This window comes from Diceros bicornis, chromosome 34 (genome assembly GCF_020826845.1).
Source record: "Diceros bicornis minor isolate mBicDic1 chromosome 34, mDicBic1.mat.cur, whole genome shotgun sequence".
Classification (NCBI taxonomy): domain Eukaryota; kingdom Metazoa; phylum Chordata; class Mammalia; order Perissodactyla; family Rhinocerotidae; genus Diceros; species Diceros bicornis.
Genome location: NC_080773.1, coordinates 20,491,764 through 20,542,456, shown reverse-complemented (window position 1 = coordinate 20,542,456; position 50,693 = coordinate 20,491,764). Strand labels below are relative to the sequence as shown.

At 49.9% G+C, this 50,693-nt stretch overlaps 3 protein-coding genes across 3 annotated transcripts in view; 2 read left to right on the top strand and 1 right to left on the bottom strand.

Moving 5' to 3' along the window:
* Positions 1-22,993: 22,993 nt before the first annotated feature.
* LOC131397602 (MHC class I-like protein MILL2) lies at positions 22,994-29,684 on the bottom strand. Its single transcript, XM_058530709.1, has 3 exons — positions 29,447-29,684; positions 24,995-25,258; positions 22,994-23,328 (listed from the first exon to the last, which is right to left on the bottom strand). The coding sequence occupies exons 1-3, from the start codon at positions 29,535-29,537 to the stop codon at positions 22,994-22,996; spliced, it is 690 nt and encodes a 229-aa protein (XP_058386692.1). The 5' UTR covers positions 29,538-29,684.
* Positions 29,685-43,558: 13,874 nt separating this feature from the next.
* On the top strand, positions 43,559-44,542 carry LOC131397601 (insulin growth factor-like family member 1). The gene is made up of 4 exons (XM_058530708.1): positions 43,559-43,583; positions 43,808-43,867; positions 43,972-44,216; positions 44,510-44,542. The coding sequence occupies exons 1-4, from the start codon at positions 43,559-43,561 to the stop codon at positions 44,540-44,542; spliced, it is 363 nt and encodes a 120-aa protein (XP_058386691.1).
* Positions 44,543-48,910: 4,368 nt separating this feature from the next.
* LOC131397600 (MHC class I-like protein MILL1) overlaps positions 48,911-50,693 on the top strand; it is a gene marked incomplete at its 3' end in the record, with an annotated part of 6,220 nt that continues 4,437 nt past the window's right edge. Inside the window, exon 1 of the mRNA XM_058530707.1 lies at positions 48,911-48,963. The remainder of the gene's footprint in view (positions 48,964-50,693) is intronic.

Here is a 50,693-nt window from a genome sequence, read left to right as displayed (position 1 = left end):
ACCCCAGGACCTCTAGTATGTGCTTGGAAGGTCCCGGATTCCCTCTGGCTGAGGAGGTGGAGGGGCTGAAGTCTGTCTGGTCCTGGGTGTTCAGGGTCTCTGTCCCACCACCACGGACAAGCCCATCTGAGTCCCTGCCCTGTGTCTGCCCAGCTGTCTGCCCCTGCTGAGGAGAGACCCCGTCCCACAACAGGGTGGGGTCTGCTGTGTGTGGAGCTCAGAAGCCCCTTCCCCACAAGCCGAGTTATGGAACTCCAGTCTCCCTACCCCTCCACCCCTCCCCTCGGACTAAGCCCCGCCTCCTCTTTTTTCTTCCCTAGGTAAAGGAAGTGGGAGGGTCTCAGCCCCCTAAGGAGGTCCCCAGTCAAGACTCAGGCTTTTCCTCCAGGGAAGTGAGCCTGGCAGGCAGGCTGTGAGCAGAGGGACTTGCAGTCTCACCCAGGACAGGATCCTACTGCTGTGGGGAAGGACTTACCATCACCAGGTCCAGCTGGGGGGCCCTGAGGAAGGGTCTTTGGGCCAAGATCCTGCTGTGAGGGAGGGTCTGGGGACTGGTGGAGGCCAGGGTGTCAGGGAGGAGGCTGCAGAGGGAATGTGGCAGAGATGCTGTTGCTTGGTGAGTGTGTTTGTGTGGGGGGGGCCCCAGGGGAGGGGATTCTGGGGGGTCTGAAAGAGCTCCAGTAGGGGGCGCTGTGCAGGTGAGAAGGGAAGGCGTCTGGGGCCTGCAAGCCCAGGGAAGCCGACAGTGAGCCTCGAGGGGCCTCCACAGGCCTCAGGCCTCAAGACCAACGTGACAGGAGCAAGTGGACGCCCCTGAGGGCAGACCCCTCCAGGCCCAGAAACCCCCCAAGTCCCTCAGGGCCACATTCATGGTGATGGGGTGGGGAGGAGAGAGATGCATCTCATGTCAGAAGGGGAGGCTGGGACCCTTCCCCAGCAGGGGGGCCCCACGGGGCACAGCTGTGCAGAAACATCACGTGAGGAGGACACAGGGGTGGGGGAGACAACTGCAAGGGAAAGAGGTTTGCAAAGAACTTCAGGCAGCAATTCTGGGAAGTTACTATGTGAAGATGCAAACATCCAGTCAGACACACATGGAAAACAGTGCTTTCATCCATCATCCATCCATCCATCCATCATCCATCCATCCTTCCATCCATCCATCCATCCATCCATCCTCCATCCATCCATGCATCCATCCATCCATCCATCCATCCGTCTGTCCATCCATCCATGCGTCCATCCATCCATGCATCCATCCATCCATCCATCCTTCCATCCATCCATCCTTCCATCAACCATTCATTCAATATTCCCTGAGCATCTGCTTTGTGCTCAGCCCTGAGCTACATGATGATGGGGACACATGGTGACTTAGGCCCAGGCCCTGTCTTTCTGAGTCTTACTGTCCAGTGGAGGCCGCCCCAGATGCTGATGACCTAGAGTGAGTGGGGCTGGACAGGATACACAGGGGGTCAGGGGTGTTTAGCTGGAGGAGGGGACTTGTGAGAGGAGATTTTAAGAAAGGGAGAAAACTGTGACTATTTCAGAGAGGCTGAGCACTGGGAGGGCAGAGGGCAGGCAGGGAGAGGGGCGTGTCGGGGGAAGAGGGGGAATCTCCCTCTGCCCTTTTCTTTAAGGTTCTTCTGGCTGGTCAAATAATCAACAAAACAGGTTAGCAGGAGAAAATAATACCAAGTTTAATAACATGTATACATGGGAGAAACTCAGAAATGAGCAACTCGTCCCTCTGTCTAAGCTGCTTGCTTAAGAATTGCAGCTAAAGGCGAGGAGCGTGTTGGGGGTGGGTAGTGGCCTGGGACTTCAGAGGGCAGGAGGTCAATTCTTTTTGGGGTCATCTATAGATAATGTGGTCAGAGAGAGACAGAGTTTTTTGATAAAAGAGGCTTGGTGCCTTTGCTATTGTAACCTCTATGCTACATTATCTTTATAGCCATCATGATAGAAGATCTGTTCCAGGAAGGAGCCACCATGTCAAATTCTTTAGGCAGTTAGTGGGGGAGGTCAAATGTCCTTCAGAGAAAACAATCAAGGTAAAGAGATCTATTTCAGGGTGGCCAAATTTTGATCTCCCACAGGCGGCAGGGGTGGTCACCTTGTGGGCCTCCGTGAGGACTGTGGATTTTATCCTCAGTGCACTGGGAGTCATAGATGGGTCAGAAGCAGGAGATGGAAGTGGTCGGATTTGTGGAATATCCCCGTGTCTGTCTGCTGTGAGGGGGGGGACAGGAGGGTGGACACAGGAGACAGGGGACCAGGCAGGAGGCTGCTGTAGCAGAAAGAACTGTGCAATTGACAGATTCCTGAATGTCTGAGTTCTCTCCATGGGGAGTGGGGGCAGCACTCGCCCCGCCCAGCCCCATCTCTCTCTGCTCTTTTAGCCTCCTGTCCCTACAGCTGCAGGTAGAACAGTGGTTTCCAGACCTCTATTAGGTTGTAAAAAACTTGAATAGTTCATAGCTGTTAGGTTTTCATAATTTGAAAGAAAAAACAGATTAAAAAATAGAAGAGCGTGCACTAGAGAGAAGCTTATCGATTATTGTTTCAGGAAACTTTCTTTTGGACTTGTGTGCACCACATAATGCTGTGATATCAGCTCTTCCTGGCGAGTGGAAGCCAAACAGTTAGTAAGCAGAGGGATGGAGACGGCTCTGGTACGGGCTCACCTCTTCCTTTCGCAAAAGCCGCTGCCTTAAACTACCCAGCATGTCATCCAGGAAGGGGTCCAGCTGTCATTTCCTGGGTTCCAGGTGTTTCCTGGGGAGGCTGCAGGCGGGCCTGGCACCCAGCCTGGTTGTCTCTGCCGTGAAGAGGGTGAGGTGGAGCCTGGCGCCAGGGTGAGAGAGAGGAGCTGGGTGCCCAGGGCAGGGTGGGGGTTGGCGTCTCTGGGGAGGGAGGAGCCCAGCTGGAGCCTGGAGCCTGGTCTCAGGGTGGTTGAGTCAGGCTGTGAGGCAGGAAGGTGGAGGGAGACAGGACAGGGCAGGGGCTCAGAGGCTGTGCTGGAGGGCAGTGGCTGGTCCTCAGATGTTGGACACTGAGAGTCACTACTCAACAGCATTAAGGCTTTGGGGCCAGACAAATCCTTATGGGTTTGCATCCTGCTTCTGCCCCTTCTCAAGCTGTCATGAAAACCTTTGCACACAGTCCCGTCTAATCCCACCACCAGCTCCCTCAGAGACCCCCACCCTGTTGTGTCCACCGTGGGACCTCACGGTCTGGGGACAGCTCTGTCTTCTACATGACAGCCTGGATCTGTGAGGCAGGACCCGGCCTGTTCTGGTTGAAGCCATCATTCGGTGTTGGGACTCTGCTTCTCCTGATGGCTAAAGAAGGTTCTGGCCCTCTTGGCAGTCATTGTAGGATCTTCAACAGCCATTTGTTTTATTCTCTGCTCCTGTTCCCTGGATCCAAGCAGGACACTGACCCAACGTTCTCCTGTGGGTCAGTGACACAGGCTGCAACAGAGCCCAGGACTCCTGAATCCCAGTCCAGGGGCCTCCAGCCCCCTGCCCAGCCCCTCCAGGAAGGACAGGCAGGCTCTGCTCTCAGACTCCCCTGCACAAGACACCGGTCGACGTTCCCACGGCTCCTGGTCTGGGCTGGCAGAGCTGGGCTCCTGGATGGGAAACCCCAGAGGACGCTGGCATTTCCTGCTCTTACCAGATTCTCCACTGGCTTCTCCTTTCCCCAGGAAAAATTTGGCTGAATGTTCCTCCTGTCAGCATCTGGGTGTTATTTCCATCTGGCCACAGGGAGCCCCTCCCAGGGGACAGGCAGGAAGGTAGTGGACTTTCAGGTGTACAGAGAGAATGTCAGGTATGCAGGAGGAGGGGCTGGGGCTCCCAAGAGCCAGAAGGTCCTCCTCTGCTAGCTGAGGAGGAGGATGTGTCACCCTTCTGCTCCAATAACATTATCAGAGTTTCAGGAACTGACCCCTGCTCCCTGTAAAGGGACTTCTGGTGGCCAAAGGATGGATGGTCTGGCCTGATCCCAGCTCTGATTGGATCTCCCAAGTAAAACAGTGAGTTTGTTACCCAGCCCACCAACCCCATAAGCCAGTAACCGCAGCCCTGCTCAGAACACGCCTGACATGTTCTTGTTAGTTTACAGGAAAGCACAATGAGAGAAAGGAGGAGATGACTGAGACATATAGTCTAAACCAGTTAACACCAGTTGAAGGCAACATGGCCGTCTGACTTCACCTGACATAGACCCTGCAGGTCATTATATGCTCATTGTAATGCATTACCGTACTACATCACACACCCACCAGCGCAATGACAGTTTACAATTGCCATGGCAATGGCAGAATATGACCAAACAAGGAAATAAAAGAGGTGGCACCCTTGATCCCCAGAAAAGCCTGCCCATTTCTCTGAAACCAATGAATTTTCCTCCCCTTCGTTACCTGGACCCCTTATAACAGCTGCTTGCACGCCCCATGAGCTGAGAAGTTGATTTGTGACCCTAGTTGCTACTTCTCCATTCTTTGGCCATTGAATAAAAGCTTGTGCCATTGACGGCTCAGCTTTGATTTCATTTCAAATGCACGACTCTGAACAGAATAGAACCCTAAGGGAGGGGACAGATTGTGGGTATGAGGCCCACCTCTTGGTTCCTTCTTGGAGCTCCTCTGAGTGTGCATTGGAGTCCCACCGGAGTGAGGTCAATTTGGCAATAAGTTAAGAGCCAACTTGTCAGAGGAGGCGCTGGAGGAGCAGGCTCTAGACTTGGCCTCCAGGAATGATGCCCAGACAGCACTGCTGTGTGACTCAGGGATCTGAACATCACTGCTGCAGCCCAAGCAACCTCTTGGCACCTCAAAGCTATTGCCTCGACATGTGGTTTCTGCTGGGGAAACACCTGGTGACTCCATGGCTGTGCTGCTCAGAGCTTCAAAGGCCTCCGGAGCCCCAGCTGCAAGGCCTTCTGGGAAAGGCCGTCTGACGCTGCCCAGCCTCTGCTGACAGGGAGGCCCTGAGTGGGTGGGATGGATGCCAGGTGTCCTGTATACCCTTCGTGGCTCCCTTCACCCTCAACTTATTGCAACTCCTTATTACAACCCAAGATGTCTCCCATGGCTCAACTCCCATGTCCCCAGCTGCAGGCCCACACTCTCCCCACTTTCTGCACCTCAACTTCAGGGTCTGTGGTCCCCCCACATCCACATGTTCCAGGGTTCATGCATGACGGTTCCTGTCTGACTCTCTCCCCACTCTCTTCACGTGCATTCTATTCACTCTCCGGCTTTCAGTTTAAATGTCACCCTCTCTGGAATGTCTCTGACCCCCGAGGCTGAGGTCAGTTCCCCCTTTACATCCTGACAGCACCTTAGACGTCTTCTGCTGAGCACAAGTGTCAAGAAAGACACTTGAGAATCAGGCCCAGTGTGGTTTTTGATCATCGATGAGAATGGAACGAGTTGTTTCAGGACTGAATAGATCAAGGGTTTTAGATTTACTTGAACTAGACCAGCCTCCACTCTGCACAAGCAGATGGGAGTCAGAATCCCACTATAAAGTGAAGATGCTCAGGGAAAGTCTCATTCCGGCAACAGAAGTAAAGAAACAGACCAAGTGGGTCAGCGCCAGTCGTGTGGATAGTTCCTTTTGCTCTCTGGACACCACTGCCCCCCATTCAGATGTTTTTACTTTTATTTTATATGTTTGTGGTTAAATACACATAACATAAAATTTATCATTTTAGCCATTCTAAATTGTAAGGTTCAGTGGCATTTAGTACATTCAAGATGTTGTGTAACCATCACCAGAATATTTTCATCACGCCTAAAGACAACCTCATACTCATTAAGCAATCCCTGTCCATTCCACCCTCCTCCCAGCCCCTGGAGACCACTAATCTGCTTTCTGTCTCAATGTATTTACTGATTTGGGGTTTTTCATATGAATAGAATGATACAGTATGTGGTTCTTTGTGTCTGGCTTCTTTCGCTTGTCACAATGTTCTCAACATTCATCCATGTTGTAATGTATCTATACTTCATTTCTCATAAGAAATAGTGTTTCATTATATGGATATACCACATTTAGTTCACCCATGAATCAATGGATGGACTTTGTGATGTCTCTACCTTTTGACTCTTGTGAATAATGCTGCAATGAATGTTTATATACAAGTTATTGAACAACTCTTTCAATTCTTTTGAGAATATACCAGGAGTAGAATTGCTTGTGCACATGGTAATCTTATGTTTCACTTATTGAGGAAGAGACGAACAGTTTTCCACAGTGGTTGCACCATTTTACATTCTCATTAGCAAAGTGTGAGGGTTGCAGTTTCCCTACACCCTCGCTAACAGTAATTTTTTCCATTTTAAAAAATTATCACAATTCTAGTGGATGTGAAGTGGTCATTCTTAGTAGTTTTGATTTGAATTTCCCTTAAAAAATGACTTTGAGCATCTTTTCATGCACTTGTTGGACATTTGGATATCTACTCTGGAGAAATATCTATTCAAATCCTTTGCTTTAATTTGCGTCGTTTGTCCTTTTCTTATTCAGTTGTAAGAATTCTTTATATATTCTGAACACTATATTCTAGATCATTGTTAGATATACGATTTGCAAATATTCTCTCCCATTCCCAATAGTGGGTTGTATTTTCACTATCTTGATAGTGTTCTTTGATACACAAAACTTTTAAATTTTGATTAATTCCAATTTATCCTTTATTTCTTCTTTTTTATCTGTGCTTTTGGTGTCATATCTAAGAAAACATTTTCAAATCCAAGGTCATGAAGAATTACTCCTATGTTTTCTTCTAAGACTTTTTTTTTTTTTTGTGAGGAGATCAGCCCTGAGCTAACATTCGCCAATCCTCCTCTTTTTTTGCTGAGGAAGACGGCCCTGGGCTAACATCGGTGCCCATATTCCTCCACTTTACATGGGACGCCGCCACAGCATGGCTTACCAAGCAGTGCGTCGGTGCGCGTCCGGGATCCGAACCAGCGAACCCCGGGCCGCCGCAGCGGATCGCGCGCACTTAACCGCTTGCGCCACCGGGCCGGCCCCTTCTTCTAAGACTTTTATAGCTTACTTCCTACATTTAGGCCCTTCATCCACTTGAGTTAGTTTTTGTATATGGTGTGAGGTAGAGATCCATCTTCATTCTTCTGCCTGTGGATGTCCATTCGACCCAGTGCCACACGCAGAAAACTTCTTTCCACATTGAATGCTCTTGGCATCCTCATCAAAAAATCAATGGGCTATAAATCTGTGGACTTATTTCTGGAACCTCAATTCCATCATATTGATCTGTATGTCCATCCTTATGCCACTACCATACTGTTTTGATTACTGTAGCTTTGTAGTAAGTTTAAAATCAGGAAGTGTGATGGGCCAGCTGGGTGGTGTAGCGGGTAAGTGCATGTGGTCCGATGCTGGCGGCCGGGATTTAGATCCCGGGTGTGCACTGATGCACCGCTTGTCAAGCCACACGGTGGCGGCGTCCCATATAAAGTAGAGGAAGATGGGCACGGATGTTAGCCCAGGGCCAATCTTCTTCAGCAAAAAAGAAGACGATTGACATCAGATGTTAGCTCAGGGCTGATCTCCCTACACACAAAAACAATAAAATAAAAAAAAATAAAATCAGGAAGGGTGAGGTTTCCAACTTTGTCCTTCTTTTTCAAGATTTTTTTCACTATTCAGATTCCCTTGCAATTCCATATGAACTTGAGACTGAAGTTTTACATTTCTGGAAGAAGAAGAAAAAAAAGGACATTGAGTTTTTTCTAGGGGTTGCATTGAACCTGCAGATTGCTTTGGGAAGTAATCATCTTAACAATGTAAATGGAACTGATCTGGGGATGTGGTTGGGACATTGCTATGGAAGGAGAGGAGGGCGGGAGAGAAAAGGAATGGGATGGAGGCTGAGGTTCCCTTGGGGGTGGGGCAGCAGCTGTGACAGAAGGTGGGGTTCTGTCCTCCTTTCTCTGGAGGCCACATTGGGGATCATGTCTCTGGATTTGGCTTTGGTTCAGTCGATGGGAAAGCAGCAGTTTCCGAGGTCTTCTTACCTCTAGAGAGGAGGGGGGGATATCAGAGCATCTCCAGTCATCTTCCCTGGTCTCTGGGGAGTTACTTGGTCCTGGAGCTGGGGAGGCATCACACAGAGTATCTGTCACCTTGGAACCTCATGTCAGATCCTTTAAGAGCCAGGAGAGGACGGATGCTCCATCCCCCTTCCTTCCCTCACATGCATCCCTCTCATCCTCCAGTAACAAGGCCACTTTAGCAAAAAGGAAGGCATAGGATACACCTTGGAGCCGTCCCCACTGTCTCAAATTGAAACAGCCAATAATATCTGATCCGTGTGACACTACAAGTCTTCTACTTACCCCATGCTCTTTTCTACATTTTGAACTGGGAGACAGATGGGGGCATCGTGGAGAACTTCATGCCCTTAGAGTGAATATTCCGGTCAAGAAGAGATTGTTGATCACCAAAGAAAGAATGACACAAGTATCTCCGATAAAATATTCATTACCAATTTATGTCCCCAGTGGATTGGACAACAATCCGTTCTGGCCATGACAGTGAAATAGAAACCAGAATATTTTATTCTTATAACACACAAGACCAATAGTGTATGATTCTACTTGCAGGTAATTTCCAGAAAAGACATAGCCACAGAGACAAAGTAGATTAATGGTTGCAAGAGGATTACTGGTGAGGAGAATTTACAATGACTGCTAACAATGGTGGGATTTCTTTTTGGGGTGATCGAAATTTTTCGGAATTACATACTGGCGACAGTTGCACAGCGTTGTAAATATACTAAAAATACACCCCAAAACATTGAGTTGTAAACATTAAAAAGATTGAAAGAGTGGATTGTATGTTATGTGAATGTTATAGCAATAGAAAAATAATAATTAAAAAATATGACCTATGAAAGAAAACCAAACACCCTCAGATGTACGAGTTAAATGGCGCTGTCACCCAAGTTTCTGGGAGTGAGACAAGCTGGTCACACTTCAGTGGACTTAACAAAAAACCAATGTGAGTGCAAGATCACATTTCCAATGACCAGGCGAAAACCAATACATTCTAAATCAGTGGTCATAAGACTCTGATTAGTATTTGACAGAACATTTCTTTTTTTTTTTTTTTTGTGAGGAAGATCAGCCCTGAGCTAACGTCTGTGCTAATCCTACTCTTTGTGCTGAGGAAGACCGGCTCTGAGCTAATATCTATTGCCAATCCTCCTTTTTTTTCCCCAAAGCCCCAATAGATAGTTGTATATCTAGTTGCACATCCTTCTACTTGCTGTATGCGGGACGTGACCTCAGCATGGCCGGAGAAGTGGTGCGTGGGTATGCGCCCGGGGTCCCAACCCGGCCCGCCAGCAGCAGAGCGCACGCACTTAACCGCTAAGCCACGGGGCTGGCCCCTGACAGAACATTTCTAACGTGAAGTGTTTTCGATGAATATTTTGTGGAAAACGTTTTAAGTGTTTACTGAAATCTTTTCATGTAAAACTCATTGAATGGACAAAAGTAGCAATATGAACATAAGGAAATGTGGAAAAAATCATCTGTTTCCACAACTTCAAAGTACTTGAACTTGTTGAGACCTACAGTCCAAATGATTTCCTACAACCGCGGACACACTGTACACACACGTTCCTGTTAACAACGACAACAGCCCCTCACTCTGGTCCTCGACATGCTCCTTCCCACCCCGCTCTCCCCGCTAACGCGGACCCTCAGCACCAGCAGATCCGCGCTCCCACAGACGCCGTCCAGGCCCGACCCGCCAGGTCCACACAGCCCGGGTCCCCGCCTCCGTCCCCTCGTGGAGGACGTCACAATTGTCCCTTGTCACCCAAACCTTCCCACATTTCTGAACTCAAGGCTTCCATACGCCACGAGGGAACCGCGGGCTCAGGCGTCGGGCTCTGTGACTCGCGGCCGAACTTCCCGAAAGAGGGACCCGGGTTCGGGGAGGACACCCGGGGAGTCCCCGACACGCCGCGCGGGTCACACGGAGCGGGGAGGGTCAGACACCCCGGAGGCCAGGAGGGTCCGGGGCCGCCCAGCCTGGAGGGTCGATCCCGGGCTGGACACGGGACGGCAGGGACTCGGGACTGAGGACACAAGTGCCTCCCTGTCGGCACGTGGTCCACGAATCTGGGGATCAGAAGAGACGAGCCCTGAGCGCCAACAGCCCAGAGCTTGCAGCAAACACTGCGCATGAGCGAGAGCAAAGGCGACGCCCCGCCCCCAAGGCACAGCCCCCTCCCAGTGACGCGTTGCCCGGGAAACTGCTCCTCAAGGGTGTCGCAGAACCCAGCGCATGCGCACGAGCGTTCTCGACAAAGCCCCGCCCATCGAAGGCCCGCTGTCTGCAGCACCAGCCTCGCCCCATCAGCAGCATCTTGGGCTTCTGGACCCATCGCCCAAATTCCCACTTTCTCAAAACACAGTCTTGCGATCAGGGCATAGCCTCTTTGGGGACCAGAATCTGGAATACAAAAACCCCTCTACAAACCTGGTACAGTCTGCACACCCGGACTTGGACCTACTGACCACCAGCGTCAGACCCTTGAGTTCCCGCCCAAACACCTGCGGATGCGCACACCGCACCTGGGGGCTATTCCCTCAAAGACAGGAGTCCTTCCCTCTCAGAATCACTAGTTCTGTTTGGAGAAGTACAAAATGAATTGGAAAAGGATCACAGAGCTATGAAAGTCAGCCAAGTTTCACGGAATATCAAATATTTTGTTGGTTGCAGCTCCTGGAGCACAGTGAGCGAGGCTGTGTCTGGACAGCGTGGGGACGAGGCACAATTGCTGAGGTGACCGCATCACCCCATCTCCTCACACGATCCTCTCCCTTCATGCTCCCAGCAGCTGGGAGTGATCGGAGCCCCTCCCATCCGTCAGAGGAGGACGCTGAAGCCGGGGTCCTTCGTGCATCACCACCCTCGTCCAGGACCCACCCCTGAGCCGGGCCTGAGAGCCCTGCTGGCCCAAGTCCGCGTCTCCTCCACAGCCGTTGGGGCTGAAGAGGCACCTAAAGGGGCTGCCACACCGGGGCCCCAGACAGTCGTGGGAGTGGGGGTGGGGTGTGAATGGATGAACAAGGTGAAGTGATCTCAGCTGTTTAAAATCACTGAAGCAGAACGGAGACTGGAAAGAGCTAGAGCTGTGTCCAGCTGGTGTAGGAATGATGGGAATGATTTTAAGAAACTTCTGGGTGATGTTTTCACACCCAAACTTCGCCAAGGCCTTTGTAAGTCCTAAAACCCATGTGTCTCTCTCCAGGTCGCTTTCCTAGCTTTCATTACATAGAATCCAATCCTTCATGAGGAACATCATCTTGGCTGGCTAGTGGCGCAGTGGTTAAGTTCACGCGCTCCCCTTCGGTGGCCTGGGGTTCATAGGTTCGGATCCCTGCCGGGGACTGACGCACAGCTTATCAGGCCATGCTGTGGTGACGTCCCGTATAAAGGAAAGGAAGATGGGCACGGATGTTAGCCCAGGATCAGTCTTCCTCAGCAAAAAGAGGAGGATTGGCAAAGGATGTTAGCTCAGGGCTAATCTTCCTCACACACACAAAAAAACTTTCAGAACGTACTATTTTTCGGTTATTTATTTCCATGTGGACCCTGAGTCTTTGAAGAAAATACTTAAGGCATATTCAGAAAATGACGAAAGGGGTGGAGAAAATGAGGAACCCACATGTCCTTTGTCTTCGCCAAACTTCAGCACAGCGGACACATGGGAAAGCTTTAGGGACACACTTCCTGGGCAGTGTGGTGTCCTCAGGCTACAGTGTGATAGAGCAACGGGCTGCAATTATTGCTATTGATGCAAGCACTTCAGTGGCTGAAAAGGGAGACTATTTGAAATTTGGCAAATCATGAATTCGGGGTAAAAGTTCCTTCTTGAGAATATGATACTAAGAATTGTATTTGGGCTTTCATTGTCCTGGACCCAGAGAGTCGGTCTCTCCTTCACTGTGTCCTGTGAAGGGCCATCTCTTCAGTGTGTCCCCAGGCAGTGTGGGGACCCAGGGGAGGGGTCCTGGGCAGCTGACAGCATAGGAAGAATTACTGATCTGCCCCATGAGCCAAAGTTTAAAATTGACTACTAGTCATGGTAGTCATAGTGTATTAATAATTAATAATACATAGTCAAAGTGTATGAATCATTTTAAATTATCTGATAGAATTCTACATTCCTCTTTCTCTTGCAGAAGTTCATTTCATGGTGGAGAGAGTCAGCTTCAGTCAGTGCGCAGATGAAAGGGATTTTAATTCCCAGGAATTTTAGCATTGGTCCAGATTTCTGTAAGGGGATTGTAGGGGGAAGGGTGTAGCTGGAGAAATGGACAAGCTCGCACGAACTGGGGGACAGGACAGAAAGGCGGACGATGGGTCAGTGCACTGGGGGAGATGGAGGGGACTCAGGGGTGGGCTCAGTAGAGCAGGTAGGACGGTGCTCAGAGAGAGGAGAGGTGGGGGCAGGTAGTCTGTGTGAAAACAACCAGGGAGAACGAGCACAAAGCCTGGTGCAGAAGATGTGGAAGGGGGAGAAGGTCTGAGCGGGGCTGCAGGACAGAGCACAAAGGGGAGAGAGACCCTGTGGGTTCAGACAGATGGGACACTGGCTCACTGCGGTTGGAGCCCACGGGGAAAGGAAGCTGATACAGATACAAAAGGCAGAGTAGGGTTGGATGAAGACTAAAGACAAGGAGATGGAAAAACACGGAGAATACAAATTGGGGGGAAAAGGACACAGACATATACATGGGATGGGACCCATCAGGGTTACGGGGTGGTCGAAGGGAAAAGATAATAAGCCAAAAGGAGGGAGCAAGGATGGACTCAGAGAACAGGGCGGCAGAAGTCTGGGGGAACTAAGAGACGGCATGGAGTGGGTGAGTGGTAAATGGGGAAGAGGATGAAAGGGCGACAGATGGAGGGAGCAGGTGTGGAGAAGAGAAAGGGGAGGCTGAAGGGGGGGAGTAGAAAGAGAGGAGCAGAGACGGTGAAAGAGATGCTAGAAAGATGACAAGAAAGAGCTATAAACTAGGAAGGGGACTCACAGAATAACAGAGACAGAGGGGCAGTGAGGGGGGGAACAGGAAGGGCGGATGGGAGGGGAGGTGCAGACACAGAGGGACAGAGGGAGACACAGGGAGGACAGAGAGAGGGGCACAGAGAGAGTCAGCCCTTAGCCCCGTCCCTGGGAAAAGACAGAGCAAAGCCTGGCCTCAGGCAGAGGCACAGAGGCAGTGAGGGAGGACCTCAGAGAGAGGCCAAGGCAGGGGGAGGGCAGAGCCCCATGGGGAGATCAATGACAGGGGACGGGTGGTTTGAACTTGGCAGAGACACTGGGAGGCTGAGAAGTAGAAAGAAGAGGGTGGTGGAGAACACGGTCTTGTGTTCAGAGCAGCGGGTCCTATGTAAGCTGGGGGATCATCCAGCAGTGAGGCAGGCGCACTGGGGAGACGTGTGGTCACTGTCATCTGCAGTGTCACCCACAAGGACTCAGGCAAGCTGGGGGGTCCCGCTCCAATGGTCGCCAGCAGCCAGGTCATCAGCAGGCAGGAGGGTCATGATGCCCAGCTGAGGGCTGATAATAGCCAGTGGGGTGAAGTCCCCCATTAGAAAGATCTCTTCTGGGAGCAAGGGTGTGACAATAGCAAGTAGAAGGGCAATGGTGTGTGTGAGGGCGGGATGCAGGAGGGTCACTTCCGTGGATCAGTGTGTGACCATGACCGGGGACATGGAGAAATGGACAAGGCACAGGCTGATGTTGGCCACATCTTAGAGGAAAAGGACAATGATGGATGGTGTCTGTGAGGCCCTGGTTGTGTCCGAGTGTGGAAGGAGATGAGTGAGGGAACACTGGAGGATACCTGAGACTCACTGCTGTGTAAATGGGAGAGGTCGGGGGGGATGAACCTCGAGGTCTGTGAGCTGACAGGGGATTCCTGTGTGTCGTGGGCTGAGGCACCCAGACATCTGGGGGTGGTTGGAGAGTAATTGGGTGACATGGGACATTCTTCAGGGCTGTGGGTGAACACCTGGGACACTGAGAGGAGGAACCTGGTGAGGACTGTGAGTCACTAGGTGTTTTCCATGTCTCATGGGCTGAATCACGCTGAAATCTAGTGATGGTCGGAGACTAGCTAAGTGACACCGGAGATTCCATTAGGATGATGGGTGAAAACATGGGAGACCTTGGGGAAGATCCTGGTGAGGTCTATGAGTTACTAGGTGTTTCCTGTGGGTGATGGGCTGACTCACGCATATATCTAGGGCTGGTGGGAGAGTAGCTGGGTGACTTCCCCCATTCTCTAAAGCCTGGGGGTGAATCCATGGGTAATGATAGTACAAAATATGGTATTTTGTTGTTGAGTGTGGTGACTCTGCAGAATGCCAGGGGGAAGTGGGGGTAGAGCAAGGTGACTCTGGTGTTTCCTGTACATGATGTGCTGACTCATACATATATCTGGGGATGGCTGGAGAGTAGCTGGGTGACTCTCCACATTCTCTGAACGCTGGGGGTGAATTCATAGGCAATGTCAGGACAAATATATGGTACATTGTTGTTGAGTGGGGTGACTCAAGAATGCCAGTGGGAAGTGGGGGTAGAGCAAAGTGACCCTAGTGACCGACCTGGCTGATATGGAGAGGGAAACGTGAAGCTGTGTAGTGGAGGGGACCATGGAGACGAGGTTGGTGTCACCCTGGGGGAGCACGGAACATGGAGTGTGACCCTGGTGAGGCAGGGCCTCTTGAGTCTGAGTTGTCTGGAGAGGAGGGTGAGAGGCCGGGTGAGGGTGGCATGGAGTCTGGGGAGTCAGGGCTGGGAGACCCTTCAAGGGAGGAGCCAGACATGAGCCTCCTCTCCTCAGAGGCAGACGTGGTTGAGAAACCCGCAGCTCCCAGGACACCCTGCCCCCTCCTGGGACCACAGGGAGAGAGGGGAGTGTGATGTGTGTGTGTGTGTGTGTGTGTGTGTGTGTGTGTGTGTGGTGAGGGTGTGTGTCCTCAGAACAAAAGTGGAAATCAACAGACAGATGGAGACTCACTTACCAAGTGTTCTGTCCTCTGTGGTCGAAATTGGCTTCCAGGTCCAAGGACGCTGTCAGCAGCAGGCACAGGAGCCCAGACAAACCCATCCAGACGCTGCCTCCTCTGAGAGGATGTGAGCACAGACGGGCTGGGCGGGGTTGAAGCATCAGGGGGCGGGGCCTGGAGAAGAAGGGGCGGAGCTTCACACCTCCCTCCCCCGGGTCAGTGCAGCCCCCTCTGCCTCACTCACCCCAACAGAAAACTACTCTCTTGGGCCAGCCCAGTGGCACAGCAGTTAAGTGCACGGGCTCCACTGCTGGTGGCCCGGGCTGGGATCCCGGGTGTGCACCCACACACTGCTTGTCAGGCCATGCTGTGGCGGCGTCCTATACAAAGTGGAGGAAGATGGGCACGGATGTTAGCCCCGGGCCAGTCTTCCTCAGCAAAAAAAGAGGAGGCTTGGCATTAGATGTTAGCTCAGGGCTGATCTTTCTCACTAAAAAAGAAAACTACTCTCTTGACCGCATAGGATGCTCAAAATGTCCAACAATAGGGGCAGCCCAGTGGCGTAGTAATTTCCGTGTTCTGCTTTGGTGGCCAGGGTTTGCAGGATCAGATCCTGGGTGAGGACCTACACATCGCTCATCAAGCCATGCTGTGGCGGTGTCCCATATGCAAAATAGAGGAAGATTGGCATGGATGTCAGCTCAGGGACAATCTTCCTCAAGCAAAAAGAGGAAGATTGGCAACAGATGTTAGGTTAGGTTCAATCTTCCTCACCAAAAAAAAAAAAAGGCAAACAATTGAAGGCAAGAATTGAGAAATCTTATCTGCAAAATGTGTCAGTGTAGGTTCTCCAGTTGTAACAAATGACCACTCTGGAGGGGGATTTGGAAAACAGGGGAGGCTCTGCCCCTGTGGGTTGTGAGGTATGGGAAATGCAGTACCTCCCCTCAATTTTGCTGTTAACCTAAAACTGCTCTTAAAAGTTAACTTTTAGTGAAAAATAATTTTTAAAAAGGGGGGGACAAGGCAGGGGAAGGGTCAGGAATAGATGCTCTAGAGGAGAGAGAGAAGGTGCCGGAATATAAAACAGTATGTCGGTTCCTCACAACATTCTAGAGAGAACCACCAGATGATCAAGCAGTCCCACCTCAGGGGTTTGTCCAAAAGAAGTGAAATGAGAATTTCGATGAGATATTAACACTCTCATGTTCATTACATGGGGTCAAGATTTGGACACAACCTGTTTGTCAGTGTAGAGATGAATGGATACTGACCATGTGATGTAGACACACAGTGGAATGTTATTTGGTTTTAAAAAGGAGGGAATTCTGCATGACTCAATGAAATGGATGAACCTCGGGGACACTGTGCTAAGTGAAATCGGTCCCATCACAGAAGGACAAACATGGCATGATTCAACCCAGATGAGGTATCTAAAAGAGTCCCATTCAGAGAATCAAAGGATGGAACAGTGGTCGCCAGGGGCTGAGGGGAGGGGGAAATGGGGAGTTCCTAATCAACGGGCATAAAGTTTCAGTTCATCTAGAAGCGTGCTAACTTCTGGAGATCTGCTGACAACACTGTAGCTAGAGTTAACAAGACTATATTGGACACTTAAAAATTTATTACAAGGGTAGATTTCATGATAAGTGTTCTTAACACAATAAATTAAAATTCAAAAGAAAAATACTGGAGAATGGGAGAGGAGACGCAACACAGAGGGAAAGATGGAGAAACAGGGAAAGGAAGGGACTGCGACAGGGGCCCATAAAGAGCTCAACCTGTAGCCCCTTCCCTGGGAAAAGGGAGAGAAGAACCTGACCTCAGGCAGAGGCACAGAGCAGTGATGGAGGACATCAGAGAGAGGCCAAGGCAGGGGGAGATCAGAGTGACATGGGGAGACCATATGACAGGGGACAGTTGGCTTGAAGGTGAGAGACACTGAGAGCAGGAGAGGTATTGTGAAAGGGAGATATAGGGTGACATAAATAACCGTCTTCTTTCCAGAGTGGTTGACAATCAGAAACCAAGGGCATCAGTGCAGCAGTGACACAAGGACATCACCGCTCCATGCAAACTCCTGCACCAGGAGACTTGACCAAACTCTAGCCTGGCTTCTAGAGCAGAAGGCTGTGTCCTTGGATGACCCCAACCCCCCTCCTCCATTCAAATGCCTGCCTGACAAAGATCCACGCTGCCAGGAACATTGACTCTTTGTTGTAGTCAATACCCGATGAGGGGCTTCTGACCTGTATTCTAAGGGTATTTCTGAAAAAGGGCTTGTCATGGTGAATATGTGTCATCTGCAACTCAGAAGCATTTCTGTCAAGGACCTAAGAGCCATTCCTTTGAAATGAGATCATCAAGAAGGGTAAGGCCTCTTTGCCAGTCTCTGTCTGCCTTCACCTGGGACAATCAGCAATATCCCTGGACTTCATGCCCCAAGCATTCACTGAGGGCACTGTACACTTCTGGCTAACCCTAAATGCACACTTGAGAAACTCGAAACTCCCTGGAAATTCCACCTTAATACAATCTGGGGATCATCCCCTCTGAAGTCCTGACAGTTGGGCCAGCTCCCTTCTGGACACTCAGGACTTTCTGGAGGCAGCACCAAAAAAGGGCCACAAGGTGGCTAAAGACAAAGGTCAACCACTCTTTTGGTGTGACCTATATCTGGGTCATGAAGACCTGGCTGCAGGAAAAACTGTCTCCACAGACAAGCTTCCACCATCCAGCACTTTCCTCTCCTGGAGACAATATGACAGTTGAGAGGATTTGGGGGTCCTGTGGGGTACTGTAGGATGTGGATACCTAGTTTCTCTAGGATTGCTTCACCCCTTTATACCATGACTAGGGAGTCATTTCCAGACCCAGGAGTCTAGAATCCCCCATCCAAACAAGCTTTCCAGAACCTTCAGTGCTCTCTACTTTCACCCCCAACACATGGACTTCCCAATTCCTTCCTACCTTTCTCTTTGTGCATGAACCAGAGGGTCATGCCCTTGGAAGACTATCCCCCAAACATCGGAGACCTATAGGGTGTTTAAGATAACCCTGCAGGCTGGAACTCAGGCATGTCCCTCTTACATGGGAGCCGCGGCTGCAAGTGCCAAACTTTTCCAAGCCACCTCTGCCTTGGTGTTGGGTCATCGCTGGATAGACATGTTCCTCATGCTGGACAGACTGACTGCTTCATGAGAACACACAGCACTTCTCTGTGTCTCCACTCACCTCATAGGAAACTCTACTGCTGACCCCCCTCACGTCACCACACCCTGCTGACAAAACCTTAACCCTGCTGCCTGCTTCTCTGACCTACAGCTGGGACACCCCAGGATGGTGTCAGACCATCATCTCGTCCTAGATTAGACTTCCCCAAGTGGATGCTTTATGGCTTTACGTCCAAGCTTGGCGTCCAAGACTCTTTGTGTCCAGTTACTCTTTATGTCCAAGGCTCCTGCTGTAACTGACAAGGGCTCGTTCTGCTCACCACATCCCTCAAGCCAATCAACTGCAAATGAGTCAGTGATCAAGAACAGGATTTATTGGATTAGCCAGCAAAATTGGAAGATGGTGGACTCACATCCCAAAGACATAGCCAACCTCTAGATTGATTACTTGCTTTTGGCAACATCTGAGAAATTGCAGTAATCCAATCGTTCTTCCAGGCTTGGGGGTCAAAGTCAACAAGAAAGCATAATAGCCACATTACTGATAGAAAACAAAAACTTCAAGCACAATTTACAGAACTAGAATCTAATATCCACAAGTGTGTATTATAGTTTCTACTGAAACATGATTCTTCTTGTTAAAAATCATGCTCTTTTTTTTAACCAAAGATAGCCAAATTGAGACTAATTGGTTGGCTTGGCCCAATTATTTACATAAGTGCAGCAAGAATAGCAAGTGATCATATAGATTCTTTTGAATCTACTTTGCTGCAACTTTTTATAAGGAATCTCAGATTGAACTTTAAAGGCCTCTCAAGGCCAGGAAAGCCAAGGCAACGGCTTGTTATTAGACTCCCTCTGCAAAACCTACAGATTTGAGTGAATTCCTCTCTTCTCTTGAGATTCCCCAAAATATCCTGAAGTTCTTTGCACCTGCCAGGGAAGTGACCTTCTTTGCTCACCTCGTAAGGTTGCTGGGAACCTTGTAGGCGAGGTACCAGGCCAATATTTCCAAGTGCTTTTATTTCATAAATTCAATCTTTCTCCCTTAGCCATCTGGTCATATCTGAATCTATGCGTGTTTCTCTCAAACATGACATTCCAGTCAAAGCTTTGGTAATATAACCAATGTTTCCAATTGTGTCCTATTATAAGGAGAACAGATTCTTATTAAACTTATGCAAATAACTATATTGCCACGAGAATAAGAATATTCACTCAGTAAGAGTTTCTAAATTCTGGAGGGATCAGGAAGGGAGAAAAAGATAAGTGTTTCAATTCTGCTTACAAAGATATAATTTGCAAACTGTTATAAGACATAGTTAGCTTAAGAGAAAAGAGAAAAAGCTTTTCTTGAATCTGAAAAAACAAAACATTAAAAAATCAACAATATTCCAAATGAAAAAGTCATAAAAATTATAATCATCTTCATCAGTTCTTTTAGTCCCAAGTAATCAACTCTTTATCTTTTGTTACCAGTTTCATGAAGTCATCAGTTTCTCCTTTAGAGTTCTATAATTTCTCACCCAGTTCAGTGTTATGATCTGAAAGTTCATCAGAAACTTGTATTCTAGAGTAAGTGTCAGAGTCCTTTGGATGATTCTCTCTGAAAATGAGGACATGCCTATTTCAATCAAACCAACAAACAAGCTTTCATTTACCAAAGATCACTTACTCTAAACCAGTTAAACAGAGCTCTTAATTTTGGCTACACCATCTGAAGGTAGAAAAATATCGCACACTGTATGAGCTCAGGCAACCCTATTGACTTCCTTTAGTGTGTTTAATTAAGATTGTCGGAAGGGTAGATTTACATGCTGTTTTACAATATCAATACTGGGGGATGTTTCCCCCAGTGAGACACAATGTCTCTCCCCACAATACATTTCATAATACAATCATGCAAAAGAGCTGTAATCACTTAATTCCATCAACTCTTATACCTCCAATCATAGCTTTCATTAGGACTTCATCAACAAATCTTATAATATGGGGTAGGGGAGGCATTCCCAGTCAGACGGAAAGTCCATTTTCAAAACACCCTCAAGCAAAGTTGATATAACCTCTTTATATAAAAGTAGCTCAAACATTCCAACCTTTACAATCTTATCAACACTTGTACTTTTACATTTTTTCAATTTAATTACAGCCTGAGTCAGACGCATAAGGCTAGTCATTAGTTTTTTGTATCCTTTTTAACTTGGTCTTTTCATAGCTACCAATAAAACAATTATGATGAGAGCTCTCTAAAAATTTTCCCAATTTAGAAGTTTTTCAGATTTAATGATCCATCATCTTGCAGATTTCTCTAGAGTCTAAAGAATATTGTGGCCATGTGATGTTATAAAAGAATATCATCTGTTTCCTTTTTCATGGGCTCGTGGCTAACATTGCCCTATTTTGGAGAATGTCACCCAGGGGGCTAGAGGTGGGGATAGATTTAGTGTTCCCTGTAGCTGACTACACACAAGACAAATGCACCCACACAAAGATAAAATCTGACTCCTGACAAATGCAAAACCAAAAGTAGACCCAAGTCCAATGCGTTTCTCCACTCCAAGCAAGCATTTCGCTGAGGGTGCCTGACACCAGCAGAAAGGAAGGAGCAGCAGGGGAAGGCCCCTGGGGAAAGAAGCCTGGGCAGCTGCTGGGGGCCACTGATTGCTTGAACCCTTGCTGGGGCCAGCCAGCCATGAGCACAAGAATCTGGGCTGGCTCATCAAAATTGATAGCAACCCTTTAACCTGTTTGTTTGCCTGATGTGCAGTAAACCAGTCACTGAGAAATCAGTGTCTGGAGATGGAGAAAGGTTTATTCAAATCAGCCAAAATGAGAAGGTGGGAGGACAGGTTCTCTCAAATCTGCCTTAATAAGAGAAGAAAGCAGCAGGGGGTTTTATGGAGCTAAGGGGCTTGGCAAGAGGAGATTCAGAGAAACAAACGGGTCACTCCCGATGAACCCCTGGGCAATCTGACTTCTGGACATCAAGGGCAGCTGGGGGCTGGTTATCTGGTGATGGTAACTTCCTTGAAGGCATTCTCCTTCTTCTGTAAAACAAGCTAATAAATCCTTGTGACCCTTGAGTCACCCCTCAGGTTAAAAAAGAAAACAGCAAATTGACAAGATTAAAACTTCTTTTCATAACAAGGTGGAAAGGTAATCCTATTGAATATTACAGTAACCCGCAGGTTTCCAGCTTCATATCCATTCCCTCTCCATCATTTTTGTTTGTGTGTTTCCTGACAGTTTATTTCAAGATGGAACAAGGGGGTGTGTCCTGTAGTTTGTCACAAAGACTGTGCCTTGCCGAGGACCTGTCCACCATGTGGTTCAACTTGATTCTGTTTTTAGTCAATTGCCTCCTGTTCCAGTATCGATGATGGAGTGACATCAGGGCTAGTACTCTGTCCTTCCACCAGGAGGCGCACAACATCCAGCCGTCTCTCCAGAGGCCATGTGGCAGCCTTGACGGTTACTGCAGAGATCCATTCATTCACTAGGCTCACAAAGTAGTAATAATGTAATTATGTCTTTGTTTTTCTATCTTTATTATTTGGACTACTTCTATAGAAAAAAAAAAAACCCTCTCTTTCTTAACTAAGTGAATATCCTGAGGTCGGGTTCTTATGTGAATTTGAAAGGCAGGATAAATGGTTGAGTCTTTTTGTGTGTGTGTGTGTGTGTGTGTGTGTGAAGATCAACCCTGAGCTAACATCCATGCCAATCCTCCTCTTTTTGCTGAGGAAGACCGGCCCTGACATAACATCTATTGCCAATCCTCACCCTTTTTCTCCCCAAACCCCAGTAGATAGTTGTTTATCTTAGTTCCACATCCTTGTAGTTGCTGTATGTGGGACGCGGCCTCAGCATGGCTGGACAAGTGGTGCGTCGGTGCGCGCCCGGAATCCGAACCCATGTCGCCAGTAGCGGGGCGCAGGCACTTAACCGCTAAACCACAGGGCTAGCCTCTGGTTGAGTCTTTATCGTTTTTTGCATTTTTTTTTTTCAGTTTTCCTAATACACACCTCGTCCCTTCATCCTGTAAACAGGAAGATGGCTTGTCTATTCTTTTCCTGTTCCTGGGTAAGAAATGTGAAAAAACAACATCTAACTGAGTAAATTTTAAAGATCTTACTGGCTTCATTCAACGATTCATAAACCGCGCAGCATTCAGCCTGGCAGATAGAAAGGAGCTCTGAAGAGTTGTCCAAGAGAAGAGATTTTTAGGTAGAAGGGAGCAGGAACAAGGAAGTTATGTTAGGCAAAAAGGCAGCTTGGCTATTGCAAGGTCATCTTCTATTAGGGTACGGCCGGGGTCTATCAGGCAGATGACCTGACTAGTGCTGATCAGATTCCTGGTTGATGGGTTTAAGATTCCATTTCTGGGAGAGCTGAAACTGTCACTGAGTGAAATCTTGCTTTGATGACGACGTGGCAATTAGCAAAAGAGACTCTGTTTGGGGCCTGTTGCCTTGTTTTTAACAGAAGAGAGCTGTCTCCACTCACGACCCAGAGAAGAATCAGATCCGTCCTCCTCACTGCCCCATGTGCTTCTCCCCCGGGCTCTCACATCCTCCGAGTGCTTCCTTGTCTAGGCTTCGACCACCACCAAATACAACACAGCAGCGACAGTGGACGCAGCGAGAGGAGACGCACAGGAAGCCCTCTGACCTTGAGTGCCTTGAGGTCACATGAAATGGGCTTCAATTATACCCAGTGCCCCTTCTTCACATGAGGATCCTATACCAACTCTGCCTCCAGCTCCCTGGAATCCAAGGGCTCCCCCAGTTCCTCACCAGAGACTGCAGGGACTGTGGTGTTCAGCCCGCAGTGTCCCACGTGGCAGGTGAACCTCTGCTCCTCTCCAGGGAGGATCCGAGTGTCCACCCAGGTCTGGTAGGTCCCGTCCCCACTGGGCAGGTTGGTCCCAGGCCCAAAGGTGCCGTGGTGCATGGGATCCCCATCCCGAAGCCAGGTCAGGGTGGCATCCCGAGGATAGAAGCTAAAAGCCCAGCACTTCAGGATGACCTTGCCCAGCAGGTTCTTACTGCGGGTCACAGTCACTGACGGGGGATCTGGGTGGAGACAGAGCAGAGTTCAGTGAGGCCAAGACGCTCCCTCCTTCCACTGCAGGGCAACCAAGAGCAGGAACTAGCCAGCCCTTAGAAGTGACCCGTGCACATTCGCCCCCAGCCACCCCTCCAGGGAGGCTACGTCCCCAGTGGAGAGAGGACTGTGGGAGGACCCCACGCTGCTCCAACAGCCCCAGGACCCTCCGAGGGGGTCAGGCCCTCGCCCACCTGGAGAGCCTGAGAGGAGACGAACTCCCTGCTCAGGGGGCCATCGGATCCACCTGAAGATGCTCAGCACAGAGTTTTGAAGAATTTGTAGGCACTGATGGGACAAAGGGGCTGCTCTGCTCTACAGGGAGTGAGAATCCGGCCTCGGTGATGTACCTCCTTCCTCCCCAACAGAATCAGCTCCACATGCTCCAGGTGGCGATGGAGTGACTGTCCACAAGGATGACCAGCTGGCCCTGCAGCCGGATTTTTTTGTCTTGGGCCTTACATTCCTCTGGGGACCTCTGGTTGATTATAGGTATTTTCATACACCGCCGCCCCCCCACCCCACAAGACACTGACACACACCAGCATCTACGCTTTCTTTTCATTTTGTCGCAGGCTTAGAGGAGGAGGTAACTTTAAACTGGACTTTTCTAAAAGTAAAAGTAGAACAACAGTGGAATGACCCTGGTAATAAGATTTTGGGTGATTTGGGTTTGAATATGTGATCCTTGCTCCAGAGCTGGAATATGCTGTTCTTCTTGGCTCCCAGCCAGACTGGCCTCATCTTAGGGCCTCCACCAAGGACTTGAAACCTAGATGTCTTCCCCCGTCAAAGTCAAAATCCCAGAGAACGAGGAGAAAAAAAGGAGAGAAAAGGTTTCCCTGTACTGCCTGCCTGGGGCCTGAGGCCTGAGATCTGGGCCCACATCTTGGGACTCTCCACTTCTCCAGCTAATGGACCAGCAGTGGGTCCAGAGGAAACCCCTCACCAACCCACATGGGTGTGCCTCTCCGACAATTCAGTCAGAACTCAGCACCTAACCTAAGGCCAGGGCAGGACAGCCACTCAGAGAGTAAGAGACAAGTTCTCTTCCTTGTGGGAACCAGGGATAGACTCAGTGGGTGGACCTTCCCGCCCAGGTCAGTACCTGTATTCTCCAGGAGGCCCCTCCAAGAGGCCAGGTATCTCCAGAGTTGGGCAGGACAAGTCTCAGACGGGAAAGTCTTAACCAGATCAGCCCTGGGGCCTTGGGTCTCCTAGAGCTTCTTGATGCGCAGGGCTGAGGGTGTGGCCACCAAACATGGGAGGGTCTCTGAGTTGAAGGTGAGGAAGTCCTGATCTTGCCCATTGTAGCCCAAGCGCCAGAAGCCTCGAACACTCAGGTCTCCCTGGAGCTCACAGCCCAATGTGGCCTGGAGGGAGTGAAGGCCTGGCCCACCCCAGGCAGCGACATGTCACCTCACTGTCTCTGAACCTCTCCACCCAACAGGACTCCAGCTCAGAGGGTTATGTTGTCTCCTCCACCCAAATGTGAGGAACCTGGTGCAGTTTCAGGGGGGCCTCACGTCTCTGTGCAATTCCAGCCTTGCTGTGCCCTCCCCTCCCCCAGCTGCAGGATAAACAGGGCAGGGACCAGACTCAGACCCACGTGCCCCTGGCCCTGCCCCAACTCACCTGAGCCCTGGCCCTGCTGGCCCATGATCTCTGCCAGCAACTGTCTGAGCTGCCGCTCCTTCTCCTTCAGGTTCGTGGCCTCTCTCTCCCAGGTCTCAGCTCCCAGGTCCATCCTGATCCCTAGACCCCGGGGCTCTGCCCTCTGGCTCTCGCCATCATAGCGCAGGAAGAGCTCATCATCAAAGTATCCCAGGGCCAGGAATTGGGGCTTCTCAGGTCCGTCCAGGGACAGGGCCATGAGGTCATAGCGGAGAGTGTGGGCTCCTGAGGAAGGAGGACACGTGGGTGACTTGCCCTGCCAATTCAAGGTTTCTCACAGCTGCCTCTGTCTTGAGTTATTTAAATCAGGCTATTCTGTCCTGCCGCATCCCAGAGGTGAATGCGAGGAACCAAGCAGAGTGTTTTATGATGGACAGGATGAGAGGAAGAGAGGGTCAGGCAAAAAGATTAGGGTGGAAAGAGATTAGAGAGGCGTTAAGATGTGGAAGAGAAAGTAGGAGTATATTTGGGCAGAGAGAGAAGCAGAAATGACTGAGATCACAGCTGCACAGGGCGGGAGACTGGGAGCCTCCGAGAGGCAGAACGGAAATCTCCCAGTCTTTCAAGGACCAAGAACAGAACTGCCAGGCTCTCAACTGAAACCTCTGAAGGTCACATGCTGATTACAGAATCCTACTAGAACTGTGACCTTGCGCTGACCCAGGTCGATCCTGATTGAATTGGGGCGATAAGGCCCTTGTATTGTCTGGTCTGTTGAACTGAGGAAAAGAATAAACCTTTCTGGGTGGAAAAGAACATCAACTGAAGCCAAACTGGTGTATAGTAGGTAACGTGCAAGATTCCACGTGAATTTGTCGACACCAAAGGGGCAGGAAGGCAAGACTGGTAATCAAGAAATATAGAAGATCCCAGAGAATTGGAGCCAACCTGCAAATGATCCCCAAGTTGGTATTAGCAGAAAAAATTTTAATATTAATATGTTTAAAAAAATGGGCAACATATTTGAAAGGAAAGAGGATTTCACCAGAGAACTGCAATATATAAAGATAAAATGGGAATTCTAGAAATGAAATACATAATATCTGAAGTTTTGAACTCACTGGATGGGATCTGCAGCAGATTAGACAGAGAAAAACAGGATTAGTGAGCTGGAGGACAGGAAAATGGAATATACTTAAAGAGAAGCTTAGAGAAATATGAAAGGAGAAACAGGGAAAGCTAAGCATAAGTGACATGTGCGACCCTCTCATCTGTATCACTTGGAGTTTCAGGAGAGAAGAGAGAAAATGCAACACTGGCATTATTCAAAGAGATAATAGCCAAGAATTGTCCAGAACATGCAAAACATCAATACCAGGTTCAGGAGGCTCTAAGTTTTAGGCAGGATAAAGAGAAAGAAAGCCCCCTGAGAACATCATGGCCAAAATACTGAACAGCTGAGACAGAGAGAAACATTGGAAATAAAAACACCCAACGAAAATAAGACATATTAATTTTAGGGAGCGTTTTATAAGAACGTGAGAGCTGACTTCTCAACAGAAATGACGGAAAGCAGAACACAGTGAAATGACATCTTCCAAGTGCTGAAAGAAAATCATCACTACCTTACAAATCTATAGCCAGGAAAAATACTATACTGGAAGGAAGTCAAAATAAAGATGGTTTAAGAAAAAAAAAATGTGCATAGTCGCTGCTATCAGGTCTGCACTAAAAGAAAAGCCAATGGGAGCTCTTCAGGCAGAGGAGATGTTATCCGAGAATGAAAGAAGTAAACGCAGGCAGAAACTCCAAAGAACAACTGTGTGAGTATTTCTGATGAATATTGAAGGAGTAGAACCATCATTTTCATGTTCTGTGGAATTTAAAGTGTATGTACAACGAAAGTTTATGACAACAGGGCTGGCGGTGCAACCGGTTAAGTGCGAGCGCTCCACTGCAGGGGCCCGGGGTTCGCCCGGTCCGATCCCCGGCGTGCATTGATGCACTGCTTGGCAAGGCATGCTGTGGCGGTGTCCTGTATAAAGTAGAGGAAGATCGGCACGGATGTTAGCCCAGGGCCAGTCTTCCTCAGCAAAAAGTGGAGGATTGGCGGATGTTAGCTCAGGGCTGATCTTCCTCTCAAAATAAATAAATAAAATAAAGTTTATGACAACAATAATGTGAGAGTTTGGGGTGGTGGGAAACGGAGTTTAAAGGTCTAGTAATATCTAGGAATTCTTAAAAGTCATAATTAGTACTTGACTACAATAATAATACATACTGTATTCTCTAAAACTACCACTGTGAGAAGAGTAAGAGATGTACAATTAACAAATTAATAGAAGAAAAAAATGGAGTATTGAAAAAGCTAGATATCCAAAAGAAGGAAAGAAAAGGAGAAAAAAAGGAACAAATAGATTAGCTGAACAGAAGATATAGAGCGAGATGGTGGATATAAACCCAAACATAACAGTAATTACATTAATGTGAGTGTACCAAAAACTCCATGTAAAAGAATCAAGTCATCAGACACAATTAAAAGAAAAAAATCACAAAATCAAATTATGTTGCTTATAAGAGTCACACAAAGACATCAGAAGACTGTAATGGAAAGGATGGAAAAATGATATAAACGTAAGCTCTAACTAGAAGAAGGTGGCATCTCTCTGCTAACATCAGATCAGGTTTTAAGACAAAAAGCATTTTGGGAGTAAAGAGAGGCCCATGCAATGGGAGATTTCACCGTCATAAATCTGTATGTTTCCAATTACATAGCTTTAGAATACATAAAGCAAAATTAGCGAAACTAAAAGGAGAGACAGATCCAAAACACTACGAGAGATGTTAACACATCGCCCACAATAACCAGAGTACAAGCAGACATAAAATTCGTAAGGTACACAGTCTGAAGCACAGAATTAACTTGACACAGTTGACCCACAGGCAACAGACGGCATTTCTACGTGCACGAGGATCAGTTGCCAAAATCAGCCACACCCTGAGACATGAAGAGTGATTCAACAAGTGTCAGAGGATTGAAATCATTCGGAATATGTTATCTGACCACTGTAGTAATAAGCTAGAAATCAATTTTAAAAACAGATATCTGGAAAACATCCAATTTTTTGGAAATTAAACAGCACACTTGATATAGTCCATGGGTCAAAGAAGAAATCATAAGGGAAATTATAAAATATTTTGAACTGAATGAGAATGAAAACAATACATATCACACCTTCGGAATGCAGCTAAAGTAGTGACTGGAGAGCAAGTAACAGCCTTAAATGCAGATATTAGAGAAAAAGAGACTAAATAGTAAACTTCTCAACTTCGAGCTCAAGACATTAGAGAAAGAACATAAAATACACAACAAAAGTCAAAAGACATAATAAAGATAGGAGGAGAAATCAGTGAAATAGAAAATTACATACAATAAAAATGGACAAATTTCTCAAAAAAAATTCATCTTACCGCAGCTGATATAAGAAGAAAAATTTAATAATCCCTTAAATATTAAGAAATTAAGGCCATGATTAAATATTTCCCAGCAAAAAACCTCCAGGCCCAGATGGCTTCATTGGTTAATTCTAACAAACGCTTAAAATTAAAACAATATTTACAAACTGTAGCAGAAATGGAACACGAGAGAGCACCCCAGATATGTTTCATAAGGCCAGCACAAATCTGGCGCCCCCCAAGCCCCTCACCTGCCTCCCTGCCGGTCCACCTCCCCAGACCTTTACCACCCCCATACTGCAGCCCCTCAGCCTCCCGCCCCCTACCGTGGACCCCAGATACTCATCATCCCCTACCATGGATCCCAAATACCAGCTTCCCTGCTGATCACCTTCCTGCTTCAGGAGGACCACACACACACACACACACACACACACACACGCTCACGATCCCCCTCAGTAGCCGCCCACATGCTCCTTGCTACTTCCCTCACTCACTGCTAGTTTCATCCCAGCCCCTCCCCACACTTCCCGCCCCCACACTGCCTCCTCCAGACCCTCACCTGCCTCCCTGCCTTCCCCAGAGACCCTCACCGTCCCCCACCACGGGCCCCAGGTACTCACCTGGCTCCCTGCGGACACCCCATCCAGACATCGCCCCCCACGGAGTGCCCCGGACACTCACCGCCCCCCTCTCCGCGTGTCTCCGGGGAACCCTCACTGTCCTCCCTGCCCGCGCCTCCCAGCCCCCCAGACCCTCACCAGCCTCCTGCGGACCCTCCGTCCCAGGACACACGGCGCCGAAACCACCACCCTGAGGACCAGCCAGACCCTCCCCACATCTCCTGTCCCCGCCGCCGCGCCCCTCAAACACTCCTGTCCCCTTCGGTAGAGCCCCCTGCAAGCGCGCCCTCCGCAAGTCCTAACGTCCCCTCTCCTCCCGCCAGCCCCACACAAAGCCCGGTCCCCCATCCGCACCCAGACTCCCCCCATCCCCCACCGCCGCCCAGGCGCTCACCAGGGGGGAACCCCCGCGACTCCTCCAGCAGCAGCAACAGGAGCAGCAGGTGGCTCAGGGGTCTGGGGACCCCTGGGGACCCTATCCCCATTCCCGTCCAGAGGTCCTGATACCAAACCAAGTGGGCTCGCCTCCTGGTGAGTTAAATAAAACTCTACACCAGTGGAAGTTGTCTACAAAGTAAAGCGTATTTGCAGCAAATAGGAGGCCAAGAGGAATCAGCCTAAGAAAGCAGGAACTTTTATCGGTTGGGGAATGAATATTAAAAAGAGATTGGCGGGTATTCACTTGCGCAGGTTCGGTTGGAAAACGTGCTTCTGCAGACACTGCAGGTCACCCTAACGACGCTTAATCTCCTCCTGAAGGGATCTTCATATGAAAATTAAGGCAAGGTCATGGGCGGAGCTCTTGTAGGGAGGTTTGGTTAGCTTCAGGGTGGCTGCTGGTTGTGTCTAATTAATATTAAAACAGTTGAATTCTTCCAGACCCACCCCTGAGTCCCTCGGGGCACAGGTCAGTCACAGTCTGCATGAGCGATTTGAAAGCCTGTGGTTTCCTGCATCCCCTTGCATGTAGCGGAAGGCCCAGCCACCTTACTCTGTGTGTTAAGGGTGAGCTCCAGAGCCTCCCAAGGACCCAAACTCGCCATCAGCTTGGCCCAGGACCCCGTCTGTGCTTCAAGAGTCCTAGATTCCCTCTGACTGAGGAGGTGGAGGGGCTGAAGTCTGTCTGGTCCTGGGTGTTCAGGGTCGCTGTCCTCCCCACAGGCCCGTGTGAGTCCAGCCCTGGTCTGCCCAGCTGTCTGCCCCTGCTGAGGAGAGACCCCATCCCACAACGGGGTGGGGTCTGCTGTGTGTGGAGCTCAGAAGCCCCTTCCCCACAAGCTGAGTTGTGGAACTGGAGTCTCCCTACCCTTCACCCCTCCCCTCAGACTAAGGCCCTCCTCCTCTCCTTTCTTCCCTAGGTAAAGGAAGTGGGAGGGTCTCAGCCCCCTAAGGAGGTCGCCAGTCAGGGCTGAGGCTTTTCCTCCAGGGAAGTGAGCCTGGCAGGCAGGCTGTGAGCAGAGGAGGGACTTGCAGTGTCGCCCAGGACAAGATCCTACTGCTGTGGGGAGGGTCTCACCATCACCGGGTCCAGCTGGGGGGCCCTGGAAAAGGGTCTTTGGGACGAGATCCTGCTGTGAGGGAGGGTCTGGGGCCTGGTAGAGGCCAAGGGGTCAGGGAGGAGGCTGCAGAAGGAATGTGGCAGAGATGCTGTTGCTTGGTGAGTGTGTGTGTGTGTGGGGCCCCCAGGGGAGGGGATTCTGGGGGGTCTGAAAGAGCTCCAGTAGGGGGCGCTGTGCAGGTGAGAAGGGAAGGCGTCTGGGGCCTGCAAGCCCAGGGAAGCCGACAGTGAGCCTCGAGGGGCCTCCACAGCCCTCAGGCCTCAAGACCAACGTGACAGGAGCAAGTGGACGCCCCTGAGGGCAGACCCCTCCAGGCCCAGAAACCCCCCAAGTCCCTCAGGGCCACATTCATGGTGATGGGGTGGGGAGGAGAGAGACGCATCTCATGTCAGAAGGGGAGGCTGGGACCCTTCCCCAGCAGGGGGGCCCCACGGGGCACAGCTGTGCAGAAACGTCACATGAGGAGGACACAGGGGTGGGGGAGACAACTGGAAGGGAAAGAGGTTTGCAAAGAACTTCAGGCAGCAATTCTGGGAAGTTAGTATGTGAAGATGGAAACACCCAGTCAGACACACATTATAAACAGTGTTTTCATCCATTATCCATCCATCCATTCGTTCATCCATCCTTCCATCCATCCATCCATCCGTCCATCCATCCATCCATTCGTGCATGCATCCATCCGTGCATCCATCCATCCATCCATGTGTGCATGCATCCATCCATGCATCCATGCATGCATCCATCTATCTATCCACACGTCCATCCTTCCATCCATCCATTTCTTCTTTCAGTATTCCCCGAGCATCTGCTTTATGCTCAGACCTGAGCTAGATGATGCTGGGGACACATGGTGACTTAGGCCCAGGCCCTGTCTTTCTGAGTCTTACTGTCCAGTGGAGAACACAGGCCACCCAGACACTGATGACCTAGAGTGAGCAGGGCTGGATGGGATACACAGGGGTCAGAGGTGTCTAGCTGCAGGAGGGGACTTGTGAGATGAGATTTTAAGAATGAGAGAGAACTGTGACTATTTCAGAGAGGCTGAGCACTGAGAGGGCAGATGGCAGGCAGGGAGAGGGGGCGGTAGAGGTGGTCACCTTGTGGGCCTCCGTGAGGACTGTGGATTTTATCCTCAGTGCACTGGGAGCCACAGATGGGTCATAAGCAGGAATGGAAGTGGTCGTGAGATAGGTAGGTAGGTAGACATGAGCAGAGGATCGTGGCGGGAGACCTTGCTGCATCAGTGAAGCATCTGTCTGGCATCCTACAAGATGCAGATAAAGGGGAACTGAGACCTGCCTGACACCACCACTGAGTCTGAGGCCATCAACCGTGACCATAAAAGTAACAGGTGTGCAAACAGCACACACAAAGGCTTCTGCTATACACCTCTAGAGACGTTGACCTTTCTTTAATTTACATACAAATTCCATATGCATTAGTCCCCCCTTCCACGGAGGATGACTGCCATGACAGTTCTGGAGATCCCCCTTGAAGGTCAAGAACTCCGCCTACCGAGATGTGGGTGGGGGAAAACCCCTTATTGGTGGGTAACCAGATAACGCTAATTCCCTTCTAAACAGCCCAAATTAAAATAAAACTAACTCAAGACTCGGGGCTGATGGGCTCTCTGCCACTGCCCGCTCCTCTATTGGAATGTGTCTGACCTTTCCTCTAATAGATCTTTGCTTGCTTGCTGTGGCCCTTGTGTTGCTGTCTGAATTCCTCTTACGCTGACCAAGCACCTGGGCGACCTGACTCTCCAGTTGAGTACAGTCAGATTTGTGGAACGTCCCCGTGTCTGTCTGCTGTGAGGAGGGTGGACAGGAGGGTGGGGACAGGAGACAGGGGACCAGGCAGGAGGCTGCTGTAGCAGAAACAATTGTGCAATTGCCAGAGTCCTGAATGTCTGAGTTCTCTCCAAGGGGAGTGGGAGCAGCACACGCCCCGCCCAGCCCCACCTCTCTCCCTGCTCTTTTAGCCTCCTGTCCCTACAGCTGCAGGTAGAGCAGTGGTTTCCAGACCTCTATTAGGTTGTAAAAAAATTGAGTAGTACATAACTGTTATGTTTTTAAAATTTTAAAGGAAAAAAAGGATTAGAAAATAGGAGAGGTGCACTTCAGAGAATCTTATCGATTATTGTTTAAAGAAACTTTCTTTGGACTGTGTGCGAGCCACAGAATGCTGTGACATCAGTTCTTCCTGGGGACTGGAGGCCAAACAGTTAGTAAGCAGAGGGACAGAGACGGCTCCAACCCCGGGCTCACCTCCTCCTTTCCCAAGAGCCGCTGCCTTAAACTACCCAGCATGTCATCCAGGAAGGGGTCCAGCTGTCATTTCCTGGGTTCCAGGTGTTTCCTGGGAGGCTGCAGGCGGGCCTGGCACCCAGCCTGGTTGTCTCTGCCGTGAGGAGGGTGAGGTAGAGCCTGGCGCCAGGGTGAGAGAGAGGAGCTGGGTGCCCAGGGCAGGGTGGGGGTTGGCGTCTCTGGGGCAGGAGGAGCCCAGCTGGAGCCTGGAGCCTGGTCTCTCAGGGTGGCTTAGTCAGGCTCTGAGGCAGGAATGTGGAGGGAGACAGGACAGGGCAGGGGCTCAGAGGCTGTGCTGGAGGGCAGTGGCTGGTCCTGAGAGCCACTAACGCAACAGCATTGAGGCCTTGGGGTCAGACAGCCCTGGGTTCGAATCCTGCCTCTGCCCCTTCTCCAAGTGTCAAAGACGCCCTTTACAGATAGCCGTGTTGAACTCTTTGTAACCAAGAAGGAGATACCCATCTGGATGTTTGTCTCTGACAGCTTTCACACCACAAGCCCTCCCTTCAGCCTCACATCCAGGCCAGCTCTAAACAAAGTCTGCAGGCTCCCTCCCTTCACCCCTACAGGAAGTTCAAACCATGAAAAACAGGACCTGCCCAACTCCTAGCCAAAATAAAAGTCAAAGTTAAGGACCCCACTTCCCTCTGGATGAAACTCGAGCCTTGTCCTTGGGGAATCCTATTGTCTCCTGTGTGTAATAAACTTTATTTCATGTACAGTACATTAGTGCCCTATGTCATTCCTCCTGATCACCATATACATTCCTGCTTGAGGGGCTGATACCAGGCAATGTGCTCGCTCTGCTCACAGCAATCTAAGCCAATTAATCACAACGAGTTAGAGATCAAGAAGTGAAGTTTAATTAGATTAGCCAGAAAATCAGAAGACAGGTGACTAATGTCTCAAAGATCCATCTTCAAAGCTAACAGAATCTTGGGGCCGCCCCGTGGCGTAGCAGTTAAGTGTGTGTGCTCTGCTGCTGGCGGCCTGGGTTCGGATCCTGGGCACGCACCAACACACCACTTGTCAGGCCTTGCTGTGGCGGCGTCCTACATAAAGTGGAGGAAGATGGGCACGGATGTTAACTCAGGGCCAGTCTTCATCAGCAAAAAAAACAGGAAGATTGGCATGGGTGTTAACTCAGGGCTGATCTCCCTCACAAAAATAGATAGATAGATAGATAGATAGATAGATAGATAGATAGATAGATAGATAGATAGATAGATAAAAGACAACAGAATCTTGAGGCAGTTATTTACGGAAGATGGGCAGGAAGAAGGGTCCAGGGATGTTGGGCTCCAGGCATGATGGGTTCCAGGCATCACATTGTTGCATTCTTCTGTCAGCTGTGATGGATACCTTGTAGGTGCGTTTCCCCGTTGGGGTCAGCCTGTTCCTGGAGAGAAACACATAGAACAAAGTTTTTAATTTATCCAGCGATTGGGGAGTACATACGTGAGTGGAGGCCATAAATCAGGAGAACATGTGAATTTTTCTGGAGTACGTGCAGAGCAGCGAGTAGTCACACAGAGGAGGGGCTGGGGTCTTTTGGTGTAACAATATGGCCTCACTTATGTTCACTTACAGTATGAAGTGGGAATGCTGACTATGGCTTTCTCTTTTTCTCTAGGACCTGGGACCAGGGTGAGGTTCCTACATGTGGGCTGGGGTGGAGGATCTGAACTTCCTTCTGCTGCCAAGGGAGGGAGCATGTGGTCTGCCCAGATGTGCAGTGGAAGTGAGTGCAGTGGGGCTCAAAGGCTGTCAGAGTCAAACATGAATAACCGAATCTTCCCCTTATACGGAGAGGTGAACGGTGTTACCTATAAATGGCCTATTTGGCTTTTTGAGAAAGTATAAAGATTTGAACGCAGGGTTGTGGGACCTCAAACCCTCATCGATGTCTAGTCGGGGTCTCTCAGAGTCCGTGGAGCTCTGGTCTGTCCTTCAATGCCCTCCCACCAGCGCAGCCTCTGAGACCCCCTGCCCTGATCTCCCTCCACCTTTCCACCCGGGTCCTGACTCAGCCCCTGGAGAGACCAGTCTCCAGGTCCAGGATGGTGGGCTGGGCCCCTCTCTCCTCAGAGACACCAAGCCCAACCCTGCCCCCAGGGGAAATGTGCTTTTCTCTGGAACTGGCTGGTGTCCAGGCCAACCTCATCTTCCTTTTGGCAGGGATGCTGGGCTGGGGGCTGAGCCCACCTTCAGCCTCCTGGAAGTATCTGGGACAGAGGATATGAGAACTGAACCCATTTTTTGGAGGACGTGACAGGGCAGCTAAGTCAAGCGGCTCTTAGGAGAGAAGGTGATCCTGTGCCTGGAGCCTTTCCAGTCGCCTGCTTATTAACCATTTGTATGTGACTCACTAGGAAAAAAAAATATGATATCATCATGGGGCTTACACACGGTCCAAAACAAAGTTTAATTACGCAGGAATGGTGGAGGGTCTATGCTGTGCACACTGTTCTATTTCCAATCAATTCTATTTGAATTTTAAAGTACCCATTATACAAACTCAGGTTTTACAACCTGAAAGAGCACCGATCCAGAGTTTGGAGAACATTCCTCTACCCTGCAGCTGAGGAGAGGGGAGGCCTGAGGAGCAGGGGAGGATGGTTCTGGGAGGGAGCATGCATCCTCCACCACCTTGGGACAGAGCAGACAGTCAGGACCCTGGTGATCCCATGATTATTTCTGAACCAGAATCTTCCTCCCTGGTGTCCTGCCTCCCGTCTCAACCCTCCTGTGCAGCTCACAGCAGACAGACGCTGGGATCTCCCACAGGCTCACATCTCCCCACTGCCATCCCTTGCTTGGGACCCGTCCATGGCTCACAGGGCACTCAGGTGAGTCCAGAATCCTCCCCGAGGCCCCCAGGGTGACTGGCCCTCCCCTGCCCTTTGCCCTCTGCCCTCCCAGGACTGAGCTCCACTGACATACTCGCAGTTCTTGCTCATTCTTAAAATAGCAGCTCAGATGCCCCTCCTCCAGGAAGCCATCGCTGACACCCTTGGCCCTCGTTCCCAGCCCTACGCACTCTGAGTCATGACTGTCTGGGGTGGTCTGTGCCCCCAGTGTATGTGAGAACTAGAAGGACAGAGCTGGGACTTCCAGTCAGCGCTGTGTCCCCAGCATCGACTAGCACAGGGCTGGTGACAGAGCAAGTGCTCAGGAAATATTGAATGAGCCAATGAATAAAGGAGTCAATGAATGACTGCATGGGTGGATGAATGAATGAAAGCACGGTGCTCAGGGTGTATCTAATCAACATGACTGTCCTGACAGAATGACTTTCTGTAATTGGTGCCTGAAGTTCAGACCTCTGTCTCTCCAGGCAGTCCCCCATCCTGCCTATCATGTTGTTGCTCAGCTGGGCCCTGTGGGATTCTGTACCTTGGGGAAGGCCTAAGAATATGCCTCCAGCCACCTCTCCCCTGTTTCCCACCCCACCCACATGGGACCCACCCCTGTGTCGGGGGCTGCAAACCAGGCTACAACAGCATCCTGGCCCTGCCAGGAGTGAGCAAGTTGGGCCCGGGCTCAGAGCCTGCTCTCTTACTGATTTTACTAATCCCTTGGCTGCATCTACTAGGAAACATAGATACTGCATCATTGTGCACTTACACACAGTCTCAAAAGAAAGTGAAAAGAGGGGCCGGCCTGTGGCGCAAGCAGTAAAGCGCTCGCAACAGCCCGGGGTTCCCCAGTTCGGATCCCGGACGCACCACTTGTCAAGCCATGCTGTGGCGGTGTCCCATAATGAGTGGAGGAAGATGGGCATCGATGTTAGCCCAGGGCCAGTCTTCCTTAGCAAAAAAAGAGGAGGATTGGCACATGCTAGTTAAGGGCTGATCTTCCTCACAAAAAAAAAAAAAAAGAAAGTGAAAAGAAAAACAGACAGTAAGTACACTGTCAGCCTTCCTCAGGGGAGCAGCTCCATCACCTTCTGATCCCAAGTTTCTTCTGTCAGGGGAGAAACTGCCCCCTCTCCCTCACAGCAAGCGTATTCAAGCCCAAGGAGGATTAATTCCTGTGAAGGGGACAAGTGAAAACCTCTCATGGTCCTGTTGTCTTAACTCTGATGGGGTCATGATCCACTTGAGGGTCTGGTGATGGTTGTGGACTTTTTCTCCCAGAACGTCAATGAAACAAATAAGTGTGATAATGACATTGGTCACATCAGTCACCTCTTCTAAGTTCATCGATTGTTTACTGAGGGCCTAACAAAGCTTCCTCCATTCTCTCATTCATAGGCTCCTCTCCTCTCCCCTCCCCTTCTCACGTTCCCTCTCATCTCCCATGCCCTCCTCTCCTCTCCTCTCCCCTCCTCTCCTCCCCTGTCCATGAACCAAAGGAAAAGGGTGGCTTTTGCAGGGTAGCCTCAGCACTGACTCTCAGAGCCTGCCACAGTGCCTGGGATGTGCAAGTTGCGTGTCCTTGAGTAAGGGATGACTAAAAAGAAGAAACAGAAATAGATACGTGTTCTTGTAACATTGGAGTTCATGTTTTGGTTTCATGAGTGACCTTAGAAACCTGGTAAATTTCCCTTTTTGGAAACTTATTCAAATTAGAATTTACAAATCCGGAGGGTGGCCCTGTGTCGCAGCAGTTAAGTGCGCCCACTGTGCTTCGACAACCTGAGGGTTCGCAGGTTCGGATCCCTGGCGCACACCAATGCACGGCTTCTCAGGGCATGCTGTGGCGGCATCCCATATAAAATGGAGGAAGATGAGCACAGATGTTAGCCCAGGGCCAATCTTCTTTAGCAAAAAGAGGAGGATTGGCATGGATGTTAGATCAAGGGTGATATTCCTCACAAAAAAAAAAAAAAAAAAAAGAATTTCCAAATCTGTAAATAAAATGTCACTGCCCATCGTAGTGGCTTTCACCTGAATAGCATCAGCTATGGTTAGGTGAGCAGGTACTAGGCTCTGGTTCTTGGGCTGAGAGTGTGAGGTCAGGGTGTTGACAAGCCCCTCAGGAGGGTTCAAAATGTACAATAGAACCAGGGGAAAGTAGGAGACTTGTAGGATCACATGGATCAGACACTATTAGCTGTTTCAATTTGGGAGAGTGGGAATGGCTCCAAGGTGTATCCTATGCCTTCCTTTTTGCTAAAGTGGCCTTGTTACCAGGGAATGACAGGGATACATCGGGGGAAGGAAAGTGAAGGGGGGATCACTCCTCTCCTGACTCTTTAAGGATCTGACATCAGGTTCCCAGGTGACAGATACCCTGTGTGATGCCTGCCAAGGCCCCAGGACAAACCAATGCTCCTGAGGCCAGGGAAGAGGACTGGAGATCCTCTGACATCGCCCGCTCTTCTCTAGAGGTGAAAGGACCTGCCCAATCTGCCACTTTCACATCTACAGAACCAAAGCCAACCCCAGAGACGTGATCCCCAATGTGGCCTCCAGGTAAGGAGGGCAGAACCCCATCTCCAGTCACAGCTGCAGCCCCACCCCCAAGGGAACCTCAGCCTCCATCCCATCCCTTCCCTCTCCCGCCCTCCTCTTCTTCTATAGCAATGTCCCAGCCACATTCCCAAATCAGTCCCGTTCATATTGTTAAGATGATTACTTCCCAAACCAATCTGCAGATTCAATGCAATCCCTAGAAAAACCTCAATGGCCTTTTTGTTCTTCTTCCAGAAATGTTCAAGCTGATTTTCAAATTCAGATGGAATTGCAAGGGACTCTGAATAGCGAAAAGAATCTTGAAAAAGAAGACCAAAGTTGGAAGACTCACACTTCCTGATTTTAAACTTACTACAAAGCTACAGTAATCAAAACAGTATGGTACTGGCATAAGGATGGACATATAGATCACGGGATGCAATTGAGGTTCCAGAAATAAGCCCATAGATTTATGGCCCATTGATTTTTTTATTAGGATGCCAAGAGCATTCAATGTGGAAAGAAGTTTTCAACGTGTGGCAGAGTGGGTCAAATGGATCTCCACAGGCAGAAGAATGAAGCGGGACCTCTGCCTCACACCATATACAAAAACTAACTCCAAGAGGATGAAAGGCGTAAATGTAGGAGGTAAAGCTATAAAAATCTTAGAAGAAAACATAGGAGTAATTCTTCATGAACTTGCATTTGAAAATGTTTTCTTAGATATGACACCAAAATTATGGACACAAGAAAAAAAAACGATGAATGAGACTTTATAAAAAGTTAAAAGTTTTTTTTATCAAAGAACACTATCAAGAAAATGAAAATACAACCCACAGAACAGGAGTCAATATTTGCAAAGCACATATATAACAATGATATAGAATATAGTATCCGGAATATATAAAGAACGCTTTAAACTGAATAAAAAAAGATAACAATTTAAGAATCTGCAAAGGAATTGAATAGATGGTTCTCCAAAGAAGGTATGTCCAACAAGCACGTGAAAGCCTGCTCAACATCACTTTTTTAGGGAGGTTCACATGAAAACTACTAAAAATTAACACTTCACATCCACTAGAAGGGTGATACTTTTTTTATAATGGAAAAAAATGTGTTAGCAAAGCTGTGGAGAAATTGCAACCCTCACAGTTTGCTAGTAGGAGTGTAAAATGGTGCAACCACTGCGGAAAACTGTTCATCTGTTCCTCAGTGAGTGAACCATAAAATTACCATGTGAATAAGCAATTCTACTCCTGGGTATATACCCAAAAGAATTGAAACAGTTGTTGAAACCATCACTGTACACAAATGTTCATAGGAGCATTATTCACAAGAGTCAAAAAGTAGAACCATCAGAAATGTCCATCCGTTGATGAAGGGATAAGTTAAACGTGGTATATCCATATGATGAAATGCTATTTCTCATAAGAAATGAAGTATAGGTACATTACAACATGGACGAATCTTGAAAATATTGTGATAAGTGAAAGAAGCCAGACACAAAGAGCCACATATTGTATCATTCTATTTATATCAAAAATCCCAAATAGGTAAATACATTGAGACAGAAAGCAGATTAGTGGTCTCTAGGGGCTGGGAGGAGGGTGGAATGGGCAGGGATTGCTGGATGAGTATGGGGTTTTCTTTAGGGCTGATGAGAATATTCTGGTGATGGTTACACAACATCTTGAATGTAATAAATGCCACTGAACTGTACAATTTACAATGGTTAAAATGATAAATTTTATGTTATGTGTGTTTTACTACACACGTAAAAAAGAGTAAAAACATCTGAATCGGGGGGAGGAGTGGTGTCCAGAGAGCAGAAGGAACTGTCCACACCACTGGTGCTGACCCACTCGGTCTGTTTCACCACTTCTGTTGCTGGAATGAGACTTACCCTGAGCATCTTCACTTTATAGTGGGATTCTGACTCCCATCTGCTTGTGCACAGTGGAGGCTGGTCTGGTTCAAGTAAATCTAAAACCCTTGATCTATTCGGTCCCCTCTCCTTGAAGATCAAAAACCACACTGGCCCAGCTCTGCCAGCCCCGAGGGGAGTCTGAGAGCACAGTCTGCTGTCCTTCCTGGAGGGGCTGGGCAGGGGGTTGGAGGCCCCTGGACTGGGATTCAGGAGTCCTGGGTTCTGTTCCAGCCTTTGTGACTGACCCGCAGGAGGACCTTGGGTCAATGTCTTGCTTTGATCCAGGGAACAGGATGAGAGAATAAAACAAATGGCTGTCGGGATCTTAGACTTACTGCCAAGAGAGCCAGAACCTTCTTTAGCCATAAGGACAAGCAGAGTCCCAACCCCTAATGACGGCTTCAACCAGCACAGGCCAGGTCCTGCCTCACAGATCCAGGATCTCACACAGAAGACAGAGCTGTCCCCAGACAGTAAGGTATCACAGTGGCTCTCCCTGGCTGGACTATCCACTGGTCAGGACCCAGTGAGTTTGTGGCTCTGTGTCCACGCATCTCAGGAGCAGCTAGTGCCCTCCCATCGGCACAGACCCCCCTGCCCTGTCCTGATCTTCCTCTACCTTCCTGCCCTTTGCTCACTCAGCTCCCTTGAGAGACGTGGCTGCAACCCTGCCCTGGGGAATGTGCTTTCTCCCTCGCCCTGGCTGGTTTCCAGGCGTCGACTGCACCCCAGATTTTGGCAGAGGCAACCAGGCCTGTGTCCTGGCCTACCCGGAGCCATCCCAGAAAGTGAATGGAATCTAGCTCATGAGAGATGAGCCCTGAACTGGAAAACATGATGAGACAGCTGAGTCTGTAGCAGTCAGCAAAGAGGGGACAAGCCCTTCGCTGGAGCGCCCCCATTCATGAGTTTACTAAGCAATAAATAAGTATCACATCATTACGTGGCTTCCAACATTCTGGAAGGAAATTTTCCATAAGCAACTTTGAGAAGATTCTGCGCAGCATACACTAATTCATTTCCTAATCTATATTTTTCAATTAAAAAAATAACATAGTTTATGACCAAATCAGGTGATTATATAACCTGCTAAAATGGTGCAATCCACAGTCTGGGAAATACGGCTCCACTCCTCAGCTGCAAGAGAAGGGAGGCCAGAACATAGGGGAGATGTGGGGCTGGGAGGGGAGCTGCTGTCTTTCTGCCCCATGGGAGAAAGGGGACATTTGGGACTCTGGTAATTGCACAAGGATTTCTGCTATGGCAGGATCTTCTCTGGTCTCCTGCTCCAGGCTCAACCCTCCTGTCCACCCTCCTCACAGCTCACAGATGCAGGGATGTTCACAGACACTAATCTGAACCCTCTTGCACCGGTCAGGACCCAACCATGGTGCCCAGTGCACTGAGGGTAAAGTCCTGAGTCCTTCCCGAGGCTCACAAGGGACTGACCCTGCCATCCCCCTCCAGCCCCTTCTCTCTGCCCTGCCCTCCACTCTGTCTGGGCTCAGCCTTAAAATCTTAGCTCAGACATCCCCTCCTCCAGGAAGATCTCTGTGAACTCCCAAGATGAGTGATGACCCCTCTTCCAGGCTCCCACAACTCCTGGGTTTTCTGAACTGAAGCGTGACCTCTCTGAGCCATCATCGACTGAGGATAGTCTGTGGCCCCCAATGATGGGACAGGACCTGCTACTGAGTCATCACTGTGTCCTCAGGGTCACCTGGCACAGAGATGGGCACACAGCTCATCCTCAGCTGCTATTTATTGCCAGGCCCTTCCTTGTGTCATCTCTGTTAGACCAAAAGACAACGGATCAGCTGGGCCAGGTTGTCGCCATTTTCCAGGGAAGAAACCTGAGGCTCAGAGAGGCAAAGTCACCTCCCCAGGTTCATTCTGGGAAACCCTGCATTTGGGCACCAATGCCAATCCCACACCACCACCAGAGCTGGGCTGTGATGACACCTCTGTCCCCAACGGGGAGAGAGCCGAGCTTGTACCAAGGACACCCCCAGAGCTGACCTGGATGTTTCCCTGAATCCCCCACTTCTGCTGGGTCTGGACACTGATGCGGTTCCCCCCTCACAGTGCGGGACACGCTCCGTTCCTCTTTCACTGGGTCCTCGCCCTGGTGTCTGTCTGGAGCGGGTGCATGTCATGGAGGAGCCGAGTCTGGGCCTGGGCTCCAGGTGGAGGGGAGTCTGGGGAGCGAGTGTGGAGGCTCCCGCAGGGGAGCAGAGACGCAGAAGGCAGGATCTTTCCAAACACAGGGAGGCGGGTAGAGGGACACAGCTGCCCACATGAGGGACAGGTCGCCCTTCCCAGGCCCTGGAGGGTACCTTGTCCATGCAGGGGTGGTCTCTGTGCCCCAGAGGGATTGAGTCCTGCAGGAGCCGGGGGAGGGGCCTCCCCATCCTCACTGCACAAGATGACCTGGACCCACAGAACTGACCGCACTGTGTCCCTCAGGAAAGGGGATCCTTCACCTTCTGTCTTCACATCCTGACTCCAAGAAGGCTCTTCTCAGGGGAAATTCCATCCATCTCCCTCTGAACACCCACGTTAAGGAGTAAAGCCTTTGGAATCTACTGATGGTGGTGGAAGTTCTCCTACAGAACTTCACAGACAAGTAATATTGATAATGAGATTGATGACAGCAACCAAACTCAAATTGATTATCTTACCATTCTCTCTCTTTCTCACATGAACTCAGTGAAAATTGTGACTTCTGAGTGTCCTGCTCCCCACTCCCTCCCCCGTGTCTGACACAAAGCCTGGGGTACATGAGGTGCTAAGTGGACAGTGCTCCTGAGGAAATGACCATTAATGGAGAGACAGAGAAGGAGGTGGGGAGAGTGCCCTGGGGGCTGTGGGTCCCCGGGGGCCTCCAAGGCCTTTATCACGTTCATTCATGAGCCATTCAGCGTCCTCCCCACACATTCGCCTGTTCCCCAATCTCGTTCAACATGGAATTTTCCATTGTGTAAAAACTAGTCTCTTTTAACTCAATGCTGTGAGCTGGGGTTTAGTGAGCCCTGGGCTGTGGCTGTGAGGTCAGGGAGCTGACAGGCCCCCTGGGAGGATGTGAGGATGTAGGATGTCAGGAGAGTGGAATGAGGCCATCATGCTGGGTGTGAGCGGGAGGCATTTTGGGGGAGAGGTTTGTGGCGGGGCACCTGCTCATGACCCAGGGCCCAGCATGTCTCTGCAGGCCAGGCAGGGGATCTGACGACATCATCAGTTTTTCATGAGAAATAAAAGCACCTGCTGAAGTCTGCTGATCCTCTCTCCACTGGACTACAGCCGCCCAGAGCCATGGCTCCCCGATGCTGCATCCTGGGTAAGGAGGATCCAACCCCAATTCCCCTCCCTTTCCACAGGCCCATAATCCCTAGACACCCAAACACAGGTGACTGGATCCCACCCTGGACTGCTCCTAGCCTTTCCCTGTGCCTCATAGAGGACAGACACCCCCTCAGACCTTCCCATACCCCAGGCTGTGCTCTCTGGGGTGGACCCCCGGCTGCGCCGTCAGCCCCATCTCATCCCTCTGCTCTCCCACAGCTGTCTGTGTCGCTCTCTGCATCCTCATGCTCCTCTGTTCACATGGAGCCCCAGTTGAGCCCAGGAGGGACACTCAAGGGTGGGGAGCGGCTCCCAGAGGGCCCCAGGCTGGGAGCCCCTGCCCTGCTGCCTGGTCACACCAGCTCCGTCTCTTCCAGTGTCCACCATGGGCGCTCACCTGATGCTGTGCCAGCCGCACATGACCTGTGGGGACAAGTTCCAGGACCCCGTGCAGCACTGTTGCTATGACGATGCTGTGGTGCCCTTGGGCAGGACCCGGAAGTGTGGCAACTGCACCTTCAGGGTCTGCTTCGAGCAGAGCTGCCCCCCGTCACTCAGACCCCAGGAGTCCTTCCTGGTGAAGCTGAAAGGGCAGAGTTGTTCCTGGGCCCCATCCCCAAATGACAGGGTTTGTTGCAGGTGAGGTCCTGTCCCCTCCATGGGATTGGGGGCTGCAGGGGAGCGGGAGGGTCTGGATGCCTGTCCTGTCCCTAATGCCGCCCCCTGGCCCTGTCACCTGCTCCACTCCATCTACCTCTCCCTTTTCTCTCCTGGTTTCTCTCTCCCTTTGTGTTTATTTCTCTCAGCCTCTTTGCTGCCCTTCTGTGTCTCTCTTTTCCACTCCTCTGCCATGTTCTGTGCGTCCCTCCATCTCTGTCCACCTCTCTCTTGCTCACTCTCTCTCTCTGTCTCTCTCTTCAGTGTCGGCTGACAGAGGACCCGATGACCAGATGACTGCTGGATTCTGCTTCCTGGAGGAGCCTGGGGAGAGAGGCCTGGTGTGGACTTAGATCTGGGACGTGGAGTGGGTATTTGGGGACAGGAGACATCGACTCAATCCTCCCTTCTCATTCTTTCTCCTCAGTAACACTCAGCCTGAATCTGCCCTTTAATACTCAGGGTGACTAATACTCAGGTGAGTAAGGAACCACTGCCATATCTCCAGGTCATGAAGATTTAATCCCATGTTTCTTCTATGAGTTTTATAGTTTCAGCTCTTACATTTATTTCTTTGATCCATTTTGAGTTAATTTGTAACATGATGTGAGGTACACGTCCACATCATTGTTTACATGTGGATATCCAGTTGTAGAAAACACTGTTCTTTCCTCTGTTGAATATTCTTGGCACCCTTGAATCAATTAACCTTAAGAGTAAGGGTTTATTCTTGGAATCTCAATTATATTCCGTGGAAATGTATATCCAACCTTATGCCAGTGCCACACTGTCCTGATTATTGTAGCTTAGTCTTAAGTTTGGAAACCGGGAGGTGTGAGTCCTCCAAGTATTTCCTTCTTTGTCAAGATTGTGTTGACTATTTCGAGCCCCTAGCCTATCATGAATTTTAGGTTCTTGTTGTCAATTTCTGCAAAAACAGTGGTTGGGTTTTTATAAGGATTATTGAATCTTTAGATCAATTTGGGAGAATATTGCCATCTAAGGAATAATACATTTTCTAATCCATCATCAGGGGAGGTCTTCTTGTTTATTTAGTTCTCCTGGAAGAATATCTTTGGTTCATAAAAAAATTACTTGACATTGTCCAAATAGTGCTATCTTCCTGCTATCAGGATAAAATAACATATTCTGTCTTCTTTTTTCCTGTTATGGCCAATAAAGTACTGATACGTAACCCATTGGTGATGTAAACAGTCATGATTAACTTGTCCACGTCTGTCCTATCACCTGAACTTCAGTCTTCAACACGCTCTGTAGTCTCCTGATCTTCACTCCAAGGACAGGAAGTTCTCTGTGATGATCTCCTCTCTCCCCCAGGGAGGAACCCTGCAATCCAGCTGTTAGGCTGAGTCCCAGATGCTTGACTGCCCTTTGGCTTCCTTTTCTTGTCCAGTTGGCACGACTTCCCTCTAGTGGCATTAGCCCTGGTTTACTGATTCCCAGGCTGTTGAGTCCCTGTAGATCCCACTGGTGGTGAGTCTTCTGACCATCACCCCTTGTCTCCATTTCTCTTGCTCTGTATCTGGTGTGTCTACATAACTCGCTGCCCTCCCCTCTCCAGCTTCCCCACCCCCTGCTGATTCCCCCTCTTCTGAGGGGACAAGGACCACACTACTCCTGCCAGTCATTTTCTGGACTGAAGAAACTTTTTTGCGTATAAATTTTCTCTCTAAAATTATTGGAGACCTGCCAACAACCTGCATTAGTATATACTCTTTCATAAACATAATATACCCTTGGATGGTGAGGGAATGTGCTGGAAGTCCTCTCATGGAACTTAAGATGGTGAGTCCCAAGCTTACCTACAGGCTCGAGAGGATTTTGGGTGAAATCTCCAGGGTCACCATCTGCCTGTGTTTTCCTGCATCACTGTTGCCTCCTGACTGTATCTCCTTATGCTCCTCTGGGAGGAGGGAGCTGGAGTCTCTCTTTGCACAGACCTGGGGCTGAGCTCAGGTTGTAGAGATGGTGGAGATCATCTGAACTTGTGCATAATGTGGCCCCTTCCAAGACATGTGCCCAAGGACGGGACACCCAGTCACCCCAGCGCCCCCATGTCATTATATGGGATCTAATTGTGGTGGCCCCCTCCACACAGGGAGGTTGGGTGACTCATGTACATGGAAACTGCTCTGTGTTTTTGCTGGGTAGATTCCAGTTTTTTAAATCACAAATATTAAAGTTTTCTGGTCCGACAGTGCTGTATGGGGTGCGTCTGGAGTCCCAGCGTGGAGCGTGTCTGGCCCTACCCGGGAATTTATCAGCCTCTCATTCTCTGTTCTAAAGCCCCTCCTACTTCTGTTGGGTTGTGTGGTGTCTGTTCACTGCGAGCGCTGTTGTTGAGCATGTTAAGCAGGGAAGGATCTGGTGTGAGCGTCCAGGTGGTGGCCACGTAAAGCCCTGTTGCAGGAAACAGGAATCAGGCCTGAAATCAAAGAACACAGGAGGAGCGAAAAGCACCCTGCCCTCACCCCTTCAGCAAGCACGAGACAGGGCCTGTGGCACCGGGCAGTCCCCGTCCTGCATAGGTGACCTCCTCCCTGCACAGCTGAAATTCCTCCATGTCCCTGCCTGTCCCCTGGAGGGGCTGCCTGAGGAAGATGGAAATAACACCCAGTGCTGCCAGGAGGGGATTTCAGCCTATTGAGCTCCCAGGGCAAAGGGGCAGACTGTAGGAAAACCTGTGAGGGTGGAAACACCAATTTCCTCCTGTCTTTCACATTCCAGAAGCACAGATCTCCCAGCACCGCCCAGGAGCTGTGGGAATGTCTTACTTGGGGTTTGATAGGGGTGCCTGACACCAGGGCCTGCTCGCCCTTTCCAGAGGGCTGGTCCCAGGACTGATGGAGGCCCCTGGCTGGATGCTTGGTGACTGAGTCCTGTGTCCTGTGTCTGTAACCCGCAGAAGGGCCTCATGCCAGGATCTTCCCTACACAGAGGAAACTGGGCAGAGGGAATTCAACCAATGGGGTTTCTGTGTCTCTGATTTCCTATGAGAACCCGAGTGTCCTCTGGTCTCTGGAGGAGACAGAATCTCCAACAGCTGGGCACATGGCTGTGGCCACGGCAGGGCTAGTCCCTGGCGTCACAGAGTTTTAAGTCCACTAGAGGCAGCAGACTGGTCCCCAGACAGTGACAACGAGACTGGGCAGTGCAGAGGCAGCTGGCTTTAGGATTTTTGCTGCTGCTGGTGGTGGTTTGCGGGGCCTAGCAATCCCCGCTGGATGCAGAACAGCCCCTCGAGCAGGAATGTATATGGTGATCAGGAGGAATGACATAGGGGGACTAATGTACATGAAATAAAGTTTATTACACACACAGGAGACAGCAGTAGGATTCCCCAAGGAGAAGGCTGGGGTTTCATCCAGAGAGAAGCGAGGTCATTAGCTTTGGTTTTTCTTTTGGCTAGGAGTTGGGCAGGTCTTGTTTTACTGGGGTTTGAACTTCCTGTAGGGGTGAAGGGAGGGAGCCTGCAGACTCTCAGAGCTGGCCAGAGAGAGGCTGAAGGGAGAGCTTGGGGCTTGAAAGCTGTCAGAGACAAACATCCAGAAGGGGGCCTCCCTCTTGGTTACAGAGAGTTGTACAGAGCTATCTGTAAAGGGCGTTTCTGACACTTTGAGGAGGAGTAGAGGCAGGATTCAAACCCAGGGCTGCCTGACCCCAAGGCCTCAATGCTGTTGAGTAGTGGCTCTCAGTGTCCACACATCTCAGGACCAGCCACTGCCCTCCAGCACAGCCTCTGACCCCTCTGCCCTGTCCCCTCTCCCTCCACATTCCTGCCTCAGAGCCTGACTCAGCCACCCTGAGAGACCAGGCTCCAGGCTCCAGCTGGGCTCCTCCCTCCCCAGAGACGCCAACCCCCACCCTGCCCTGGGCACTGGGCACCTCTCTCTCGCCCTGGCGCCAGGCTCCACCTCACCCTCCTCACGGCACAGACAACCAGGCTGGGTGCCAGGCCCGCCTGCAGCCTCCCCAGAACAGAGGGAATCTGGGACCCTTGAAGCACAGTCTTGGGGTCCTGGGCAAAGCTGATGGCAAGTTTGGGTCCTTGCGAGGCTCAGGGACTTACCGTTAACACGCAGAGTAAGGTGCGCTGGGCCTTCTGCTACAACATGGAAAATGAAAGGGCTGGTTGGAAACCACAGGCTTTCAAATTGCCCACGAAGGCTGTGAAGGACCAGTGCCCCGAGGGACTCCAGGGTGGGTTTGGAAGCCTTTAACTGTTTTTATGTTAAGGAGACACAACCAGGTGCATCCGTGAAGCTAATCAAGCCTCCCTACAAGAGCTCCGCCCATGACCTTGCCTTAATTTTCGTATGAAGATCTCTTCAGGAGGAGATTAAGCCTCAGTAGGGTGACCTGCAGTGTCTGCAGAAGCAGGTTTTCCAACTGAGCCTGCGCAAGCGAATACCCGCCTCTGCCTTTTGAATATTTATTCCCCAACCGAAATACAAGTTCCTGCTTCCTTTGGAAATGATTCCTCATGGCCCTCTATTTACTGCAAACACACGTGACTTTGTGAGACAACTTCCACTGGTGTAGACTCTTATTTAACTCACCAAGAAGCAAGCCCACTTGGTTTGGTATCAGGACCTCTGGACAGGAATGGGGGTAGTCTCCCCCCGGGGACCCCAGAGCCCTGCGCCACCTGCTGCTCCTGTTGCTGCTGCTGGAGGAGTCGCGGGGGTCCCCCCCTGGTGAGCGCCTGGGCGGCGGTGGGGGATGGGGGAGTCTGGGTGCGGATGGGGTACTGGGCTTTGTGTGGGGCTGGCAGGAGGAGAGGGGACGTTAGGACTTGCGGAGGGCGCGCTTGCAGGGGGCTCTACCGAAGGGGGCAGGAGTGTTTGAGGGGCGCGGCGGCGGGGAGAGGGGATGTGGGGAGGGTCTGGCGGGTCCTCAGGGTGGTGGTGTGGGCGCCATGTGTCCTGGGACGGAGGGTCCGCAGGGGGCAGGTGAGGGGCTGGGGGGCGCAGCGGGGGAGGACGGTGAGGATTCCCCGGAGACACGTGGAGAGGGGGGCGGTCCTAGTGTCCCAGGCACTCCGCGGGGGGGTGGGGGTGATGTCTGGATGGGGTGTCCGCAGGGAGCCAGGTGAGTACCTGAGGCCTGTGGTGGGGGACGGTGAGGGTCTCTGGGGATGGCAGGGAGGCAGGTGAGGGTCTGGAGGAGGCAGTGTGGGGGCGGGAAGTGTGTGTGGGGCTTCCATGAAACTAGCAGCGAGTGAGGGAAGTAGCAAGGAGCATGTGGGCGGCCCTGGAAGGGGATGGTGAGTGTGTGTGTGTGTCTGTGTGTGTGTGTGTCTGTGTGTGTGTGGTCCTCGTGAAGGGGGAAGGTGATCAGCAGGGAAGCTGGTATTTGGGAGCCGTGGTGGTGGATGGTGAGTATCTGGGGTCCACGGAAGGGGCGGGAGGCTGAGGGGCTGCAGTATGGGGGTGGTAAAGGTCTGGGGAGGTGGACCGGCAGGGAGGCAGGTGAGGGTCTTTGGGGGGCACCAGATTTGTGCTGGCCTTATGAAACGTATCTGGGGTGCTCTCTCGTGTTCCATCTTCTGCTACAATTTGTAAATATTGTTTTAATCTTAAGCGTTTGTTAGAATTAACCAATGAAGCCCTCTGGGCCTGGAGGTTTCTTGCTGGGAAATATTTAATCATGGCCTTAATTTCTTAATATTTAAGGGATTATTAACTTTTTCTTCTTATATCAGCTGTGGTAAGATGAATTATTTTTTGAGAAATTTGTCCATTTTTATTGTATGTAATTTTCTATTTCACTGATTTCTCCTCCTATCTTTATTATGTCTTTTGACTTTTGTTATGTATTTTATGTTCTTTCTTTAATGTCTTGAGCTAGAAGCTGAGAACTTCACTATTTAGTCTCTTTTTCTCTACTATCTGCATTTAAGGCTGTTACTTGCTCTCCAGTCACTACTTTAGCTGCACTCCCAAGGTGTGATATGCATTGTTTTCATTCTCATTCAGTTCAAAATATTTTGTAATTTCCCTTATGATTTCTTCTTTGACCCATGGACTATATCAAGTGTGCTGTTTAATTTCCAAACAATTGGGGGTTTTCCAGATATCTGTTTTTTAAACTGATTTCTAGCTTATTACCACAGTGGTCAGATAACATATTCTGAATGATTTCAATCCTCTGACACTTGTTGAATCATTCTTCATGTCTCTGTGTGGCTGATTTTGGCAAACGTTCCACGTGCACGTAGAAATGCCTTCTGTTGCGAGTGGGTCGACTGTGTCAAGCTAATTCTGTGGTCCAGACTGTGTACCATACGGATTTTATGTCTGCTTGTTCTCTGGTTATTGTGGGTGAGGTGTTAACATCTCTTGAAGTGTTTTGGATCTGTCTCTCCTTTTAGTTTTGCTAATTTTGCTCTTTGTATTCTAAAGCTATGTAATTGGAAACATACAGA

What these genes read in the sequence shown, in the direction of transcription:
- LOC131397602 (XM_058530709.1), bottom strand. Translation starts at nt 29,537, where the DNA reads ATGGGGATAGGGTCCCCAGGGGTCCCCAGACCCCTGAGCCACCTGCTG. An exon ending in GTCGCGGGGGTTCCCCCCTG is followed by an intron (nt 25,259 to 29,446) that starts GTGAGCGCCTGG and finishes CTCCTTCCTCAG; the next exon opens with GAGCCCACACTCTCCGCTAT. An exon ending in CCAGCAGGGCCAGGGCTCAG is followed by an intron (nt 23,329 to 24,994) that starts GTGAGTTGGGGC and finishes GTCTCCACCCAG; the next exon opens with ATCCCCCGTCAGTGACTGTG.
- LOC131397601 (XM_058530708.1), top strand. Translation starts at nt 43,559, where the DNA reads ATGGCTCCCCGATGCTGCATCCTGG. An exon ending in TCCCCGATGCTGCATCCTGG is followed by an intron (nt 43,584 to 43,807) that starts GTAAGGAGGATC and finishes GCTCTCCCACAG; the next exon opens with CTGTCTGTGTCGCTCTCTGC. An exon ending in ACATGGAGCCCCAGTTGAGC is followed by an intron (nt 43,868 to 43,971) that starts CCAGGAGGGACA and finishes TTCCAGTGTCCA; the next exon opens with CCATGGGCGCTCACCTGATG.